The sequence below is a fragment of the Glossina fuscipes genome, unplaced genomic scaffold (genome assembly GCF_014805625.2).
Source record: "Glossina fuscipes isolate IAEA_lab_2018 unplaced genomic scaffold, Yale_Gfus_2 61, whole genome shotgun sequence".
Lineage (NCBI taxonomy): Eukaryota > Metazoa > Arthropoda > Insecta > Diptera > Glossinidae > Glossina > Glossina fuscipes.
In genome coordinates, this window is record NW_023998433.1 from 2,334,970 (window position 1) to 2,407,058 (window position 72,089).

At 34.0% G+C, this 72,089-nt stretch overlaps 1 protein-coding gene across 1 annotated transcript; it reads right to left on the reverse strand.

Annotated features, from left to right (window-relative positions):
- Window positions 1–13,195: 13,195 nt before the first annotated feature.
- On the reverse strand, window positions 13,196–47,072 carry LOC119637960. Its single transcript, XM_038034437.1, has 3 exons — window positions 46,990–47,072; window positions 13,447–13,576; window positions 13,196–13,376 (listed from the first exon to the last, which is right to left on the reverse strand). The coding sequence occupies exons 1-3, from the start codon at window positions 46,997–46,999 to the stop codon at window positions 13,196–13,198; spliced, it is 321 nt and encodes a 106-aa protein (XP_037890365.1). The 5' UTR covers window positions 47,000–47,072.
- Between the last annotated feature and the right edge of the window lie 25,017 nt (window positions 47,073–72,089).

A 72,089-nucleotide genomic window follows, 5' to 3' on the forward strand; every position in this document is an offset into this window, starting at 1 on the left:
TATTATTAACTTGCTAAAAAATTTTATAACAATCATTATAAAATAATGAATCCTTGTATGTCGAAGCACCCTTGTTGTCCTCGTATACGGCATCCACTAGCGCCCGCCCATCCCGATCAAAGTCCTTTGGACGATTCTGCGGGGTCGAAAATGTTGTTGTGGCTTTTCTCTTTTTCCTAAATATTTCTATAGCTGTAGATTCTTCGCACATCTCATCTAAATGCAATAGAGAAATTTTAAGAAGATTGGAAGATGCTGTTGCACATAAAACTGTTGTAAAATGCCTAAACCAAAAATTGAACCTATCATATGAAGTGACAAAGAAGGCAAATTTTAAATAACGCTGAATCTCCTTTTTGTTTGCGGTTCCTATTTTCAATTTTTGAATGCGCCTTTATGAATTTTTTTATTGTGGGCATAACAAAATTCAACAACTATTTTCTTTGTTACTATATTTCCATTCCTTTCTAGCTGTTTATAACAAAAATTTAGACAAGCATTTATATTGCACTTGTTCCAGTGAAGCATTGATCCATTCATAAGGGTCCTGCTGAAATACGTAACAATTGTTGTGAAAAGAGGCCAATTTCCTTCTCTCTCACACAATTGCTGGAATTTCATTAGCCAGTTACCAATGGAACCCGCATCATGCATATTGGCTATCCTTTCGGCTACTGGGTAAGTTTTGCCTCGATGATTGGTTATAACCAAAGCGTAATATTTCTTATAATAGACCCTGTTGCATCTAAATGGCATACTGATCCTCCTTTACTAACTTTTTTGGCTATCGATGCCACCTGTACTTGGTTTCTTGAAAATAGCCTAAGTTTGCACGGCTCGGCAAGTGTGGTCATCCTCGGTTGCGTTTTTTGCATTTCGCTTCTTATTTTCTTATAGACGCCCTCAGACTTAATTTCACCTATTATCTAATGTATTTTAAAAAATTACCCGAGCTTGCTTTGGATGAATTTTTCCCATTTCTTCACGGAAAAGTGTGCGTTTGCATCTTCTCACTTGAGAGGTTTTAAAAAAGGTGTGATTCAAAACACCTCTAATTGTAAAATAGCATTGCAATGGCTGACCCAAGTTTGGCTTTTTCACCACGAATATATTGTATTTTAAACATACTTTATCTTTTTTCGAATTCCCACAGCAATAAGCTTTTATATGAGCAAAATTGTTTTTTTTTTATATTTAATATCTTTAACTTCTAAAGGACATTTCCCTATAGTATTAACTAAGGTTTCACTTTTATAACCGAAATTCGTAACGTCGTCATTCGTACTGATATGAAGCGTATCATCTTCATTTCCTGACTTAACTATTTTATTTTAAATATCAATTGTCTCGGCCAAGTATTATTTGATAAAGTAGGAATAATTTTTATGAAATTTTCCAGTATTGTCAAAAAAAAGTATTCGTGGCATCGAAGGGCGCGGAAATATAAAAAGTCTTTACATATTTGATGAGTATTTTTAGAAAGATTTTACTGCTCGATGATAACACTTTCTCACTTTTCCAGCCTCGGGCACTTTCATTTCCATATTTATGGACTTTTCTTCTTCTATTTTTGGAAGAAAAACCTGTTAACTGTTAATTCTGTTCTACAAAACTTTATACAAACTTAAAAAGTATAGCACTTATATCTCTATTTTCCGAATGCCCTAAGTCTGCTTGTGTTCCAACCTCCGTTTTCACAAACTATTGCGTTTAGCAGTCAATTGAAATAAAAGGTTTATCAGAGCATTTTCCTTTAGCCTCTCTAAGATCTTAGCGAAATTTTCGCGGTAAATTCATATTAGACGAATATGATTTTTTTGATTCGGTTTTTTCTTCAAATTCCTACACAATAAATTTAGCAACGAAGTTTTCCTATTTATCTTTACATATAGAGATATTTTATTTAATTCAATGCCTCTATTATTAACTTCTAACACAAGGAGTTCAAAAAACTCATCAAAATCTATAGGTTTATATTTTAACCTTCTTCCAGCAATTTGGATACCAGCGAAAATTAGTATTATATATGTGTTTTATATTGTTCGTTTAACAAGGTTATCAATAAAATGCAAAAAGTACTTATTTAATTTCAATTTTTTTAAAAAGTTTGCAAAAAATGTTGCCCGAATCGAGCAAGTCCCAGTAGTATCAACGGACTAAAAACTCTGGTCACAATTTCGGAGTTCCGAAGTAAGTAACAATATTCATTCTAATGTAAGACGATGATATCTGTTCGTTTGCAGCGCAATTAAACTTTAGAAAAACACTTGCATTGTTTCTTTCTACTTTTGATTACATTCGATTGAGTGTCCCAAGCGCAATGAGTTTAATGTATATAAATCAACATAATTTCTAAATTTTACAATCTCTCATCATTTATGAATTTATAAAACAAATTGAAATAAATCTGCAAATTGTAATTCCCAAACCCATGTTTAAAAATCGTTATGTGCTTCCTCTACTACTTTCCAAAATCTCGGCCTTAAGAGAACTACTCATTAATTATTGGATTTACTCATTGTAATTATATTGTAATTACCTTAGGTACCATATTAACTTTAAATAAAATAAGTCTTAGAATATACGCCGTCGTATCCAAACATCATAAACTGAGTTTTTACCGATATAAATAGTGAGAAGGAGAACGCAAGCAGTCAAGTGGCTGCTAATCAACAAGCGCACGCACAAGCGCACACAAACATTTTTGCCATAGCATATATTGTATTTGCCTATAGAATGTTTTAAATAAAATTGTACGCGATTCACATTTAGAAAAATGGCGACAACTCAATAACATGCACATAACTTCCTTAGCAAGTGCATGGACAAACGCGCTACTATTGCAAACATATGCCCATAACGTGTAATCTTAAACATACTTGTTGAATAAAGACACGAACACCATGTGTATGAAGTCGAAGATTTCATTAGCAACATTCAGCAGCAACATTGTGGCAACATATTGCCTTTATGGCCTTGTGTATATGGTGAGGGCCGGTTTTTGGCGAATTTGGATGTGATGGACCCGGATCAGGGCAATGGAATTAGGTTTTTCTGGTAGGTTTTAGACATATCAAAAATTTGCACTAAGCAGAATTCGTTAAATTTGTTATACACATTTTGTGTATGGCAACTTTTCGCCAACAATGTAGATGTACTGCATGGTAAATACTAGACATTTTTTTTTTTTAATTTCTTATAACATTTCTGTATAATATCTTCTTTTATTTATGCTTGTACTTCTATTTTTGTTTAGTTTTTCTAGTCATTTTGTAGCGTTCAATTATCAATTACCTTAGCAGAGGCGCGAAACCAAGTGTGAAGATATCTCACATTTTTGTGTTTGGTAAAATGTGGGCTGGGTACAGTGGGCAAACTTCACGTCAGTGAATTCGCTGCCTTCTTGATTCAAGTTTATTTTAATGGATGACTTATAACAAAATATTGAAGATTAACTATTTCAAATAAAACTTCAAATCCATTAACAATTCATTACGAAGAAACTAACTTACACGCCCAGTACAAATGTTACGTGGCTTTCGTGTTACTGTCGTCTAATTAAAAATTCAGAAATATTAAGCAACATCTGCACGTTAAGTTCGTCTCTCTCTCTCTCTGAATAATTATGTATTGTTAGTAAAGAGTATTGTGCGCTTGTATGATTTACTCTTATATCCTAATTTGACACTGAAATCAACTAATTAAACGACAAATATTGATGACGTGAAAGCAAGTTTAAAAAAAAAAAAGCCTTTAAACCAAGAATGCAAAGTTTTTTGCAAAATTTTCTAACGGCGGAACTTGATGCTGCCGTCTCTACTCCGCATTACATCTCATATTTAGTATATCTGTGTATGAACATATACGAGCATTGTAAACATGTTTACAGTTTCAATGCAATTTTTATTTTTTTTTTTTTTGAAGCATAATTAAATTAATTTATACAAAATTAAACTTGCATACAAAAATCCATTAAAATTGAGTGCCATATAAATAATAAATGGGAAGAGCAGCATAATTGGAACCAAAGCAACGATTAAAATGTCCTTTGAATAGGTTTTGCATTAATAAAAAATGCATATAAAATTGATTAAATAAACGCCTTCGGAGAAATATAACATTGGAATAATGCAACCATGCCAGTACCTGTTACTGCGTGCATTACCATTACCACAGACACTGTGTTATACAAGTGCCTGGGGTTTTTCCATAATTGGCGTTGAAACTGTGCATATACGGGGATATTTGTGAGCGCTAAGTGAGACAAAAAAAAAAAGAAAAGTATAACTGGTGATGACGACAGTAAAATACAAAATATTAAGTGCTCTGTATAATAAATATCAAACCTAAATATTAAAAAAATGAGCAAACAGCTTGCAGTCAAGCTTGAAAATGTCGACGAAATATAAATAATTGCTAATTAGAAATTAAAAATAATAGGTTGTTGGAAAATCGTTAGGTATAAGTTGGGAATTGGTCACGGATTCAACACACTTTTAAAAAATTGTATTAATTTACTGAAAACAATTTTAAATAAATTGTGAAAAAAAAAATATGTTGTTAATTAAATTCAGCAAACCGTTGACCACAACAAAAACCAATAATTATGTCCGCGTTAGGCTTTCTTTTTATACTTACAACCGAAGGATGTCGAAAAGTTCAGAGATCTTAAATTGTCAACGTGTCTTTGACCAATATGAAAATCTTTGGTTTGTCCGTCTGCCTGTTTATGTTTCGGATTCTATTGGTTGTAAAAATGAAGATATCGGTTTTAACTCTTTGTCGAAAAAACTGAAAGTCTTTGAGCGCATGTTGATATCGAAGATGGCTTATGTCGATTGAAGCCTATAGTAAAGCGTAAGCTAAGGGCACCTCTCTTTTCGAAGCAAAAAAAAGAAAAAACAAGTAAGTAAATTATATTCTCTCGTAGCGGAATCTTTTATCGCCGTTACCATGAAAAAGACTAAAAAAGGAAGAGAAATTAAATTTTCATGCTCTGTAATATTGCGTGGGCATGGTTTACATTTTCTGTTGTCTGAATAAAAGTGAAAATTTATATGATGCATGTGTTGTACGTTATGGAACGCGGAACGTGGAAAACAAACATATTCAAAGTTTTTGTTCCATTCGCGTGTAAATGTTGTAGGCTTGTGTTCTTTGACTTGTTTGAACCATTTTCAAACGCTTTTGCAAACTTGTTGGCGATATTGTCTTCTTTGCGGAGATACGACACAAATAGGCGTACGAACAGATGGACGGACTGACAGACGGTCAGATGGATCAACGAACAGACTTGCATGATTAAGTGCATTCAGAATTTAAAATTGGCCAAGAAATCAATTCCTTATTCCTTTCGAAAAACTGAGGTGTTTTGGGTTTACGCGGTACAGTGTATCCATCGATCAACTTGGCTCATTTTTAATACCATCCTCTGTGCAACAACTTCCAATGTGCTATATTTATAATCGATAGCTTCATATCTGCGGCCAGGAGAATGTTGGCAACAGATATTACATAGATGGACATGGTCAAACTTTTACTTGTTTACGATGGTTTAAGAGTTTACTTGCAATTTCGATCTCTTTACATACTTTATACTAGTTTTTAATAATAATTGGTATAAGATTTACTTTTACGAGTCAATAGGGTTCGACTATTGATTAGTTTAGTTAAGTTACGTGTGTAAATAATTAAATGAATAAATAAAAAATAAACTAACTAATCGGAAATAGTTGTGAATACAAAAGCAATTGGCATTATGTAAACTATTTACAGGCGGCCAATTGTTCTTAATGTATTTGCAAACCGCGATTTGTAAATGGGAGGGAAACCTAGATTCTTTTTTGATATGTATATGCGTATGTATAAAATATGATTACGAAAATGGTCGTATAGTAGATAAAAACTACTAGACGTTTATTACGTTGTACCATTAGACTGTAACGAAAACCAAACCAATTTTTGGTACGCATTGTTATCGAAATCCCAAATCCAGTTTATTCCAACTAATTGCTTTTCTCCCAAAATAAATTCCCTACAGAGGGAAAAATGAGGTGCACACACGGGGCGCATAATGCAGCTGCCGGCTAGCGAGAAAGATTAGCGGAAAAGTAGGTTAACGGATTAAAAATGAAGGCATGAACTTAGGTATTAGTAGTATGCTTGTAAAAATGTATATAAGTGGAATAATTGTGGAAGCCAGCGGCAGTTGAAAAAGAATATTTGAGTTGAGAAGTTGAGAAAATTGCCCACAATAGATTGTAAATTATTTCGCTCTTTAGGAAATTGATTATAAATAAAATAATCTTAAAGAGGACACGTGCAAGTGTATTTCTCTTAAAATGAAAAATCACGATCCAGCGATACAAACCGCATCCAGAAAAGAATTTCGTAACAGTATTAATTCGCAATTCGTCCTATAAATGACTCGAAATTGTAAATAAAACGTTATGAGGTTTGTTTGCGTACAAAGTTACTAGCATTTGCGGTGTACGTTGTTACATAACCGCGTTTTTACCAACATGAAGCTTTATTTACATAATTTTCAGTTCAAACGATTGAACTGCGAATTGAAGCCATAACAATACTGTTCATAATGTAGTGAAATATGTATTGAAGTTCTACACGAAATTACACTACGTGGCAGCAATCGATTTGTTTATTATAGCTATATTTCACAACTCAAACCCAATAGACCAAGAATTTTTAAACGATTCGAGTTACTGCTCGCTTTCCCTTTAATATTTATCTCAATGATTTGTGTTTCTGAGAGTATATCATTAGCTTCTTATATATGGACATTGAGGACAACATATCTGGTTATAACTACCTTATTGAATATGTTAACGCTGCCCACTAAAGCAATGGTTAGTAAAACGGAGACAATCGGTCACTCACTTATTCACTCAGTCGCTGACTCCTTTACACATGTAGCAGAAGTAACAATTATTATAGAATAGGTGACCCAGCGCTCACCCAATTCCGTCAAGAACACAAATAACAAAACCCTTGCATTGCCTTTTCGTTCTTCCATTTCCCTTAGGTGGCAAACTGTTCATAATATCTATCCAAGAATTTGCTCTAAAAACATATATTTCGTGATCGAGGAAAGTATTTAGTGAAGGAGCAATTTATGTACCAATAGAATCAACAAAAGTAATTGGAATTCGAAACTTTCGAAAGCAAGGTTCACACACCTCTTCCAACTGAGAGAAAGGGTACTTAAAATCATTACCAATCCATCTAAAGACACATTTCAGATTAAACAAAAAAAAAAAAAAAAAATTGTGGCAAACGCATACAACGTGAGGAAAAGCTGCCAAGGACGGAATTTTTTCTTCGTTGGAAAATTTTGCTCTTTTAATAAAATATTGCCTCAGTAAGCCTCAGCGGCTATTCCAGGCGTCCTTACCTTGGTAAGTTATATTCCACATTTCAATAAAAATGCTAGTAGCGCTTGACGTTATAATTCAACTTCGTTTTATTAATTAACGTGTGTCGCGAAAGAACGTAGCGACTAAAAAATTAAAATACGGATACTTAACTTAAATGACCTATCGTCTGTGAGCATCGGGCGTAACGGAAATATCCCTTACAGCGTGCAATCCTAGCGGATGATGACGGATTTTGTATCGGATGGCAGTATGTTACCTATTCGGTGGTTTGGTCCAGAAGAAAGAGGATGCGAAATCTTCTTCTACGCTATGCCCCTGTTTGAAATCGAATTGCTGGTGCCAATCGATTAGTGGATCTCATCCAAAGTATGTCAAGTAACTCATTGCGAATGTCATATTCCCACTCCATTCTGCTCTTACTTGTACTGTTCTTACTTATTACAACACACCAATAATACTCACGAGATAATAACGAGCTGCTTGCTATAAAAGAAAATGAGTGGAAAGTAAAATATACTTATCCTACTTATAACTACTTATAGAATGAAAACAATTCCTGCGACTTTGATCCTTATAAACCGCAAAAAATGAAGAAAATTTTTTAGTAACATTCGGAGTTTGTTGTGTGATAAATTTATTGCACCATTTTCTGATGGTGTAAGGTACTTCACAATAATGGGCAGAGCAAGCTCGCTTTCAAAGCATGCTTTTGGTGCCGCGGCTACAGACAATATTTAACTCTAAATGGCGTATTAACCGAATTCGACAGTAAATACACCAGCCTTTGAAGCGCCGAAAAGTTGATTAATAATTTGATGTATAACAAAAGATATTTATTTTTAATTTGCTTAAAATCTAAGGATCTGCGCTTGAAAGCCATAAATCAAAAGCGATTAATTAGTAATTATATAAATTTATCGACAATGCACCTAACGATCGTTTTCCCATATACTATATGCCAGCATGGTAGTCGTTTTAAAATTGTTCATCTACTCCTTGTTTTATGCACATTCCTCCAGAAAATACCAATTTTGCAATTTAAACTTGAATAATGTGCCACCAAAACCACATACAGTCCCAACCGCATGGATAGAATCCATCAATGCTTGTACATAGAACACTAAATATGCACACCCATGTATAAACATTTACATGCATATATATATATATATATATATATATATATATATATATGTATACAAATGTAAATTTATGCGGTGCACAATAACTAGAGGCCAGTCCACAAGCTATATTTATATTAAGCAGGACAACAAACACTTTCAACCTCTCTCTAGTTATTCACCATAGTGCGTATAAAAAAATAGAATGGATTGGGACAGATAGAGAAAGATATACAGAGAGAGAGAGAGAGAGAGAGAGAGAGAGATACACTTATACATATGTATGAAAACGTGTAGATCGATTCTTTTTTCTCCGTTTTTTATTCTTAGTTTATTAATATTGGTTTTGTTGGTTATTGTCGCCTTGTAATTTTTACAGGTTGTTTTTATTGTTTGTTGTTGAAGTGCACATTAGCCCGGAAATTGCATTGAATGCACAAAGAATTGATTTTTCTCTTATATAAAGAGAAGAACGTTTTTGCTTATATAAATAATAATGAAAACAAAGAAAACACATACATAGCCATATATGAAATATATGTATAATTGTTTTTTTTACACATATATACATGTTGGCTTATGTTGCAGTCGTTAAATGTATGCGTTGCAATATTAGGTATTTGCAAAAATTTTTAACATTTTGTTACTTAAAAAAAGCGTTTATTCTGGAAAATTGGTCAAAAATATATAAATTAAAATAGTTCCCATAATTTTTTACAGCATTTTGAAATATTTTTGGTCTCATGGCGATATCATGTCGACGGCACTTCGTCAACTTTGCGGACCCGCGTGCCAGCCAAGCCGTGCGGTATCGAACTGAACAATTGGTAATCAACACGCGCCATTTCTAGTGAGTGTGCAGCACGGTGTGGCAGAAGTTTCCACTCGAGCTGTAACAGTGTATCCTAGCCAACTCTAGCAACAAGTGGCCAAAAAAGGGAATTTTCAGCCAATCCTTGCCGCCAATTTTAAACCGTTGCAACCAAAACCCACAGTTGGGATATGATGGAGCAGGATCGCAATAAGCCTATGCACGTGTTTGGTGAATTTCGGCAGCATATTTCTTCAAGTAAACGACAAAAATAATGAATTTGGGGGAAGAATATTGATCGCTCCATGATTTAACCGTTATGTATACTGGTATTCCCCATTTCTTCATAATTTTTACCTGTAGAAATCGCTGATCAACATTTTTGCAAACATCTAATGTATATACATAATGCGCTATATGTGTACATGCACAATTGGTATAAGCATTCATACATGGTCTCACTAATCCGTATTTATACTGGATGAGTTATTATAAAAGGGCTCCATCAATTATTGCTGTGCCAATCCCTCAAGCCTCTACGAAATTTTAAGAAATTATTCCTGTTTTTTTATTTAATATATTAAAAATAAACAGAAGAAAATGTAAGATATCGTTTTAAATAAAATTAAAATAAATAAATAATGAAAAAAAATTAATTTTACATATTTATTCGTATACTTAGCGTATGTTTGTGTGAAACAAAATTAAAAAGTTTTAACAATCTCATTTTTACAGCATTTAAACTAAATTGAAGAACAGAAGCTGATTAGGGAGAGAATAGAAGGCGTCTTTTAAATATAAATATATTAATAAATAATCCTGCGTATAATGTTTATACAAACGAAAGAGCTAAACACCTAAAAAAATTGTAGTGAATCTAATCACAACGTATTCCTCATATTCTTGTTAGTTGATGGAGAGGATATTTGGAATCCGCATTGGCACCATTTGTAGCATAAAAAGGATGGCATATACGGAAGTTAAAAGTAAGTACGAATAAGGTGACGTATAATTTATTTATTGATATTTGTTAATAAATAAAATAATGATCAATGTAAAATTGATAGGTGGAAATCAACTGCATGGAATTTGAAATAGTTTTTCAAGTACAATAAATCGTTCTTTCATTCTCGCAATCTCTGCGTAAAGATAAAACCTAATAAAACAGTAAGACGAAGAAAAACTGGGAAACTTTAGGAAGAGAAAGAAATTCATAACTAAAATAATTTATTTTTTCTAGTTCTAGTTCTCTAGAACTTATGTAAAAGCTTATACTTGATATGTGAATAGGCAGAGTTGAACATTCGTGATGTTGTCCCTGCTGGTGGTTGATATTTTTGGAAAATGAAAGAGAAATGTTTTTTTTCCTTTCATTTCATATCTACACAAGAATAACTGAAGAATAAGAAGAATTTCCAAATAACATTATCCCTGAAAAGCGAAACGCAGCAAAAACCCATATCTAAAAGTTTTGACAAATATTAGCATTTCATGCTTCCAATTGCCACACCATGGATTCATAGGCAAACACATGTTTACACAAAAGTTACATGCGCAACCATATATATGTATATATTTATACATATATATGTATATATCTAATTCAATTGTACGACATTCATCGCTATGCGTAATCAGCCATCTAGGCGTTCATCGACTTATTTTTAAAATAAACACAATCTCTTCTCATAAAAATTAATAAATTAAAATACTAAAAAACAGTCAAAAACCACACATATATACGTTCTTATATGCGTGTATATTTAAGCGTGTTTATGGGTGCGAGTGTGCAAGCGTGTGTATATATACATTTTTTCAACTTTATTCCTGTTTAAAAAAATATCATAAAAGTGGAGAAAAAATCTAAAAAATGATTTTTATTTTTTACGGAAAAACTTTGATGCTGCAGTCGTGTTGTTGTTGTTTTTTGTTTTATCCTTTTTTTTTTTCGTAACGAACTTACAACTGGGAGCACAACAGCAGTTCAATTAGAAAGGAAAAGAAAGTTTTTTTTCATTTTTCTCTTACTATATATACACATATGTATGTCGACGAGAAAAAGAAAGCGAAACATTAAGAAATAAACTCACAGGATTTTTTGAGTGGACGTGTGCATAGACAACTAATAGCAAGAAAGCAATGAGTAAGAAGAAAAGAGAGAGAGACAGAGTAAAATTATTAAAAGAGAGGGGAAAAGGGAAAGGGCAATGAATGATAGATAGATAGAGAGAATGGATAGAGTGAGCAAACATTATCTTGATAGCAATAGGAATACATTCAAACGTTCAGTTACACGAACAACTTGCCTGTTGTGTGCATATTACTGTACGTGTGTGTTGGTATTTTTTTGGATAAAAAATCATGCTGGTAAATTTCTATGAATTTAAGTAATTCCTCACTTCAAACATCAGAGAAGGATACCTTTAAATATTTCTAGGTTTAATTTATATTTGAATTTTTTATTTATTTTTATTTAAGCCTAATATTAAGCGCTATACAAAGCGTTGCGATTCTAACGGAAACTTGATTGTTTTATTCTCTCTCTAGCGTTGGTACTATGCGAACCACTCAGTGAATAGCACTGCAGCGAGAAATTTCGTTTATGATCCTACATTTCTATCTAATCCTTTTGGAATTAAGATCGAACCACTAAACGGTGATTTTTACGGTAACATAATAAAACTTATTTAAAATTTCTTAGGAGATGTATTAATAAATTATTTACAGAAAATTGTATTTATAATGTTTCTTTTGGTCTTATCTGAATATGACAATGCAACGCTTTTGAATCGATTTTCGCAAATTTTCTGCTTATAAGAGGAATGCTAATAAAAAAGGCGGACTTTTTATTTTTTTTTGGAAAATATTTGTTTATTTATCAATACCTATTTTTTCTCCTTCAAAGTAATCCCATTTAAATATAAAACACTTGTGCCAGCGCTTCTACCAATCTTCTAAACACTTCTGATGTGCGCTTCTTGGTATAGGCTTGAACTCTTCTACCGGTCTTCATCTCCTTAATCATGGCAAAACTTCCTCCTTTCATGGATCTTTTCAGCTTTGGGAACAGGAAAAATCACAAGGTGCCAAATCAGATGAAGATCGAGGATGAGGCATAATTACGATGCAATTTTTGGCCAAGAAATTACCAACAGGTGTGACGGGTGAGCTGGCGCACTTCCCGCATGCCGTTCCATAATCAAAACATTCGACATCCCCACTTAATTTTATTTTTCATACGAAATTTTCTACAGATTCTTTGATCCACTTTTTCGATACCAAAAAAATGCCGAGCATACCAAAACGTGTCCAACTTTTATATCTCTCAAAAACAAATTAAAAATTCAATATTGTTGATAATGTGTAGATATGTTGGGAACATGTGTACCAATAATACAAAAAAAAAGGGATCCGAAAATCGGGACGTAGTCCACGAAATTTGAAAAAGTCATTTTTGTTTTGAAGCAGGCTTACAAGCACGTTACCCTTCTCGAACATGATACGGGTCAGGCGTCATGAATGTATATCTGGTATTACCATTTCTTCGGAAATTGGCGTCTTAGAAAGTCGCATAATTTTCGTAGACACAGTATAGTATAAAATTAATAAAAAATAAATAAAGTTATATGCGCTTTCTAAGAAGTGATGTAGATTCGCTCACTATCTTAAACTAATTTACGAAAATTTTAAGTTATTTTTTGCTTGTGCTTACATTGCTCTGACAAATATTTGTGTTTAATATTTTAAATATATTTTGTGCTTGTAGATGCGCATAGATGCGGGGGGATCATCCGCAAATTCGTACATTTGATCTTTTCCTATCAGATAAGGATATAACACATCAAGGCAATGTTTTAAAATTTCGTCATTCAAACCCAGTTATACTGCTTTGTCAATTTCACCATTAATCCTTTGTCACTTTTCAAGATAGTCGATGCGTGCTGTATACTATGCGTAACCCAAAATACGGACACCATTACCATCCCAACTGATTTTTGCGTGTTTAGTCGCTTTGGACGGCTTTCGCGCGTTGCTGCCAGAGATTTGATTCTGAGGTGTGGTGATAAATCCATGTTTCATTCATTGTCGAATATCACATAAAACAATTCTGTTTACTTACCCTAGACAGCGCCAAACAACGCTCTGACTTATCAAGACGGTGTTGTCAAAAGTGAGCAAACATGGTTCCCTCTTCGAACAGAACTTTCTTGCGGGCAAATGTTCATCCGAAATAGTAAGCACGCTTCCCTCTGAAATAGTTAAGATATCACATGTGTCACGGCACTTCACTATTTTGTCTTCGACGACTATTTTGTGCACTTTTTTATGCTTTCGGGAACAATTGCTGAATATGGGCAATCAGAACGTTCAACATTTTCCGTGTCCACACTAGTTTGTTTAAGTCAATGCTGATTGGTAACGGTATTTATTCTTTCAAAGTTTTCAAAAAGGATCATTTAAAAAACAAACAAGGCTTCGATTTTTTTATTGTTTTGAAAAGAACAAGAGTAATTTAGCTAAAACAACTATAACCCGCAAACTAATGGGCGGAAAGTCATGAAATAGTGACGTGGTTCAGTGGAAGATTGGTGCTATCAAAAAACCATATAGAATTTTCAATAGTGGTGGTATCTATATTGTATTCGTACATATGTCGCCTCTTAACCACCTTTTTAACAAACGACGGTAAACAATTCGATGGACGGTTGAATAAACAGTAGTTTAATCATGCAAGGTGTAGTCGTGGCAAGAAAAAAACCAACCTCGTGCCATTATTTCCCCTTGGTAGAAATTGAAAAAGATCTCATAAAGTCTACTTAGACTTCCCAATCCTGTTTCGTACTGCTTTTAAAATTTTTATTTTAATTTACAGAAGAGCGCATTAAAGCATCTTTTGCAGTCAAGTTGACATAAAATGTAGTATGCGAGATATCTTATATTGAAATTTAGAGCTATAGTCGTGAACTTACGTACCAACGACAACTATTGTCAAACTGTAATTAATGATTTTTCTAAGTTGAAGTTATTATCATGTTGTGATCGTCAAAACAATTGCCCGATTGCATGCAATAGGAATCTTGCGCTGTTCTGTGGATAATCTTAGTTGTTAGTGACAAATTTTAAATCGTTGTTTTGACATAACATCGGTTACTAAGGTATTGCGTGCTACAACCTTTTACTCTTTGATATCCGATTCATTTACTTCTGTATTTGAAAGTTGTAGTCGCTAAAAGACTCATAATTTTTTCTTTACTATGCAAGATTTATATGCCGCAACGGATATACATTGTATACAGAGTCGTTTTCTTGCAGACATTGAAGAAATTGCAGTACGCATAATATAAGTATGTACTTAGTTCCCATGATTTATTACGGGGGGCTGCCACCTGCTGGACGGTAATCAAGCTTCATAGCTAGTTGTATGATGGTATTTCTTAGTTTGCTAGTTAACGTCGCTGTTAAATTTTTGTTTACAAACAATATTACATACGACAAGAAATTTACAATTTACTGAGTATAGTTACGCTTAACACAAGCTGATGCTAAGAGTTAACGAAATTTTCCTTAGTTTCTATCGGTAAGTAGCATGAATTGCTTTTAAAAAAAATTAAAAACACTTCATATACGATCTTAATGTACCGCGTAAAACAATTAGTGCTTATGGCCCAGTTAAGAGAATCGGTAACCTTGCGGATTAAGCTAACGTCACTTTACCTATTTCAAGAAATCAATGTGCTTTCATTGCGTTAGAAGATGCATTGAATCTTTGAATCAAATGTTTCTCCGAAGAGAAATTACAGAATGATTTGTTACTTCTCTCATACATTAACAACTATATATTTGGAAAGTGTTTGTTTAAAACCGTTTTCAAACAAAAATACGTTAGTGTATTGAGAGTGAGTCGGACGATGTCAGGTTTGAGATGAAGTTTTTGAAGTCAAACTTTCTAGTCAAAGATCTTCGACGAACGAGAAAAAGGACAAATATAGGAGCAGAACAGGAGATTTTTATGGCCCTAGGATGGCAGAATAATTACAAAAATTAGTAAGAAAACTTATCGCAATCATAGGCTCTCAAAATTTTAGACGCATTCCTCTAGATAGATATTTTTTTCTGATCGACAATTGACGGAAATTAAAGGGTTTCGGCGAAATTCCTCATGTTAAGCATACCTTACAAGAATCGCTTCGGTGTTGCCGTTGTTTTATGTTTTTTTCTTTAAATTTCATTATGTACGTAAAACCTCATGAAATATAATTATATTTTTGCCTTTCCTTTTATCTCTTCCTTCCTTCTTTCTACTAGAGCAGCATTACTTTTTAATATGCCAAGGTTGTAAGGCTGTAATCGTTAGGGATCGTTCCCTTGTTTTATCCATCGGCGTATTAACACATATATAGTATCGTATGCATTGGTCTGGTTAAAAAGTTTTGTTCGATTTGGTATAAAATTATTTAAGAAAACTTTTGTGCATTTTTATATACTTTTCTCTCGTTTCCTCACATTCATTCATTCCGTCTTCCTTTCAAAGCAATAAGATTGAAATAAAAGCACAACACAGCATTTTGGAAAACTAACCATAACGCACATACCCTCAGTTATACATTTATACACCGACCCCTGCACATGTACTTAACAAAAAAATTATATGTGGACTTGAAAAATCAACTGCAATCTCAAAAGTTGTTTCCTTCAACTGTTCAAATTCAGTGAAAGCCAAAAAAAAAAAAAAAAAACAAATTTTAAAAAGTTGTATCAAACATAACAACAACAAGAGCAAGAGCAAGCCAACAAACATATTATTTAAACTGGAACAGGCGAACTGTACAGCTGCTAGCTTCTTATTCGTCCTCCATTTTTGACTTTATCGAACTAAACGCAATACATGGATGTGCATATGTTGACAATGAATTCTTGAATGAATTGGAAAAAATAAAAAGTTCTTTTTTAAGTTTTCAAGCGAAGAGAAAGAGACTGAGTTCTATATGTTATCATGTACGTACGTTTGTGTGACTGATTGCCTGTGTGTGGGTGGCTGTGTGTTTGCTTTTCGAGATAAAAGATTAGATTACAATCAATTCTAAGGAAACTGGTTTGCTAGTTCCAGCTTTATAATGTTGCTGTTTTTGTTGTTGTGTAAAAAAGTATAAAATAAGGATTTTTAAAGTTAATTTTATTTTGTTGATGCTGAAGGAAAGGCCACAAAATGAACAGATGTTTCACTGTTAAAATCACACTTAAAACAAAATAATTTAAAGTTCATTTAAAGGATTTGGATACATTGTGGTCGATATTGGCAGCAGGAGAGAGATAGATATAGCAAAGAAAGCTAACTAAAGAAAGAGAGACGAGATGAAAAAGTTAGGGTTGACTGGAGTGCATTACAGATGATATAATGCACCGAAAATGAATAAATTCATTTAAAATTGCCTTTTAACGAGACACAACCACTGTGTTGCCACTACCACAGTACACGCTCTCTGGTTATCTTGCTCTCATTTATTCAAATGCCCTACCTGCCCGCTCATCTCCCTTAACAAGCAACTCAAAATTTAATCATCCAACTCTATTTAAGTGAAAAAACAACAGTTATTTTCATTATGTCCATACTTAATTTCATTTTTAGTGGACCTTTTCTGTTACGGGCTTTTGCGAATGTCTGTCTTTTTAGTTATACGTAATTGTTTCACTGTGTGCGTCTCTCGGTATGTGTGTACGTGTGTATGTGTATTTGTATGTATATGTATACGTTTCTGCTGTTTTTAGTCTCATTGTTGATGTTTTGTTTTGCGCCAGAGGGTTAGTGTGACTCTAGTTTCTTACTTTTTCTGCCTCCATCTCTTTTTATAAACCTCGTGGGAATATTACCAAACGTATTTGTTAAAATGTGTTTTACTCCAACATCTAAACAGTCATTTTGTTGTAGTACGGTATTAAATATGTCTGTCTTACTTAAATTTTATATATAAATATGCGTGCGTTTATGTGTGTGTGTGTGTGTGTAAGTTAGCAAAATGCTGATGATGACCTCGGCCAAAGCAATTAATAGTATGGAGTATACAGACAACAGGTTTATTGTTGAATTACATTTATATATATCTGCATAAACAACTACATATACGTATACATATATAAATATATAATACATCGTAATATTCGCACACATGCATGCAAGCACATACCCAAACAGGTGTAGAGAGAGAGAGGGAGAAAGAGAAAGAGAAAGAGAGAAAGAAAGAAAGAGAGAGAGAGAGAGAGAGAGAGGGAGAGAAATAGATTTATATGATTTTACCCCGAATGAAGAGCATAACGTTACGAATTTTTAGTACATGTCGACATTGTGTCTGTATATGCCGAGCAAATTGTCATAATTGCCAAAAGCAGTAACAAATTTCGGCATTTCAAAGTATTGACAGTTCATCTATTATGGGTATTTCTTATGTAAAATATTCACATAAGCATTTTCAATAATTCAATGCAATTCCATAATTGTATAACAGGAACGGGTAAGTGCTCTACTGAATCTCTACAAAATGTAACCAAATATTTTTATTTATTTACTTAGTCTTATGACTAAACATACGAGCCAACTTGCTGTTGCTTTCAAGCAATAGTTTGAAAAGTATTTTAGCAACACAACATTCGAAGTGCTTTTGTTTCGATTTATTATGCATTCCTGTCCTTTCTCGTCAATCAGGCAATAGATATCTTAAAATTCGTCTCATAATACTTCACTTTGAGTACACTGCCGGACTACAATTATGAGATACTACTCTTCCTAGAACTGTCTAGCCTATAACTTTTTCTTACAGCTCTACTCCCCAAAGTAGCTGAGTTAAGGTATGTTTGAGAGACAATTTTCGATTCGATTGACATACATTAATAGCGAACGCTTATATTTATGTTTGTATTCATCTTGCCTAATACAGTACTTTCATTAAAGAGGTCTGTGTGCAACCAACAGAAAAGCCGATTTAGATTGCGTTGCCGATCAGATAGTGTTTTGCAGAACGTAAAAAAGGCCACACAAATTGCCAAGATGAACGTTAAGACAAAGCAGCTTTCTTTCTCCAAACTTCAAAAAAAGGCTTCGTTAGTAAACGTTTAGACAGCAATAAGGAGATGAAGCCTCCGATTTATGGCTATTTCGAGGACTTCAACGGCTTTTAATATAAGCAGGATATCGAAACTGTTAAATATCGGTTTCAAATGTGTTTCGAGCAGAAGTAAATTAAAGATAGTTTTTTTTTTCATTTTTCATGTTTCTTTCCCAGATCGTGCATCTGCGCCGTCAACATCGCTTTTACTTTTAGAACGCAACAAAATTCTCACTCATGTTTATCCCTTTCGCATCTTCAATGTATTGAATGTATTTTTCCCTTTACTTTCTATACGTGTATCTATTTGCACTGCCAAACAAGTCGTTCGTATCATTTACCCACTTCGCTTTCAGTTAATCATTTCTCATTTAAGTGATACCAGTTATTATGCAGCAACAAATACTTTAGTTGCAAACGAAAAACTCCAAGATAAATATTGAACTCGTATGACTCAAGGGACTTACAACATGCAAGCAAAGCATGGCAGAGTGTCGTGGTGACCTTCGCAGGAATTTAGAACTACCTGCGAAAATTGTTAGTATGGAAAATTTAATATATTTTTATATTGCGCTCTACATGTTGCTTTGTAAAAAATGTATACATTTTAAGTTTATGCATATTATTACTGCGCCAGTAAACTGTCTATAAGTTCCAAGGAACAAAAGATTCTAGGCAGTGAACTGCTGACTTTATAACGCATAATTTTGAACTATACGCCTCAGACATTTTTTCAGTTCTAGCACTTAACGATAGTTCTGTGGCATTTTTATGTAAAAAATTCCACGCTGACTTAATTTTTCAATGCTTGTTTTCTAAACAGAAAAAAGAATTGAATGACCCCTCGCGTTAGTTGACCAGGTTGAAAGATAAGAAAAGAAAAAATTAAACAATTATTGAAGAACGTTCTATGTATCATAATAAAAGTCATAAAATCAAGATGACGATATTAAGCAAATTGAGAAATAATTAAACAAATAAACACCAATTTTTCATACTGTCCGCTCTCTGGGATATGCGCAAAGAAAAAGAGCAATGGTCACTTAGTTTTATAAACTAAAAAGAAAATTGCACATTTAATACAAATCTCTCGTAGCAGCGCACTATGATCCGCTTACACCGCTTTTTTTGGCCAAAAGTGTTAAAAGTTAAAAAAACAATTTTTTTTGACCAAAATTTCAATTTTTAATGCTTTTCTGATGTTTTATTGTTAAACCGTCAAAAAATTTGATTTTTGGTAAAGAAATATGGTATTGCGGACCCTAGCGCATTGCTGCGTAGGTAATGGTCATAAAAAGACCGATCCTAGGTCGGCCTTGGCGCACAGCACGTCAGTTTATTCAATGATTGGGACCTAAAAGTTAAACAAGAAACAAAGCGGACAGACAGGTCTATATCGATTCGGAAGCTCGGTACGATACGAAAGCAGGCCACTTATGCGAAAAATGTAAACGTCAGGCATGCTTTTGTGCTATTGCTTATATAACTACATTCTTATTATTTCGCATGAAGTTTTCTGTCTATATATGGAAAAATGAAAATTACATTAAATAAGAAGAAAATTGCATCTATCTTGGGATATGTCTTGAACGTATATTCATTATCATTAAATTTTGCCAAAGAAGGAGAACTTTCCGTTAGAAACCCTCCTACGAAAAATTCGTAAATTATTTCTATGTTGACACAATCATTCTACTAAGCCAATTGATGTGTTGGCACTTCGTAGAATATATCGACATGATCAACCTGTTTGCATATATGTTAAATAAGAACATCCGAATACTGTGTGAATGATAATGTCATTAAAGAGCTAAGCACGTTCCGTTAACTGCTGCTCAGAACAATTAAAGATTTTAGATTCTTTCACAACTGAAAAGCCAATGAATAAAATAAAATTTAATTTTCTACAACAGAGTGCTCTATAAAATAATAACATTAGTGTATAATAATAATAAACTTATGCGGAAACCTTTTCTTTTTCTCATAATGTTTGTCAGTTAATTGCGTTATTCATTTTTGGAATTTCTTTACTTTTACCATCATATTTTTTTACGTTGTTTGCTATGTGTGTTCACTTTCTAGCACAAGTCGTCTACTATGTGACCTCCTGTTCTCGATGATAAGGAGTGTCAATAGGGCCATGTGTTAATCGATATTACTAACGTTTAAATTGAGAAACGAAAACGCAAACATTGCCCTAAACGGTAAACTTAACCCTGATTAAAGGTGAAAGAGAGCGTAAACATATTAACAGCAATAACAATGTTAGTAACTTTGTTAGCAACGTTGTTAGCTTTGTGCGAATTTCTAACTGCGTTCTTAACATATTTCACTTTTACATGTTTATTTTAATACAAAAGGAAAATTTTGCGGAAACTTTGAATTAAAGTTATGTTAAGTACATGCTCTCAATGTATAGCAAACTCATATTGAATCCTTTCTTGCTTTCTATTTATCCTTTACATTGTGTACTTGATTTAAGGATGCATTTTGTAAAATAAAAAAATAATAAAAAAATTCCCCGCAAATTTAAAAGCATTTCCAAATTCAAGCCTCTGAGAAGAGATAAAACTCTAAATTTTATAGGGAAAATGTTTTGAATGACAAATTCGATCGTAATTATATAAATTATTTTGGGTTTAACCTTTGCGACGATCTTGGTTATGGAAAGGTTGAAAGTTCTTTCTTTTTGATCAATTCCAAAGAAAAAAAGGCTTAAAATATGCGGATAAAATATCGAAAACTGTCCCCAAACACATAGCCTATATTCAGCTTGGAAGCGAACTTTAACGCGTTTTATTTTAAGCAGTTACTGGTTGATGAGGTGTCAATGAGCTTTTCGGTATGATTTTTAACTGGGTTCAACGCACAGCTCCATTTTTGCAATGGATTGCATTTTGGTAATCAAAAAATGTTGAAATTTATCTCGAACGGCATTGAGTACGGCTCCCGTTACCATTTATTTCGAAAGGGTACATAATAAATTTTCTATTTTTGTATTAATTGTGAGAATTTGCGGGCTAGCATCTGGAATTTGAGAATTCATAGCTATACGAAAATATTACAATTTACAGAAGTTTTGACGTTCACTTGTAAAGGTTTTAAGTAATACGATATGGTCTGATTTCCTTTCTGACGTAATGCATATATGTTTTGGAAATTTTCGCGTATCGCAAAATGGTGCAGTGCTCTAAAAATAATCTGAAAAAATTTTCTTCGAGGGATATGGTACAGTGCGCCGTAAATGGGTGGGTGGACATGGCGACTCCGCTCGTGTTGGTTGTTCTCTCAAAAATTTTCGCCGCAAAGATTGTTTGTAAAATCAATATAAAAAGGGCTACAAATCTATTTTAATAATTTAATCGCAATAAGTGTTATAGATTTTACTGCAAAATTCTTTGTATGCAGTTTAATAAGCGAAATTAAATTGTATAAGACCAAAACTGATTCTGAGTGAGTTGCAACAATATATTGCAGGATCACTTGTTTTTTATGAGCATCTTTTATTTCGGAAGCTATTGTGGCTTGGTAAAGTTCTAAGATGTGAAATCTCTTGGTCATTATGATTTGCTCTCATCTAAATTGCAAAATAAAAAGGGCAGATGAGAGATATTTGTTCTGTCAATACTGTGACAGCAGTATACATCACAAATGTGTTGACATCGGCCGTCATATCTTCCTGCACGAAACTTATTCCTGATAAAACTGTATCCACGGTTGTAACTGATACTTCACTTGTTACTTTTATAGGATCGTCCAACGCCTCCGTCAATGTCTGGGGAGTCGTTGAATGTTTAGAGTTCGGTCAATGGTACAAATCCTGCCAGTACTTTGAGTGAGTTGTCGAACACTGACGCTAGATTGACCCACCATCTGACGAGATGTAGCCCGAATACGATTCGCCTGCGGTGTCCACCGTTCTTTGGTCCTGCATGGTTGGTGTAGACACTAATTCCAGGAGCGCGGATGGTTCGTCTGGGTCCTCCAATATTGCTTGAGGATCTTTTTCAGATTATTTTGTTCATATTAAGGCTAACTCTCTATTTATCTGCAACAGCCAACCTAGAATACAGTAATAGGGTCGTGAACAGTCTGCTGAGGAATTTCCTCCTGCGGAACCAGAATTGGTAGAATTCCAGCACATAAATCTTTCTTTGTTCCGCAATTCGTGTTTAATACGTCAGTCAAGCTGATCGAATGCTTTATTAAGTCAAAAATTACGGATCAAATTATGAGTAGTATATTGAAAATTAATTCTCCTAGTTGAAAAAGAAATAGCGTTGGTTAAGGTCCTCGTTCCGACATCTCTTGACTCCGTACCTTCGACAAGAAATTTCGGGCTAATGAAATTTTTATTAAGGTATTTGTACGTTGTCGGCATGCCACAATACCGGGTTCTGGGAATGCGGATAATTTTGCTTCAAAATCTAGTCAAATCTTCGTCTGTCGCTTACCAGAACGTCCGGTTTAATATTAACCTTAAGTACGTATGTTTTACTCTCCAAAACTTGAATATCAGGTTATTCCATTCGCTGAAATTTGTTTGAAGGCAGGTGTTCTGGACGCGGATGTGTTTTCTTCGGAGTACCAAGTGTATATGTATGAGAGATTCAGCAAGATTGGTCGCCAAGTTTTAATTGCTGTAGTAAAATTGCTGTAGTAAATTCTATCTCGTTCGTTGGTTGTCGTCAACTGTAGAAATTGATGTTGAGTTTCCGGTAGTAGCCCTAGAATTTTGTGGCAACGTTACTTTTATGACATACTCGTATATACCCCAGACATCTGCCCTTGGTGCTTTCTTAAAGCACTTCCAGGGTAATTGCCTGGTGTGCTTAAAAATGAATCCAGTGTATAAATTCCTAGTATTAGGAGATTTTAATTTGCCCTGTTACCTCATGTTTCCTGTAACTTCAAAGTTGAACGTGGCTATTTTGATCCTATATTTAGTTCTATTTATTATGCTGAACTTTTAGAGCCTATATTTGGGCTACGTGTGTATCTATTGAACCACGTTAGAGATTCCCTTAATAAGCTTTTGTTCTTGGATATATGTAGTACGAACAGTGTGTTCATTTTTAGTATACCCATTTTTGTCGTTCGGCAGGATGTATAACACTCAACCATTTTGACGAAGGGCATCTCTTTGTTGTACGCATATATTCGACTCTTTATTCCGCTACGTACGCGTGCATTCCTGTTAAGCCCTACTTTACTAACAAACGTTCACCGGTTTGATTCTCCAAAGAGTTCAGACTATTTCAAAATGAAAAGAAAAGTCTTTTGAACAAACTGAGTCATTTGTCGATTTGACCGCTTACTCTAGGATAAGAAACATGCTTAATACTTTGAGTTATTGTTGTTACAATCATTACATCAAGAAAATGAGTCACTCAGTTCAGAAGAGCTTCTTTAAATGTCTTAATTTAAACCGTAAACTGTATGGTCTTCCTATACTAATGCATTTTAATAATATTGTATCCTCCAGCCACGCCGCCATTTGCGTCACGTTTACTAATTTCTTCCAATCACCGTAGGCTTCAATGTGGAAATCTAATCATCTAGACTCCTTTGACGTTGTTTCTAATGTTGACTTTACTCACATAGAAATCTTTGATGCCTTAGCCGCTTTTTCAACATCATGTTGGCCTGGTCCGGATGTCATACTGTTTTTTGCTAATATTCCTCATATTTGCTTAACTTCACCATACAACTCTTGTCTTAGGAAAGGATAGTCTTCTAAGCTGTGGGAACGATACTACCTAAGTCCTCTTCATAAGAATTATGCCAGAAATGACGTTGGAAATTAAAGAGAGATCGCTAAAGTGGCCGCTCTTCCCAAATTATTCAAAAATTTTTTAGTATGCAAACTCCGACCATCACTTATGTCTACTTTGTCATCCTCTCAACATGGGTTTATTAAAGGTAGGTGTACCTCGCATAAACTGCTGAAGCTTGTTTGTAATGTCTTTAAAGGGTTCTTAAAGGGTAAAGAAGCTATTGTTGTTTACACTGAGTTTTCTAAAGCGTTTGATCGTGTCGATAATGAGTTACTTTTACATAAGGTTTCCGTTTCCCATTTCTTTTAGTTGACATTGTAAATTAGAAAAAGAGCGGTAGAGACGTGTTACTCGATCGAAATTTTTGTAACAAATGTGAAAGACGAAACAATAAAACACGCAAAGCGCCTTTTACCATAGAACGGAACAGCAATATTTAAAAATATGTATATATATATATATAGTGAAACCGAGAATGAAAGAAGCGCGAACAAGGAGCTTTTATCGTATTGGTTTCCCTACTAATTTGAGTGGATGGTTTAAGTCTTATCTAATTGGTCGTACATAACGTGTGTAATTTAATTCCTATACATCTCAGCCTGTACAAGTTATACCTGGTGTTCCGCAGGGGAGTCATGTGTATCCTCTTCTTTTTAATTTATTCATTAATGATCTACCTACCATCTCCCTTGCCATCTTCAAAAGTTCTTATGTTTGCTGATGATGTCAAGTTATTTTACTCATTTAATACCATAGAAAATCGCAAGTAACTGCTTTCGGACTTGAAGGAGTTTGATGTATGGTCTAAATACAACAATATAATGCCTAACTTGAAAAAATGGAAGCCAATTACATTTTCTAGAGGGGCGCCGATTGCTATTGACTATTTAATTGATACCCACATGTTGGATTGTTTTTCGCGCCTCATTAATCTGGGGTTTTATCGTCGAATCATCTTAAGCTTATATGTCTTTCATTCTTTGGAAGGGTTTGTTATAAAATTATTATCTGGTGAGTGTTATTCGTCATTTTTACTGAGTAAGTTAAACTTGCATATTCCGGTACGAGCGGCCCGTAATTAATGGCTTTTAAAGCTGCTTCAAACTCATACCAACAATGGAGTGAACCATCCGTTTCAATGCAATACTAAATTAAAATGCCTGACCTTAATAAATTGATATGCCTACACTTTAGTTTTTTTCTTATTATACACTTTTCAGTATGGAGCTCGAGATTCTAAATTAATTTAGATTTTCGTGGGTGTGTAATTGGGTTATTCGGAGATTCGAAGACTTCGCCTCTTTGAGAAGAATATTTTGCGCATATAATTACTAACTATTAGATAATATTCTGCATTTTTGGCATTGAATAAAAAATAGCGTATTCATGCGTATAAACGCTAGGATAAATAGTATTTAGGTGATGTAATGGAACTAATTCTTTCGGATGAAAAATATTATTTAAATATGAAGCATTGTTTATTTAAAACTGATCACCAAAATTATCGGCAGATAATTCTTGTTGCCGTTTGCATCACAATAAACCTGATTGAACTTGGATAAGTCAAATTAGAAGTTTTTGCCGCTCGGGTATTTCAACGGTGTTTTGTGAAATACAATTCATGGGCGTGCCATTAGTATTATCGTAAATTATATGCTCCATCTTTCATGTTAAGGTACTATTGGTTATAAGATGAAACAAATACATTTTATGAGCAAAGTTAAGACACACGCACTAACGCTTAATTGCGAAAATTGAAAATGTAAAAATGTGAGTAGCTTCGCAGCTTAGCTTGACGATGGATAATAGCAACTAACATAGTCGCATTTGTTTTGTTTTGTATATTATGTAGTTGCTTGGCTGTTTATTTGCTTATTCAAGAAAAATATTATTCCTGAAGTTTTATAGGTTTCTCAGACATTCGGTTATAGATTTACAGCTGGGATTTTGGAACAAACTTTGTTGAGAATTTTCTACTGTTTTTTTTGTTATTTATCACTGCGAAATAATTTCAACCGACATTCTTCAACATTCCTAGTATAGTATATTATAAACATACACACACACACACACACACACACGCACACAGGCACACATACATGCATACATACATACACATACACGCGCGTGTATTTATACTCACAAACATATATACGTACATGTGCACGCGTGCACTTTTTGCATTCCTTCTCTGTTAATCTTCTGACTTCCCGTTTTCCACCTCTGTTGAAAGAGCTATAATATACCGCGTAATTATGAGGTTTCATACTACATGTAACGCAAACTGTAGCGCGTACACGGTTAAGAAGAAACAAATAAACAAAACGCATAATTATTATTACTATTATGCATAATATATAAAACTCAAAAACAAAAACAGCAATAATAATTCACCCACATATATATAGTTGAGTGCGTACGCATATACGTATAAATATAGGCATATATATACGTGTTAATATATAATATACAAATTTATATACAATTTACCTTATTCGCTGCTAATAGACTCAATATTCTTTAGACTACCTTAGATATATATAATGCACGCATTATAAACCTCTAAAAGCATACGTATGTAGTCCAGACTAGCTGATGTTTTAATCATACATATAGAATGTTAAACTTTCTTGTAGTTAGAGAGGGATATCACGTTGGTAATCTAAATTACTTTCGCGTATAGAAAAGATGTTACGAAAAGTTCTGCCGGATAAATTAGAACAGCACTAATACATTAAAACTTCCTCAACTACTTAAAGTATACAAATCTTCGTGCACTCTGTTTTGGTAAGAGATTTCGATTCATCTAATTACAATGGTATCGCTATACTGTAAGGGTATTATAGCGCAATGCTGCTAAACTAATGCGACGTGTTTCGTAACGGTTTATTTGTAGCTGGAATGTGATAACAACGGCCCTTTGAATAATCAAATTTTCTTGGAGTTTACTTCTTAATTTTTGAATTTGAGTCGGTCTTACGAAAGTTAAGAGATATTAAAAATAAACTATTAAACTGTTTGTCATTTTCTTTTGCTTTTCTTCTATTTTTCAAATGACAAATGGACATTGTTCCCAGATCCAATAATTTTTGCTAATTTTTCTATTAATTTATTATTTTATCAAAAGTCGTTTGTTTGTGAAAAAAAAGGAAAAAAGAAAACTAAAAAGAAAAATTTTTTTTAAACAACATTTTTATTTAAACTCTCGTTCAAATACTTTCCTATGGAATCATAGTAACACTATGATTTAAAGTCAAAGCGGAATTATTGTTTTGTTGTTGTTGTTGTTGTAATTAAAATCCTTTAACGATACAATAAAACAAATTTATCGCAAATTATTTTCAAGCGTTCAACGTAAAACAGTGTGGTGTTGGCTGCCTTGTTCTTTTTTATGCTTCATACCAAGTCCCTTTTGTCGACAAATCATGGCTATTATCTGGAAGTTTTTTCCTACTTTCTATCGCTTATAATCGAAGTCATGGAAAACTATATAAGATATGAGAAGGAGTAAATGCGGATATGGTGGTGAGAATCGTAAGGAAATTGAAAGAGAGTTCAACGGAAATATAATTACACAAAATCTGTAATAAACTGCTGCACAGACATGTTTACAACGCGTCACTGAAAAAAAGGCTCGATTCAACTTGCAATCCTTTTCAACAATTATTATTTTTACTATTATATTTTTATTATTAAGGATGTGTACATAGTTGATTGATTTTCCTAATTAATACAAACGAAAGCAAATTAAAAAATTTCTTTATAAACCACTCGTGTGTATATTTATTTCATTATACTTATATGTCAAGGAATTAAATTATTATGAATTGTATTTCTTACAAATATGATTTGAGTGAATATCATAAAAGAAAAACAGTCTGTCCGTCAATTCCGCCTAACCAACGTGTAAGAAGAGAACCAATAAGGCGACATTAGTTAAACAGAAACTTGAATTTTTCTTAAAAGAAAATGATCGAATTCGCTGCAAAAAGTATTTGACTCTACAAAAGACTATCAATATTTTATGACCCAAACTTGATTTTATTGTCTTCGAAGTCTGCCGCATCGTTTGAAAAACAACCACGTCGGCGTTCGTTTTGAATAGCTCATATTACAAAGTTCGCATGCACAACAGACATTGTTTGTATTCCTTGTATTGTTAGAGGATTTGAAATGGAACATACTTTTTTTCCATTGGTTTGATACATTTATGGAAAACTTCCTCGTTAACTGAATATTAACTAATATATCATGAAACAATGGGTTTTGAGTGATATGCTTCTCACAAGCTTACTCCCTGCATAACGGAAACTCACGGTGCACCAAATTCATTATTTCGTCCTCATCTCATGTGTATAGAACTGATATATATATTAGTTTGGGGAAAAAGACATCCATTATTTTTATATAAACTTCAGGACTTTATTTAACATGCTTCGGATTGTCCGATTTGTATCAAATATGCACCGTTTTGTTATATGATTTGTTGCCATTTTAAAGGTAACTTCAAAATGCCTCTCTCATAGAAGTCCTGGTCTCTATTTGCAAAAAACTTTAGTAGTCGATTTTCACAATCCTCCCTAGATGCCAATTTTTTATCATTAAAGAAATTTTGCAACGCAAGAAAAAGATGACAATCGCTTGGTGCCAAGTCCGGACTGTATGGCGGATGCATTAAAACTTCCCAACCAAGCTCCTGAAGTTTCTGGCGAGTCACTGTAGATGTGTGTGGCCTAGCGTTGTCCTGGTGGAATACGATACCTCTCCTGTTGGCCAATTCTGGCCGTTTCTGGTCAATCGCTATCTTCAAACGGTCCAGTTGTTGACAGTAGAGATCAGAATTTAGCGTTTGGCCATATGGAAGCAACTCATAATAAATAATCCCCTTCCAGTCCCACCAAATGCATAGCAAAACCTTCCTGGCCGTTAGTCCTAGTTTGACCACCGTTTGACGATCGTTTTCGCACAGGGTTATCGTATGTGATCCATTTCTCATCTCCAGTCACCGTCCGTTTAAGAAACGGGTCTAGCTCATTCTGTTTGGCCAAGGCTTCGCAGATGGAAATTCGATCCATCATGTTTTTTTCTGTTAATTGGTGTGGCACCCAAACATCGAGCTTCTTTTTGAATCCAGCTTTGTGTAAATGGTTTAAAACTGTTTTATGTTCGATTTTTAGTTCCTGGGCGATGTTACGACTACTAACATGCCGGTCAACTTCGATCATCTCTCCGATTTTATCGACATTTTTGACAACCGGCCTACCTGTGCGAGGTGCATTTTTAACATCAAAAATTCCTGAACGGAATCTACGAAACCAAAATCGCACATAATTGGCTGTTACAGTATCGGAACCATAAACACCATTCACAATTTTAGCCGCCTGGCTTGCATTTTCGCCTTTGTCAAAGAAAAACTGCAAAATGTACCGAATTTTCTCTTTGTTCACTTCCATTTTTAACACGCTGTAACTCACAACTGAATGCACAAAACAGAAAACAGCAAAAGAATTTTTTTTACTGCGAAATGTCACCTTTCCAACGAGCATAAATCTGAAATTGTTTGATCGATACTTTACGAGAAATCTCTCAGTGCAGCCATCTACCGAAAAAATAATGGATTTCTTTTTCCCCCAAACTAATATATATATATATATATATATATATATAGGTGTTATAGGCTAATACTAAAAGACGGTCGCGGGACAATGGCAATATAATATCCTTGGTTTCCCTACATATATTTGCAGTACCTGAGAGGTTCTAGGAGGCATAAGCCATTCTTCTCCACATATGTTTGATAGGTTTTACGGGGCATAATCTATAAAGTGGTTACCATTTACTGATAATAGTGCGTTACATCAACATTCCGAAACTCAAAATTGCATGTAACTTGTTTGCTGAATTTCTCTCATCATTTAAGTAGTCGAAACGTATCTCATTATCTATTGAAAAAGTAGGTATTAAATTTGACGCAAGTGATAACTAGGGTGATGTTAAAGCAATAAAAATATCTTGCAATCTTAGTAAAGCATGAGGATATAGAAGAATACTTTCGAAATGGCGAAAAAAAGTCAAATCTTCCGTTTCTTTAAAGCGGTGCAAGAATTGCTTCCATTTACATCGACCATATCCGGTTAACATTGAAGTACATTTGGCATTGGTTGGCGGCACCTTTCAGGTCTTAATGACGGCAATATCGGCAATGAAAACATGTCCACCAATCTCGACGCCTATGAGCATCGGAGTTAGAAATTCGTTTGCCACTGAAATCCTGTAATAGAACGAATCTGCCTTATCGGCATTTTGAGTCATTTGTCAAATAATGGCCCACATACCGTAAGATATGCTATCACTTCTGTCCGTTCCTTACGCTCGCTGCCCGCGTTTTTAGAACCACATACCTGCGATAGCCTTCCCCGCCGTTTCAGATAGTCGTTTTTTTCAGTTGGACCTCCACAAATAATACTCACTTTTTGTCGTCCCTCTGCCTATAACCCTTCCTGAAGAGCACTATGCCTAAACACATAACCAATGTTCCCTAATGGAGTTAAGTGGTGATAAAATAAGTAAAATTTTACGATCGGCCAAGGCCTATCATTAAAAACTCTACACCACATTGCTTAATGCAATTACTCATATAACGACTTTTCAAAATAAAGTGTTACATAGGAAGTGGTTGAAAAAGTGGTTTGATGTGAATCATTTATCATAGCGTTGGTCCGGGACCAAAACATGCCGGTGTACCAAATTTCAACAATACATCAACAATACAATTGCGACTTGTATGTTGGACAGCTGAATACATGGGCACACAAGAGACGGAGCGCCCGACAAATAAACTTAGGTAATAAAAGGTGAATCTATCTTGAAGCTTTGTGGGTGTGATATACATCCGCAAGAACTTTGTATAGTCTTGTACCACAGGTGATGTGGAGTATAAAAAGAGGACGTGTAAAGAAAATTCTATATCAATTTAATTGTCAGAAAAAAGTGGTTACCTGTCCAAATAGTATAGAGTGTAAGTTCAAACTAGTATAATGTATATAAGGAAATGTAAAGAAAAAAAACGCCATCCCCAATACGGTTTAATCGATCCTTTCCGAAAATTTGGAAAGAATTATGAAAAAGTGCCGACGAATGTAGATCGGGCTTCAACCAAGTTTCAGTGAGGGCCAAATAGGAAAGCTCCATGCCGTTTGAATTCAGGAAACTAGAGTGAGCTTTCGAGTTTAGGTCCTTAAAATTTTGGTAAATAATGCGTACTGGACTTGAAGAAACATTAGTGTGTACACTTCTGTTATATGTACCACGAAACTTTATTTTCAGACCGTGAAAATTTTGGTGTTATAATCCTGGAGACTGCGAACTATTTATTTCTTTTGTGCCACCGGCACATTACCGGACAAGATTATGTTCTTAGCCAGCCCAATTTTATCATTGGGGACACCATTATCGTTTTCGACTCCCGAATATTTCACTGGATTTCTACCTCTACGTAGGAGTGCTAGCTATTCTTCGGCCAGATCGATTTATCCAGGACAGAACTAAAATACTCAATTGGTATTAATAGTTTGAAAGATGCTATACCCCTATCTTGACTTGCTTTAATTTTATTATTATAATGATTATAAATTTAGCCAGAGAATAAATTCTAAGACTAAAATCTTAAAGCACTAGCATCTAAGGCTTTCGGTTTTATTAAAAACTCTAGCGCTCTTGAGATTTGAACCCACGACCATTGAATTGATAGTCGAGACTCTTGCCTACTCGGCCACTCAGGCGGATGCTTGCTTTAATTTTAAATACAGATACTTTGTTGGGATTAAAAGTCGCAATTTTTATTAAAATATGAGCTCTAATATCATCTGTATCAGTACCAGAGGGCAGCCTTGAAAGAAAGATCGATTTCCCGGGTGGGATAGAAATTAGCTCACGCCTACCAGTAAGCAGCGATATATTCCGCGACGCGCTACTAATAGCTAACTCACCCTGAGGCTTAAGATTCTACGGTTGTCTTAGATGATAGATCTATAACCAGATGAGAATGCAGAAAAGTATGAGATAGTGGGCGTATGGACTCCTTAGAACTAATTAATAATGTTGAGATTATATTTAATAAATTCTTTATTGTCGATGCATAGCTCTACCTAGGCGGACTGAGCAAATTTTTGACCATCTTGCCCTTCGATAGTTCCCGTTTCACAGCGTTATTAGCATTCCTATTAAAAGAAGGAGACAATTGCAAAGCCGAATACGGTGAGGCCAAATCCAGCGGGGGCAAATACACCAGATCTATGGAGAATAGATTGACAGGCGACATTCCAGTAAAACAGTATCGAATGAAACAATCCGGATATGGACGGGTGCTATTGGCGATGGCCCACACGTAACACGTTATGTTCCGCAGACTCTGGCTATAGCAGATGAGCAATCCATGTGCGATAACTCAGACCCATTCAATAGTATGCAGTCTTCAAACGCTTCCTGGCATCCATTAAATTTATTTATTATGGCCACCAGTGTATTTTTCGCTTTTGCAAACACTATCTTTGTTTGAACAGCTTGTAATATCTTTTCGTCTGCACTCGCGACACGACCAACGCAGTCCTTTCGAACTATCTATGGCAGCATCCGCGTTCTATCCACGAGATCTGCACACTTTGGTTGATCGTAGCACTCACGTAACCACAAATAAGTCATGTGTCGGTCGTACCACGGGCCCGTCTTATCTAGGCAAGGATTATACAAGCTGTAGTTGTCTTACCGTTTAATCAGTAATGCACGCTAGGAATAAGATGAAAACACACCCGCAGCACTAGTTTGTTATCCTCAATGCGTGCCAATAATAGGATTCATATTGATCATCATATTATTTCGTACCACTTTGAGAAAGGATGGAATATATAGCCGTCAGTCTGCGATGTCAACGAACTTTTTACTGAGCGAACAATCAGCCAAAGCCGGAGCGGAGTATGGTTTGCCCGTTTCAAATCTGGCGACACTCGCTTGGAAAATAAGCCAGAAAGGGATCGATTATCGGATTTCGACGACCAGGCACGAGTGCCACGTGGAAGGGGACGCACGCTGGACAACTCGAATGCTAGTCGACAACTTCAACGTGGACCATTCAAGCATCGTTCGTCGTCTCAAAAAGCTTGAAAAGGTATTCATGTAGACGCTGACTACGCTCCGGATTAACCATTTACAAATGTAACTGTTAAATTTTCATGTTTCTTTTTCATAAAAAATAGTGTTTAGCAGCGCCTCATAATATCGCTTAGAAGCAGCTCCTAATTATGCACCTAATCTATTATTAAGCGAAGCGGTGCTCGGTGCTTAATAAGCGGTCATGGCTAATTATAATGTTTTTCCTTTTTTTACTTTGTTTATCTCTTAATTTTTTGAATTTTTCATTGCAAAAGTTTCAATTGAAAATAGTGTAAAATGCGTGAATTAAGTCACTAGTGATTAAGAGCTGATGTTTGAAAAGTTGAAATATTTTCTTCACATTTTATTATCTTTTGCGGTACTAAGTGCCAAATGGTTATCTGCGAGTCTTCTCCAACTTCTTAATTTAAAGCCAAAAATTTAATGAATTATTTACGTCTATCCCTAAAACGTTTGCCAGCCTAAATACAACACATTCATTTATACAAACATTAAATGTGTATGTTATATGTATGTGCGTGTGCCTGTGTCTGTCGTGTGCATGTTTGTGTGCGTACGGCGAGCAATAATTCAGAACAATACATTTCGGCAACGTGAAGGGAATAAGAGATAGAGCGAGAAATCGCAATATATCAACACCAACAACATAATAACGAAATATATAATAATAACATAAAAAATAATGATAGAGTTTACCTTAAAATGCTTTTAAGTTAAATGGTCGCACCAAACAACGAAAAAAAAAAAATTGTTAAAAAAACTTCTGAAACAAGAGCCGAAAAAGCAACTACAACAAGAGCAACTGCAACAAGAACAGTGATTTAAGCAAACAAATAAACAAACAAACAACCGTAAACAGAAGCCATAAACATACTTTTCATGTTTTTTTCTACCGTTTTGCTTTTCCTAAGTCCCGTAAACAAACGATAATTTTATAATTCAAAAAAAGTTTTTATTTTTCAATTTTTTCTTTTTATTATATTTTTATTAAAAATGAAAACAGCACAAAACAAACTTATGTAAAAGGGCATTTATTTGTATATATATATATACAAAATAAACTTATGTAAAAGGGCATTTATATATATGTATTATATATATATATGTGTGTGTGTGTGTGCATGTTTCGGGTACAATATTTGGCTGAAATCCAAATTCAAGTTTACTGCAGAATCTTATTCATTTTTGTTTTTACAAAAACCCAGCGAGTTGGCTTTTATTGAGGAAAACAAAACGCAAAAGAGTAACAACAACAAAGACTCCATTGAACAAGAAAATGAAAAGAAATAGCAGAGACTATTACAAAGGAATGGTTTCATTTGCGGAAAGTGGACTTTTGACTTCAAAGAAACAAAAAGAAAACAAAATAACAATAATAACAATTAATAACTGTAATGATGAAGGCCTGACCTGCAATAGCGCACATGCAGTTCTACAATATAATCTTAAGCTAATTGTATTGAATAAACTAAAAAGACAACAAATTAATTAATTTACATAATTAAACAGAGAAACTAAGCCTTTTTTTTCGTTTTTTAATTCGTTTGGATAATTCAAGCAATGTTTTTCATTCACATTTGCGGGTAGTTTTCTCATCAAAAATATCTCCCTCCATAAGTGAAATAATGAATTTGATATCGTCAGATAATTTAATTTCTCTTATTTTATTGTTATTGAAATCGTGTGATTTTCCTCTCAACCCTTTCACTACAAACTTCATTTGTTTGATCTTTGCAATACATGGCGAAAGCATACGCTTTGCTCGTACATTTCGTTCTTGTCGCAAGAGCCATAACAATTAGTCGCAAATTTCTTACTTATTTTTTTTCTCTAGTTAGTCGAAAGCATTACAGTTTCTCATTAATTATTTAACTACGTTTGTCGCGTGAACATATCAACCTAACATTTTGCTTTAGTCCGATAGAGATCTTTATCACATCACGAAAAAGAAAGAGAGGAAGAAAAAGCAGAGAAAAACATGGAAAGAACTTGGACTGTTAGTACGTTTTCGTCAAACATATAAAAATTTATCTTTAATTAAGGGGCAGTGTGTCTGTAAGTGCGTACATTGATATCTTGTTTATGCAAAAAAGAATTTATTAATTGCTTAAATAAAAATTCCAATTATTTAATGTTTTAAAAAGAGGCGAACACTTAGCTCCGGTCATTCGGTTCGATCTGATCTAAACTTTTTTATTAAAATCACGTTCATTTTTAAAGTAGATTTAGAAGCGAATGTTGCAGTTTTTATTTTAAGAAATCAAAGAACTAAAGGACTAAAACTAGTAAAAATAATCTGTAAAGAATTCATTTAAAAGGCAAAATGTTTATTTACAAGAACATGCTTCTTATGTTAAAGCACCAAGAATAGCTGCTGATAAGTACCGATTGTTGATTATATGGATACAATATAATGAGACGAAACACGTTCATTAGCAAAACGAAGATGGTGCTGTTGAGCAATATAGCAGAACATTTCGGGGTTAATTCAAGTCCAACTATTTGGAATGTTTATATATTTGTTGTCCGGGGTAGCAGATTAAATGAAATATTCATACCAAAGAGGTTTGACACTCGGACTGTCCACGAGAAGAACGAAGGTTGTAGGGATGGAACCTTTCATTTTTTTGTGGAGAAGCGCGTACTTTAATAGTGAAATGCATTTGGGTTTCGCAAGGAGAAATATATTTATTGTCGATCATCGATATTGCCCTAGACCTAGATCTATAGGATTCGTCGTGAAACGTTTTTCATTTTATTTTTTTTAATCCGCACTTGGTGCTTCAATATGTATTCTCCTATTTTCTTTTCTTTTTTTCGCTAACTTGACATGTTTTAGGTTCCATCAGTAGACATGTTCAAAGTCTGGTTGTAAACAATGTGCCAACACTTGATCTCCAAATCTATCAATAAGTTTTGGTTGCAATTGTAAGTTGGAGCATTATTTGTTTTTGCTGCCCTTTTATATTACTTTCCTTGTTCTTGCTTTTCGCTGCTATTATCAGCTTAGCTTAGTTTGTTGTTGCTTTCCAAATATCTTGTTACTCTTTGCATTTCCGTTGTTATTATAGTTAATTGTTTCCAGGTTAGTAAACCCGTCTCGGCTCTGTAGGTGACATTGTTTTAAGGGTGCTTGGATAATTTTCTTCCTTTTTATCTCTAAAAATTGTATTTTGTGCGCCTTCATCTAACGTGGAAGGTTTACTTACAACGCGTCGTGCCAAAGCAAGCTCAGCGTTTGATCGCTTCATCTGTTGGCTCCTAAACCTCACTATCTGTTAGCTTTATGCCACCAGAAGCGAGCTGGTATTATTGGCCCAGTTGCATTCGCACGCTTCGAAAGAAAGGATTACGTTGCTCATAACTCGTCTGCAAGGAGCGAGACACAGATTTTCATAAGCTTCTTATGAAGATAAAAGAGCGCTTTTCAGAAATTGGTAACAAATTCACGTCATTGTCTGGGATATTAAAAAAAAAATGCTTAAAATGATGTTTGATGAGTGTCGTTACTTAGAGCACTGAGCTTCTCCTTAAACTTGGCAAAGATAAACACGTAGTGTAGTCTGCAGCCCTTCGTCTCCGCTCTCTTATATCTGCTCCTGTTGCTCGTTCAGCTTACGGTCAACGATGAAGCTTGTAGATCTTTCATCGTTAAATCCAGTAAATATATCGAGCGCTCCACCATTGACTTCAGAAATATTAGCATTTCTTCCATCGCAAACTTCGTAACGCTCCGACTGTGAATAATATCTTTTCATTTGTTTATTGTTCATTGGCAATGAACATTTATACTTAACTTGTTTTTATGGTCCTCAAAATGCGGATAGATCTACTTATAAAATAGATTAAGTCCTCATTTGTGACGTGGCTGAGCCCTCAAAACCTGCTGATAGGGTCATAGGAATTGAGGGAATTTAATTTACCGCAGGTTGCTCGCTGTTACAATGATAATTCAGGTTGTATAGTCCTCACTTCAAGATCTGATAGAGTTGTTGTGTCTTTCACAGAATTATTTGAGCTCAACCCAATTTAACACAACCACATTCCTCTAGTTACAACGACAGACTGCTTGAACTTTGCTTTGTTAGTTTCCCGGAAATAGTTCTAAAGGTATATTAACCTGAGGATCGGTATCATCCAGCAAAACCCTTCGTTACAGGCAGGGTTGAACAGCTTCAACATGTCTAATCCCACTTTCTCAAATATACAATTTTGCCAATAAAGCAAATTGTTCTCTATTTTTCTGATAATTGAAATTTTATGAAATGCAATCTGGAAAAATGCAAAAACCTTTCATTTTCAAGCAAGAATTCTATCATTACGGAGTATTTCATCGATTTGCAATAATTGGAAAATGTAGATTTGTTAATTAAAAAAGGCCATGCATAAGCTTAGCGAAAGCAATACTTGAATATGCATCTGTTGTACAGTCTCCTACTAATGTCATGCAGATTCAATAGAATCCGTTCAAGAGCAATTCCTGCTTTTTGCCTTTAGGAATTTGCAAATGGGGCCCACTTGTCTTTTCGACTCCACTTGTAATTAAACGTTGAGTGAATAAATAAGTAAACAAATTCGATAATTGTTAAAAAAAAAAAAAAAAATTTCAATGATAAAATCCTGCCATTTAATTGACGCATAAAAATGTAATTCTTCTTCGTTTTGCGGGGAAATTATACGGAAATTATTTCATTACCTTTCTGAAGTGCAGACGGATTGCATTTTTAGTATTCTGTGCACTAACGTTTACTTATGTACGTTTATTTATTTAATTTACATGCGCGTACATTGTTTTTCCACTTATTAAGACTTTAACCTTCAGATATTTGCTTATGCTGAAGATAAACTTATTAACATATATTTTAACTGTGCATGTATAGAGATTTACTGCACATATTATTCCCTTATCTTTAGAGAAAATGTTGAAGTTTAAAAAATTTTTTTTCGTATCGGGAATATGATATGTTGCCTCGTTACTTCCCATATATGCGCTCGAAATACTGCCTAGACCACGATAACATATTGTATAAGCAACTAAAAAGCGAAAAGTAGTAGTAAAGAGAGGAAAGGAACTAACTTGTCTACGAAATGAATTTTTCTTTTTCTAATAATTGAAGGCATCTTCCTATTGCTCAACCAAAGTATAATTTCAAGAAAAAAGTTGTTACTCTAATTACGTAGGTGAAATCATTTATAGGAACAACACCATCAGTCAGATCTTTATGCAAAGCAATGTTATTAATATTCACGGTCTAGTTGTACTAAGAACAATAAAATGCTTTTAGTAAAAATGAGATTTTAAGAGGAGAAAACTACCGTTAAGGTCTTGCAATATTTACACATCACTTACATCGTCGTTAAATTACATTATTATACATAGAAAAACATTTTCAACTTTTGCTGATCTCACTCTGACTTATGGGAAGTACATAGAAACGCAGGGCAGGGGATAATAACATGAAGGCCACATAAAAAGAGAGAGAGAGAGAGAGAGAGAAGGCAGCACTTTCTCCCGTTTGCGTAGTTGGACTTTATAAGCAGCATAAACATTTCGCTTCAAAAGACCATGAACTTTTCAAATTATTCTCTATTTTGATAAAATTTTTTTCATATATACATACTTCAATGCCGGTTATATTTCATCGTTTAATAGCAGCTGAAGTAGATGTTCACTTGCCGAGTGTATTTAAAAGCAATCCATGGATAACATTTTAGTTTAGCCTTTACTTTTTAAATAAATCATAGAACACAAAACTTGGCCCGTTGTGGCTACAAGCACTCGTTGACTATTTGACTATTTAAATGACTAACTGGCCGACAGACGGTCTCAAGCATTGAATGACTGATTGTTTTCTATTTTTGACAGAATCATCACAACGTTGTATATACATAGTTGCTGTTCCTTTCATTTTCGTCTCCTGTTTATATGCATTTGTTTAAGGTCTGAAGATTATTAGAGTTAACAACTTCTATAGCTAGTGTCTGTTGAGCTACAAACTGTACGTTGTTATCTATTAAAATAATGGTTAAATACTGTCACCCTGAAAACATACAAACATTCACTCTATCACACGCAGTGCCATTATAAACGCAATCACTTTTAATCATGCGCTGGTGGGTGATGGTGTTAAGCACACCCAACTTAATGTTTTCATTAACTAGAGTGTTTCAATGTTATGAATTATTATTCGAAGCTTATCGTGTACAACGGTTAGCCGGAGGTGATATTCAGTTTTTTTCACGACCTGCACCCACATAAAACATATTAAAGTGTTATCGTTAAAATACATTTAGTATACATGCGAGCAGCAGACAGAGATGTAAAATCATTTGAGAAGGAAGCGCTGATTGAGTAGAACAATACCGAGTAGTAAAAGAATAAAAAAAAGGAGAGAAAGAAAGCATGAACACATCTCCTCAACATCGAAATCTCTGGAGGAACACCTGACTAATCGAATATATAAATTTAGATGAAATACACGGTTCGAACTGATTGTTTGAACATGATTTTAAATTGCTCTACGCACATGAACTATTTTGCACTATTTTGCATGAAATATTAATATATTCATTAAAATATGCATTCCATAAAGTCTATGTTTTCTGCTTTCATTTTGACGTTCGTTATATAATTATAGCCATCATTACCTTGTTGTATGATCAACTGAGTGTGTCAATCCGTGCACCTGGGCATCCGTCTTACAGAATCTGGTCACTCTTGCGAGTTTTCGTCAGGCACACCGCCAGTTTGTCAGTGCAGTCGTTTAGTTGCTTCCATTTTCACGCTGGCTTTCGGTTAATACATTCCTACCTGTAGAAATTGCTCTTTTTCATATCCACCGACAAGGTAAGAGATTACCTACTAGATTTGTCTTGCGTTTGACGTTACAGCGCTAACAAACAGTATCACGTATATATTTCTATTTGAGGGTCGTACCTTCAAATTGAAAATAATCGTGCTTTTAAGAGTAGGCAAAACCTGTAGTCTATTAAATACAAATATAGGGTCACCTAATAAGAGCTTTTTTGTTTTTAATTTATAATAAAGACTAAACGGGTAATGATATCGACATAAATTTCCTGGTTTTTTTTAGCAATAGATTCCGGGCATTTTTATCTAAAAGTGATTTAATGTAAATGACGGCCTTTGCACTTATGTAAACGTTCACTCCTAAAACATCAATTGCGGCCACCTTCCCTCAAAAATCTACACTTATTTCATCAATAGAACGAATATTCTTCAATAATAATCTCGGTTCGAGTAAGCTAACGCTCCAACATAATCCCAAAGGAATAAATTCCGGCGCAGTTATGCCGCATGAGCTCATAAGCATTTTTGCATATTGCATGTTCGTTGAATGTTTCTCGTAATAAATTGATAGTGCCATGTGATGGACAGCCGCATTTTGTTAAAACCATATATGGCCCATGCCAAAATCATCAACTTTACGCCAGAAAATTCAGTGATCATGTCTCAGTTGAGTTTTGACTTGAGGATTACTACAATGCCATTTCCATGTTCAAAAATTACATTTTCAGCCCACAATCCTCTCCTAAATGTTATTTCTGTACACGTAAAAGTCCTTTACGGACATCCGATGTATATTCATATTCATATATATGCACCGAATGGTCAATAGTCATTGTTTACATTATTTTCGTAATTAGTTTGAACAATTTCTGTATGTTGTGCAACTAGATACGTATTATACCCCATAAGTAAGCATGGTATTGAAAAAAAATATTTGATCCAAATCTTGTTCTATTTACTTTTGCTTTTGAAATGACATCAGATATGATGACCCTGTATTGTTTTCCATCTAAATCTAAGTACTTGTTGCTTTGAGCGGCATCTTAGAAGCGGTTGTAAAAATGATTCTGATTGGCGGAATTGCAGTCCCGTTATTGACGTAATTCAATTCAATCTTTTTTATATTCGCTTGAGATGATGGGCATGGCAAAGTTCAACTTATTGTTAGTCATAAATTGATTCTAATAATTGGGATATTTGATAAAGAATAAGGTTTTAACATAAAAGCAATCACTTTTTTTTATATCAAATTGTAGATAATATTGCTATTTCTGTTACATTTATAGATATTTTATTTACATTAATTATAAAAGTGGAATAATTGCCAGTAAAAGAGCGGAGGAAGCTAAAGCTTGAGTTAAAAAATATTTTATGCAAACTTCGGTAGATATTAATTTTTTTTTAATTACTATTACTGCTTGAATCGATCTTTTTCAATCGTGCTGTGTTATTAAAACTTGAATCAAATTTTAAAATGAAACAGCTTTCTTTTATTAGCTACATATCTGAGATCGTTTTGCGCGGCACAGGCAGGCAAGTAAGAAAAGATCTTCACACTAAGCAAATGCTGAAATTTACTTTTTGTAAATGTTAGGACATATCTGGATTAGAAATTGAACTAAAAAACAGTAGAAACATTATATTCGATTGTGGTCTAATCTTGTATTTAATTTTATCTTAAAAAGAAAAACAAAATAAATAAATAAAATTAACCGTTTGAGTACCAGACGGTTTTGAAAAAACACTGCCGAAAAATCCCAAGCAGCGCGATCGCGCTGTTTAGATTTTATATCGAGAAAACCCAGCACCTTTCGAGTCGAGGGCAATACAATTACAATAGTACTATAGTAGTGCAATAATATATTACAAAATAAAAATTTATATTTTGGTGTTGTGTTTTCTATAATTTTTGTGGAACAAACTTGAAATATTTATTAACAAACAATTTAAATGCATTTAAATACATAAAATTAAACAAACGCTATGGCACTGCTTGGGATTTTTCGACAGTGTTTTTTCAAAACCGTCTGGTACTCCAAACGGTTAATTTTATTTATTTATTTATTTTTTTTTTTAAGATAAAATTAAATACAAGATTAGACCACAATCGACTATAATGTTTGGTATGCTTGGTATTTCTCGACATCAAACCTAAATAGCGCGATTGCGCTACTTGGTACTCAAATGGTTAATAAACAAAAAACGAAAAAGAGGAGAAGACGAAATATTAATATTATTATTCTTAACATTGCGCAGCGACGGAGAAGTTTCTCCATTTTTCTGGTTGCAAAATAGGATCATTCATAGAACATATGAGCAAATAAACCGGAAAAAAAGCAGAGCTGTTCTCAGTTTGAATTGTATTGTCGGCTTGTTCTTTTAAGGATTTGACTAATTTCAAAAATGAGCTCTCAATGGTTTTGCCAGATTTGGAGCCAATATCTTAATCTTTGCAATTCAAAACATATAGACCTTATAGAGTTTGCGAGGCTTCCTTCTGCATGTTAGAAACGTTTTAAAAAAACGAACATATTCCTAAACTTCAATAATGGTGAGTATAAAAAGTGAATTACATCAATAGCTTTAAGGCTTTTATCTATCCGATACAGCGTAAGTAGTTTAATAAAGGAAACGGAATTTCATTCGCGAATCTTGGAGCACATCAATTGTGCGTTATTGCGTTGTAACCCCTTTATAGTCAAAATAGATTAAAATTAAATGTTTGCATTATGTTATTTTTAATTATTTTACACCTTATTCCTTAAGTTAGTTTAGACAAGTAAAGATTTTTCGCAATTCTTTCAGTAACCAATATTAGCGTAAGAAGTATCAGAACTAAGTAAGTTGGAAATCCTTCAAGCAAGTTTCAATGATATGTAATTTTGTATTAACAGAAGCGTGTCATCATACAGATAATACTGCTGCTATCGTCATCATCATAAAATCAATATTTACACCATGAACTAAACATTAATTCTGTACTTGTGCTTTTACTTAAGCTATGCCAGATGATAGCCGTGTAGGAAAACTTTAGTGCTTTTTTTCTCTGAGAATATTATCGAGAAGTTCAGACCTTCATTTTTTCTAATAGTTTAGTGCTGTATGCTCCCTCTTTTTTTTTTAGGTTTTTTATTACTATTATTATTATTAATTTTTTTTCCTTTAAGTACATATTTTGCGGTTTAATGCATGGTGTGAAATTTACAACTTATGACAGCGGTAGTGATGACGTCAGAAGTAATACAACCTCTGGGCAACGGTTGGCGTCGGTTTGATATTTTCGATATTGGAGACAAAAACTTTCTTCTCTATCCCAACACAACCACAAAACACACATGCAACGCTATGTGTTGACATGAAATTGTTTGAAAGCAAGAGTTCCTCGTTCTCCCCTGTAGTCGCCGCAGTGACAATAGCAGCACAAGCAACAGCGGCAGGAGTGAATTATAACAATTTCTGTTTTCTTTACTTAGTACCCATGAGAGCGCACACGAATTGCTGTTAAATACTTTTGTTGGTGTTTGTGTGTAATAGCAGTGTGTTGAAGGCGTAAAGCCTACAGGCAAGACGCCTTTTGTTAATACATAAATTAAATACTTTAAACAAGTGTCAAACTCATGGTTCTCTGTGAAGGATTTTTTTTCCTCGCAACCACACACAAACTACACAATGCATGCAGACGTACAACAATGACGCTAAACTCTTTACTTTGGCAAAGATTGCACACAGCCGGGCTATATCTGCAAAGAAGAGAGTCAAAAGTCTTTTAAGTGGGTTCAGCGTGAGGTTGAAAATTAAGCATTTCGTCTTCTTCGAATTTGTTGTCGTTCTTTCGCTATACTATGCGCGGTAACTATGAACGTATGCATGGGTATGTGGGTGTGTGATCGTCGTCAGTGCCGTTGTAATTGTTAATGTTTGCGTATAAGCTTTTCTTCTTTTGCTCCCTAACGGTTTTGTTAAGACTTCAAAATTTTATTAAAAAGAATTTATGCAAATATATGATACATACAGTGCATGAGACACGGAATTACATATATATATATATATATATATATATATATATATATATATATATATACATGTACATATATTTTACATATAGATATATGCGCTTGTATGTGCTCGCGTATGCTAAATATGGCAATAGAGAAAATTTTAAAACTTTTCAACACTTGAAGTGTTAAAATGCACTCTTGCAAAAAAATGCATATTCAAAGCAATCTTCAAGGCGTGTGAGATGAGTTATGTTAAATTATTTCAAATGCTTTTTACACGCATAAGCTTCGCTTGACATCACATACTCGCAAAACCTCGCATATACATATATATAACGCGAACACATTTCATATGCCATTATTGCTGGCGTCGCGATCTAAAGACTTAAGATTAAGGCCGAAGCTCGCTAACTAATTTTGTTATTTCAATTTCGTTTTTTAACTGCAAATTTTTAAAATTAAAATGAAACTCACTGAACAGGCATCCTAACTTTCATATGACATCATAAAATTACCAATCGTTGCAGAAAAAGAATGAGAACGAGTAGGAGTAGTAGGAGCCCATCCCCTTTACGACTGTACATAAATATCGGTAAAAAATTGCTTAGTTGAGTGGGTTTTCAACAGTGAAACTATGACATTTTATTAATGATTTAAATGCAATGCTTCCGCCCATAAGCGTAAAGAAAAGCGTATACGCAGAGTTGAGTAAGCAGATCAAGTAACAGATGGTGAAACGCGGGCGCTGTTGCACTATTATGCAAACGGTTACTTTAGCTCGTCACTTACTCTTCAGTATGCCAATCATCAATCAAGGTAATTTGTAACACTCTCTTTATGACGATTTCAATGCATCACACAGCCTAACACAGTCTACACAGCACGTTGCTATCACCCGCGATTCCCACACCAATCTTATCATTCTTTTGTTTCCTTTCTATCGACGTTTTAGATTGCGATTAACTGTACATAGTATACGTCCATAGTATAAGTGTATGTGTAATATTTTAATACAATCATATACACAAACCGCTACAGAGCATATTTATCCTATAAACCACAAGTTGAAGACGCTTGACATACATGGTTAGTTATTGAATATTGAAATGAGGTTTTGTGAAAATGTGATTGTGCGTTCAGGAACAACTAGACGTTAAGCATAATAGCGTTGGTTGCACGATACTAAATTGAATATAAGGATAGTACAACAATCAATCTTAGGCAATGATTTTTGGTTTTGAATAATTTATGCTTTTTTCTTCCTATTGTTGTTGTTGTTGTTGTTGTTGTTGTTGTTGTTTTTTTTTTTTTTTTTTGTTGCTGCTGTTACTTAATGTTGTAACCAAAGAATAAAAAATAAAACTCTACGCCATTGTAATGCCAGTCACTGGAATAATATGTTACAGAAGCACGTAATTTTGATTTGCGGTCGAGTATAACGATATGTAAATACATCGCATTCCTTGCTATTGTTGAGCGAAAATACTGAAAGATATTAATATTCAAATTTATATTATTGCTTTTAAAAGTAAATTATCGTTTGCTTTGGACTGATTTCACATGTACTCTAAAAACAGATAGTAGACACATCTAAAAGTCATCAGCATTATCAACGTAGTAAGTGCACTTATTTATTAGTTAATCTCAATTTATTGAAATTATTGAAGGTAACTGCTTGCAATATATTGCCCTTGTATGTTGCATAAGTGAGCCATATTAGTCTTTATAAGTCGAAACTTTTTTCCCTGTTTAAGTCCTATATGCTTTCAAACAGTTAAGTTGCTTTAAACGTAACTAGCAAACAACCTGACCTGAAACTAACAAAAGAAAAAGTTCAGCGATAAAAGCTTTACAGTTTTTTATATTCCACTAATAGTTGAAACGAAGTTTGTTTGAAACGAAGTTGATTCGCAAAAACCACTTTCTCCATAACGGATTAGGTGTTTTCAATATATAGGTGTTGAATGCGTTCTATCGGCATTAAAATATCTTTTCTGCACAAATTTCGTTCACATAAGGAAAATATTGATAAGTGCATACAATAAGGAAATCAAATACACTTTTTTGTCGCTTGCGTAATTTTTCTCTGCCTTGTATTTCTTTCTGCAAGCGAAAGTCAAAGGGCAGGGTAATAGGAATATAATGATAGCAATATGGTATTAAGAGAGTAATTACAATACAATCCACTTATTTTCGTCATAAAATCAAATTTTTAATTTTCATAGGCAACTTTGGTATGGAAGCAGGGACATAGTCCGAAGTGACGAGCTCCAAATTTGTTGAAATTAATCTTTTTCTTAAGAGCTTACTGCTCACTCCCCCTGTATGCATTCAAATATAAATTTCAATTGGGTTATGTTTCACTCATTTGTACCATAATATATTAATAATTAGAATGTTTTTCGGTATATAAGTTTATTATTGAATATTCGCTTTTGTTGAAAGAGAATTCGAAATAGGTATAGGCCTATAAGGTATTTTTATAAGAATAGTTACATGAGAAGGCACAAACGTCACGATCCGATAGAAACGCAAAAGTTGTACATATTATTACGTGTCTTTATAGATTCGTTCAAAAAGCCATTTCGATTGATCTTCTAATAGGAAATTTAATAAATAAGCATTAAATGGTGACGCTGTCTAAATATTCGATTAGATTGAGTTGCAGAATATCGTTTTATCGGAAATTTCAAATACTCCTTGCAGAAAAGAGGTAAACGAGTAAATTCTGTGAACAATATTTGAATTTAATGAAACCGAGGAAAAGAAAAAAACGTTTGTCAAATAGATTAAAAAAGCTCAAACACTCACGGTACAGCATAAGCAACTTAGCTTCGGAGTATATTCTGAAATTGTGATCAATCACTGATCATAAAAGCAATTTAATGTGATTTTTTGTTATATATATTGCTCAACTGATGAACCGGCCATCCTGCTTCTCCGCTACAGTGACTTACTTCAACGGTCTAATCAGAAGAATTAATTCATTTTCTCTTCAAAAAATACGATGTACCTTTACGATCCACTTTTACACCAAAATATTGGTAGCAAACCACTTTAGTTTTCACAATCTTGAAGAGGACGCACCTATTTCACTGTCCGACTGTCCGGAAAAAGCTATTAGCACCATAAAAGCTTTAATTTTTTTGTCGCCAGAACTAGCTAACGTGGGATTCCGGGAATCATTTCTGAACTGTTTTGCATTGTGCAAAAACGTTGTGTGTGTTTATATAGGGCTATCCAATTGAAACTGTATTCAGGTACAAGGCATACAATCATTACAAAAAATTTCAATATACTGTTGTCTTAATATGCTTGAAAACACAATCGTTGGCTATTAGTCAACTAAAATATTGCTTCAATAATAAAAATAATTAAAAAAAAAAAAAAACATTTTTTGCAAGTATTTCGTAATACTATCAATAACTCTTTTAGAACCCGATTTAATAATAAACTATTAAACTTTTGATATCAATGTCAATTCTCTAATGCCTACTTTACGCATACACACAAATGCATGAGATAAATAACAAAGCATTAACTGATAACAATAGCGAGAGACATAAATCTATACGTGAAACCATTAGCACAGTGGCATGCACAGCTAAGCTAACTGATAATTAATGATTTTATAGTCTGTACAATAGAAATTGTAAGGAGAGAGGCAGAGAAAGCCCAAGTGAAAGAGAGCGCGAAAGAAGAGCCGAGCGCTTCGAGCGCAATGCAATTAATTGTTGAAAAAGCAAATGAAAGATTTATTAAAAAAAAAAAAAAAAACGAATAATAATAATAACAATAAATATATTAAAAAAAAACTTGAAAGGGCAAAGTTGATAAACTTTGAGAATAATTTTAAGCGAAGTTAAAATTTAAAGAGCGCAAGTCATTTAAAGAAGTTCTGTGTTTCTTGTATTCTAATAATTGCAAAAGTTATTTTTCAACTCCACAAAACATCTGATTCTACTCAGAATTTTAAGAATCATTATTTGTTTTGTTTGAAAAAAAAAAAAAACCTACATATTTACAGCACGTGTTGGCGTTATAAGCTAAACGGAAGAGACCAACTGATGTATAATTCGCTGAATATTTGTAAAGAGAAAGCTTTCCTTATATTGGAATAAAGTTGTGCAAGAGGCAGAGATTGAAAGCAATCTTTTCGTATCTTTTGCAAGTTATTTATTTATTCATTTTATTTTCCGAAAGATCTTCCTTGTAAGCCAAAAAAGGATGTTAAAAGTTTTGAAACATTTTTTAAATTAAATATGAATTATTTGAACTCGACCAATTTGAGGGCTTATAAGGGATAATACTTCTATAATCTAATATTTTTATCGATATTTAGCCAATAGGGCTATGTCATAACTGATTGAGGCGGGCTTATTTACCTACAAATATCATTTTTTATTAGCGTACGAAACTGCTGGCAATTGTCCTTTGGGGAGTTTTGCCTTATCACGATAGGACGGTGCGCTTGTCGTACTCACTCATAGGTGCTGGATAAAGCTTAGTATTATGTCTTGTGCTATTTGGCATCGAGAAGTTAAGCCTATACAGACGCTGACAGTGTCCACGATAAACTCAGTTGCAGAGACAGTTGCTCATTTATAGTAAGAACCGCATAGATGAAAACGTACTTTGATCTCACCAATGCTCAGTACTTTTGCATTGACAAACAAATTCAAAAGCTTTTCAGTTTCTTTTATTAAGCACTTATCTGATTTGGAATATCATATTGTAGGCAGGAATCGAAGTCGACATATCATGTCGTGAAAATAGATAAATGTAGCAAGACCCAATATTAGAATAATCATTTCATCCGACCAGTATGACAACAACAACGCAGAAATTTACTTAAGCAGAATTTTTATGATACAAAATAAAAGGAAGAAAAAAATTACAAACGCAAGAAATATGTAAAGCGGTGGTAGGACACATTTTAATATAACGGCATCGATGTTTGCTTTACATCTCTACTGTGTGCATTACCCCTCCCGGATTTATTCGAATAGGACGCCTGCGATGAAAATACCCAACAACAGATAGATGGCTTGAGGTAAACATTTATTTACTATGCTTCAAAAATTTCACAAATATTGTTTTTTGAACCGTTTTCAAAAATTTTGTTCTGAGAAAAACGTGCTTTTTTATTAGAATATATAAATCTTTTTATAAATGTTTACCGTTAGCCTCAAACCATTAAATCGCCAGGAACGTGCTCAAATATTTCTTCCCAATGTTTTCCCTCGAGATTTTTTTGTTAAAAGATGAAATGAAACAAAAAAGGTGAGACAGTCTATTATTGTACAGCCGGCTTTATGCCTAAGATCATCACCCCAAACTTTTAATTTCTTCGCAGAAAGAGTGAATCCTTTTGGACTACTCACTCTCTCTCGTCACGACGGAGTATACTCCACGATCGCCTTGATAAACCTACATTACCGTACTCTCATTCGGAAATGCTCATAAATGAAGACACTTCTTAGTGTTTTAGAGAAGTTAGAAATCAACCCACATATGTTCCTTTGATTTAAATAGTCTTTTTCGAAGCGCTTGTGGAAAAGCTCGACCTTTTCTCCCTTACTGTCGAAAGTTAAAAGCGTCTATTAAATCAATATACCTAAATGCATTTTGTCAATAATTTTCAGTAGCGTAATTCGTTCGGTCTGGTTGTGTGCTGGTTTTATTTTTTTTCTATGTGAAACCTGTAGCCAAACACTTACGATATCAATATGAAAATGCTATCAAGAGACTAATGACTAAACTTAAGCAAAAATAAATCGTGTTAGCACTGTACGTTCAAAATGAAGTAAGCTTCTAGTATATTTTTACATGAATCAATCGAGTGAAAAAATTTTAAAAATTCAAATTCAATCAAATGAAATGAAGATATGATTTAATTTAAAAAAAAAAAAATGTTTACTTTAAATTCTCAGATAAAGGAAGCAATCCTTCCAATCTCTGACAGATGAATAGCAAAAATAGAGAGTCTTTTAAATAGAGGAAGAAAAAGCTTTTTCCAGCTTTTGCTGAATGAATGATTAGCACAATGTTTGTGTTTACTAGCTGAAGCCCAGGACTTTTGTAACCTTTTTAGTGGAGAAATAACGTTAGTTGAAACAAGGACGCGTAACCTAATACATGACTTAAATACATTTAACGGTTTATTTAACCGACATTTTGACACATTAAAAGAACAAAACAAAAATAATAAAAAAAAAAATAAATAAATAACAAAAAAACAAAAATCGACATTTAAAATAGAAAATGTCACAAAATTAACATCGATAGAAGATATTAAAGTTAATAAATAATTTTAATTCAAAAAACAAAAGAGAATGGAGATAATAAAAATTGTTTTCAATGGGAGCCAAAACTAAAGCAAAGAAGGCCAAGTGAATTTAGTGATGCACTAGATTCTCTTTAGAAAGGTGTGTATGATATGAAATAATAAAAAATAATCACAACTGCAGTTGCAATAAAAATAACAAAGGAAAGTGTAGTAAAGCGTTACGTATGCAAGATGGCCTTGGGAGATTTAACATAGAGAAAATGTTATGATCAAAATTTGCGTGACATCAAACAATTTTTTAGTAAACAGGATGTAAATTCAAGAAAATTCACGTGAATTCTTTTATCACAATAATATTAAAAACAAATATAATGATTAAATTTTAAAAGTTAATGAACAAATCGACAATTAATACAAAAAAAAAAAAAAAAAAAAAATAAATATAAATAAAAAAAAAAAAAAAAAAAAAAATAATTTAAAATAAAAGCGTATGTTTGTTGTTGTTAATTGCAAAGAAACCGATATACGGTTTAACGATTTATTTACGTCATTGTCGCAAATGCATTCAAGGCAAAGAAAAGAAATAAAATAATATCTTTTTTGCTACTAAAGACTCGTCGTCTGCTGGATTGTATGGCTGTGTTTCTTTGTCTTTTTGTCATCAGAAGCCAAAAGTCATCAGCATAATACTCTCATACTTGGCTATTAAGTGTGTTAAGAGTTTAGTGTCAGACATCAAACCAAAAAAGAAAATCGTTAAAAGGACAGAAGTCACTTATAACAACAGCCATGTTATTGCCGCCACCGCCACCGCCATCACTTCTACTCCTTGACTTAATGAAAATAAAGCATTAAAAAAAAGGTTGACTTGGAAAAAGAAAATGCGACAACAATAGCAGCGCCACACAAGTAATAAAGAAAAATCGCTAACATATATAAAGCACATACAAATACACTTGGAAAGAAAGTCAACGATACGAAGAAGAAAGCTCTCGCAAATGAAAAGGTTTAATATTAAATTCTTGAGATTTGCAAGTTAACAATAAGCATGAAACAATTTCTTACCATTTCGTGTGCAAGCGTTTGAATACAAAAGAAAAAGAAATTACCAAATTTGCCCTCAAAGAAGTTAAAATAGGAACAAAGTGTAACCAAAAATCTTCGAAACCTTAGCAAATAAAAATTAAAGAAGAAAAAAAAATCGAAATTCTTTTGCTGGAAATGTAATATAACAACTGCCATGTAACCACACAACAACTGTGACAACAATAACAACAACAAGAAAAACAATAGCAACGAAAACAATTTCAAATCCTATTTTTTTAGGACAACGAACTTTTTATTTATGGATTTACTTTTCTGCTGCCGCTGCTCACATATGTAGTCATCACAGTCATCATACTTTTCGTAATCATCAACATCGTCATCATCGTGATTATCAACAACAACAACAACAACAACAACAACAAGCACAACATTATCGTTGCATTTAATATACTGCCACTACTACTACTGACACCGTCTACCCTACGTAGCTGCCTTGCTTGCATTGCTTGTTTGTGTGCGTGTGTTTGTGTGTGTTTGTGTGTGTGTGTGTGTGCGTGTAAAGTTATTTCTGTGCTCTGTTCCTTTCTGTGTTTCTGTTCTTTTCTGTTCAGTTCATTTTTTTTAATGACATACTTATTACAGCGGCCTTAAGTGCCTTTCCTTTTGATTATGATGAGTTGAGCTCTTGTAACGTTTGTATGTTTTTTCGGGTGCACTTGGCTGTTTCCGTTTTCTTTTTCTACTTATTCATCTTCTATTACATTGCCCTACACTTTACGGTATAAAGTGTGTTATACAGTATCATGTACGCGTATTTATGTGTTTAACTTGCTATTCTGCGTATATGCAAAATTTTAATACGAAACTTTTGTGACATCAGCAGCAGAGCAGTTTGACAAAATTTTCTTACTTCGTCTCAAACATCATCATTATTATCATCATAATCATCATCATTATCGTCGTCATCAACAACAACAATCACTGCTGCAAAAGTAAAACAACATCAAAAAGTTGATTTTCAAGGTATGTTGTCGACATATAAGTTATTTCGTAATTATATTTTCTTCTTTATTTGTATCAAGTGAATATTTTCCAAATAAGGTAAAGTGGGTTTAAAGAAAAAAAAGATTAAAGGAATGCTCGACGAATCAAAGTTATCCCCATACATAAAATGTATATTTATATGCAGCGAAGGCAAGACTTTCATGTTTATATCCATCGACTCCATCGACTATTGCACTTGGAAGTTTCACTAACCCTTTGATTTTCTGTAACAATAAGAATATGCATCAGAGAATATGCATTTAAAGTTATAAAAGTTTACGAAAAGCGTGTCGTTGCGGTAAAGAGGCAGAAATTCAAGTTTTAAAAAGGAAACATAGTCGAATAATAGAGTCGAAGTTAATTTCAAAAAAAATAAATTATATTCCTTTAGCAATTAAAGGCTCCGTCAAATACCAGACACGTGCCGAAGTCAATATTTGCGGTATATTAGATGAGTACAAGGCAGGGAAATCAAAGCTTGCATCCTTTTTATTCAAACAAGAGTAAAAATATTAAGCTGCAAATATATTCCGCATTTTGTATTTTGGCAAACGAATAGTCACATCCGATTCTAAAAAACCCATTTTCTACAATCTACAACGTATTCAGATTTAGACATATGTATTTGGTGACGAAAAAGAAATCATTCGTAATTCTACGTATGAATAAAGCTTAGGGCATCCACTCCATTGTAGGCATTTCGTCACTGCTACGCACTTGAGTCAAACATTAACTTTTTGCGAAGAAGTAAATAAAATTTTCGTTTCACTTCTCCAAAAATTCAAAATCGATCTGCTTACTGCGCTACACATCTCCTCTAAGAAAGAAAGTTTTTGTATCTATGCGTTTTTATTTGGGTTTTCTTAATTAAGGAGTTGCGAAATCTTCTCTAATTAAATGTTTTTCAAATGGTCATCTTATGTTTTAACAGCGGCTGACATTGACTACTGGCTTACGCGTTAAAGAAACGAACACCGATACGTGTACTTACTTGAAATCAAAAAATGTGCAACTCCTTCTAAGTATTTAAGTAAAATTTGTCCCAGTTACAAAAAATGTGTGGTCTTAAAAGTCGCTCGATTTATTTATTTTCTACATACAACTTACATGTGACGTGATACCTATTTATGTTAATAACCTTTGGTTTTTTTTTTTTTTTTTTTTTGTATATGGGCAGTTACTTAGGTGATATATTGTATGGTGTTAGGAAGAATTATCGATGGAATGTCCATAGTGCTATAGATATAGGGGGAGGGGTGCTCAACTAGAGACAAGGTTTTCGAAGCCATTTCGAATAAAATGATATATTTTTTGATCTGAAAAAGTTCTGATTTTGACAATGAGTTGAGAAGCTGTTACCTTGCAATAACCATAAAGGTATCGTTTGCAGCAATAAAAGAGAAACTTTGCTTAAATCTAACTCAGATAGGAAATAATTCGACGTTTACAGACTGGGTTAAGCAGCGCCATTTGGTATCTTATGTAACATTTGGAAATGTGTGTTAGATTTATTTGCGTTTTTTTAAAAGCTTTCACGGCCGTTGCGATTGTATCCTAAAAATGTACGTGGTGACTGATGACTGCTAAAGTACAAGCGAATGCTCGCCCTAAAGAAAGGCTGTGGTTTTGGCTAGACCTCTGCCATTAATAAAGGTGTCATAATTTGAGAGCTGCACTCTATTGTGTTATCGACCTTGAACACACGAAAATAAAAGCGGGCCGTGATTGAGCGAGCGATACTCGCTTCGTGTACTTTCGAGGAACGTGAGCTTAAATATTGTCATATAACCACATTAAACTCTACGCACATCTATCCTTGAGCGCTAGCAAATTGTAATTAAATTAGTGAATTTATATTTGTCTAACATCACATATTGGTGCAGCGAGTAACTTTGATTGATTTGTCCCGTGCATATGTGCTATGCTAATAAGCTATATGTAGTGCAAATTATTTTAACATAAAGTGTAGTATAAATGTAAAGATTAAAACGGGAAGTAAAGATTTCTGTTTTATATCCACAAACCGAGTTCGTTCCGTCTTAGTTTCCACAACTAACAATACGTCACAACGGTTGGCTCACTGCTACTCAGCTGATTGATTGAATCGATCGGTATAATAAATGGTGCGTCTACGTCCAGCTCTTTTGGGTGTTGCATATACACCCACAAACTTAATATACGCGTACAGTGGATGTGATATAGAATATAAAAATAATAGTATTTTCGTAAGCGATTTTGTTTTTTTGTAGATTAATCCGATATTATGGAACTCCTTAAAGCATTTACCGAAAATATTGAATGTAAACGGCTGCATCAAATTCAATAAAACGGACAGCTAATGGAATATTTAAACGTTACGTTAATTCTATTACAAGTTTCTTCGATACGATTCAAATAAATCTTGAACGAAAGTCGATTCTCCTTTTTAGTGTGCCATACATTTTTTAAAGTGAATAAATTACACGAGTTGTGGAAGTGTGTGCAAACGGAGGTCTCGTGACGCAGCAAAAACGGTGCTATTTTCAGGTCAGGCAACTACATCGCGATATAATGTTCAATAGTAAACTTTTAGGAAGTAACCAGTCTTTCAAGCTCACAACGTATACTTTTGACATTGTAATCCGTGCAGGCTACGATCACAGTGTCCAAAGAATGTCTTAGGTTGACTATTTTTCATCTTTTAAAAGTATTCCCTGCTCATACCACTGGAAGATAATACGGTGTAACTGCTATTCTCGATAAAAGAGAAATATTGGTAATGTTTCAGAATATTTATGGATCGTGGGTACGTCGTGTGCTCGTTTCTTATCTTAAATGCAATTTTAATTTTATGAATTGTGAAGGTTTTCAAAATTCACTTTTGTGAATTTGCGGCTAATAATCGACCGCCTTAATTTCCTAAGTAATAGTTCCCCGAACTATCACCCACGTATCTCATGCTGAATGCGTGGATTTATATAGCGAATTTTCACACCAGGTATTGTTAGTCTTAGGAACATTTTGTAAAATTAAAAATTCAGGAAACCAACCTTCCTCTACTACATTGTTCGACTGTTGTTATTATTGAACGCTTGCCTTTGGAGTTTATGTATTAAATGCTGATGATTAGGAGATGGAAGTTTTCAATGAATTTGATTTGGCTTATATGTCAAGCAACTCAGGCATATAAAGACGCGATTGTGAGTAAAGACACCACGACTGATCTTGTCATGAGAATACCGTTTATGCTCGATATTTTGCACATTGCGTACGTCTAGGATTACCTTAATTAAAAAAAAGAAAAGACAAAAATTTCATTGGTTGTATTCCAAGCTGCTAACATGTAAGAGGAGCTTTTCTTTCCTCTTTCATAACTTTTATCCTAAAAAAGAAATCAGAATATAAATGCACCAGTTTATTATATTCAATGTATATTATCCCTTTTCAGAACTAGGTTTTTGTTACCAAGAAACTACATTATATGATAATTTTAATTTTTATACCTGCAACCGAATTGAACGATGAGCCCTCCTCTTACTTAAAGAGAAGATATTCGTTAGCGAATTTTATTTTTTTTACTTCAGTATAAGCTTCTGGAAAACTGGAAGCATCGTGACTTGATGCAAGTTCAAGTAAATGCATACATACATACTTATCAGGTACTTTAATTTCAAAGAAGACAAAGTTTTTTTTTTTTATAGAATTTGGCATTAAATTCCCCAATATTTTCAATGTTGTTGTGTTTTCAATCTGGTGGCTTTAGATTTGTTAGACGTGTGAGGCGTGTCCGCAAAAAGAAGTCGTTATGATGTTCAATAAAAATGAGGGTTGACACGAGCAAGCTACCTCATTCTATTAGTATATATGTGGCGTCGTGTGGTTGGGTCTTAATTTACATTAATTTGTAACTTAGTTGGAGCAAAAAAATGGGGCTCTATATTGTAAGGTTGCGATTGAAAATCGGGAGACTTTCCATCTACAGTGCGTTGGTCTGTTAGTGCTACTTTTTTTTGGTTGTCTTGCAGTGGCCTCAATGATGTCCGTATCCAATGTCGCGTATCTTTACTAGTTAATGAGACATGTTTGTAAATTTTCATCTAAAACATGAATTGATCCTTATAGTCGAAACGTCAACGAGCCGATCTTTTGTGTTTTGAAAATAGTCACAAGCCCGATGAAACTAAATTAAGTAGATAGTGCAATTGCGAATTTATATGAATCCCTCGTATAAAAGTTGCATAGAGAAAATGGATTGTGAGATGATTCTTTACCATAAAGTTAATAGAAATTTTATGCCGATAATTTTAGCAAAAAGGTTCTCTTAACTTAACCGAGGAAATATTAGTTTTCTTTTCATCATTTTAATAAAGCCTCTTTTTGCAAACTCTGCGATTAAACGATAAATAGTGAAGTTGCATAGGTTTTGCATGATTTTTCCTTTACGAAGCGCCACCCATACTGTAGTAGCTACAATAATTAATTACATGCATATGTCTTAAACCTCAAGATGGGAAGGTTATTCGTAAGGTGTTTGCAGCGTAAGAAATATCACAAAGTGCATGTCCTTTATATACTTGAACAGCGGAATCAATGTGGGCAAGTTGTTCTACATATGATGTACTTTGAGTTGTTTAAGTAAACAAAGATTATATGCTAAAATTCATAGCATTGTGATTTTTCAGCGCAATGGTGTTCGGTTGTGACGTCTTATGACAGAGCCCACCTCGGCAAACATTAACTAAGTTAAAACACGCTGCCAACTCTGCTGTTACTAGCAAATGTTACTCGTTCTGCGTGACACTAGTTACGATTAAGGATTTGTTGCCCGTGTTCGAACGTGGATCCCATTCTTAAGCCGATATCTGCAAAAGTGGGTATTTTCGTGCATAACCTCCAAAAGTCAATTATTTTTCCCACAAAAAATTCACATTCTTCCTAAAAGATAGGATAAGTAATGGTTAATGATATACGATGCTTCACCTATTTCGGTACCGAGGGTTAAGTCTTTAAGGCAGAAGACTACGTGGAATAGTTAGGAGTATCCAAGCTACATTCTCTATTCTCTGATTTCCATGACTCCTACGTTCTAAAAAAAAATGCATACAAATGGAATCGATCAGACTATCCCTGTAATATGCTTTTATTGTAGGCATTCGGTTGCCATAATAAATCAATCAGATCTCATGAAAAATAATTGTGCGCTCTTCGTATTAAGCAATCTTCCTTGAGATTCGCTAGCTTCATGTGCCCGGTAATATTACCTTAGTTGTGAAGCGTCGGTTTATGTTGGGTAAATTCTTCTTAGTAGATTTATTAAATGATGCTATTGAGTTTGTTAAACGATATGAACTTTGGTGTTCCTATCCATCTTATAAAATAAACTTTATGGCGCATATTCAATTGTGAAACACTAAATTAGGGAAGGCCCTTTGAACAAATCTAAATGATGTTTACAACTTAATTTTTTTTACCGGACTCCATACATATCACAAAATATACTCTTCCTTAGGGCTCGAATATCTCCGTTGTCGCACGTAAACGAAAACCTTTAATTAATATATTCGCGTTACGTTGTCCCAATATAACAAATAATGTTATTATTATCAATTGATGAATTTTTGTATGCTGGTGTCGATTTGATGATTTGCTATTAGATTGATGAGTGCATATTTCCTGGGAGTGTATATATGTTATTTATTTATTTATTTATTTATTTATTTTTTTTTTTTTGATTTACGCATTTATATAATATATATAAACTTTAGTATAAAATTTGTTGCTATTTACTTAATATTAAGCTATAATGCTACAACTTTAACTTTACTTAATTCAAATGTTGCTTTTATTTTATATGTAAATAAATTTTTAAGAAAAAATAAATAATAAAATAAAACCTTCACGACGACCAATTATGTACATCTATATATATACATTGTAGACTATACAGTAAATATATATACCATATATTTATTGTATAAAGTTTGTCTTACGATTTATACGGTCACTGAGAAGGTATACCAATTTCTAAACACTTCTGAACACTTTTTCTAAAGATAGAAAAGGGTAAGGTTTTCATTACATCTTCCAAAACAAATATTTTTTAAAGCATCACTCGTTACCTATTTATGATTTCATAAACGTGAAAGTCATTTAAAAAAGTAAATTATCTTACATACATATCCGCACATCTGCACATAAATAAATTTTTTCACTTTTCAACCATAGCAAATAAAGTGAAATAAACAAAAAATCGGAAAAACAAATGGAAGAAAATATAAAGAAAGATGAAGAGAAGCAATATATTCTTGCATTTGTTACAAAACTCTATAATGTTGTATAATCAACCATATAAAACTAAGCATACGTGTGGAATTAATGTATATGTTGTTCTATGCTTATAAGCAATTTGAGAATGAAAATGACCACGTAGCACATGTTATGATAAAATATATATATATATATATTTTATGCAATATTATATAACAGTATGTGTGTAAGTAAAGCCAAATTGACATTTAATAAATACGAAAAGTTTCTTATATCACGCGTACTAATAGATCAAGAAAGAAGGGGCGATAAGAGAGAAGACAAAATGCAAGGAAGATATAGAAAGATACATTGGTTCTCAAGTATAGACACCGGCAGCGACAGTAATAATGATAGTAACAGTAGTAGTAGTAGCAGTTGTACTAGCGGTAGCAGTAGCTGTAGCGGTAGCACCGACAGCAGAAGCAGATATATTGAAATGAAAAATTACACATTTATTTATACATTTATCCGAAAAAGTAATAAAAGCAAACTTAACATATGCATGCATATATATGCACGTGTTCATGTACTTGTACATGGACATTTATGCTTCTGAATGCATAAGAACAGCACACAGTTTAGAAAGATATGAACACAAATAAATCATAAGATAGACAAATGTTGTTTAGCACACATGCATGCACATGTTCCTTTACTATAGATATTACCCTCTTGAAGCAGTCAAACAATAATATGTGTGTTCGTGTGTGTGTTCATGCATGTGCGCCTGTTTTTGAAAGTTTTGAAAGGCGTCGAAGAGTGAGGCAATTGCAAAAATTTAAATATAGTTTTATTCCATTTCTCTTAAAAAAAAAAAAAATAGCATTTTAGAGCCTCTTGTTTTCTTCTTTTATTTTTTCGCAAAGTTTTCATTCGGAAGTTTTGTAAAATGTTGCAAATATCTGTATTTCAAAATACAGGTAAAATGGATCGGCTTAGGTTTATACATACTTTTAATAAAATTTGAGCTTTCAATTTACGCCTTTTTCTAATATTTTTTTTTAAAATGCTGTTTTTTTACATCCTACACCACTTGTGGTACAAGGTTAAGTTAAATTCGTTGGGCTGTAAACAAGACTCAGAAAGACTTGAGGTAGACGTATCTTTGGGTATACCGATCGATTCATCACTGTCACTGTCTAAATCGATCTAAGCTTGTCTGTCCGTTTGTCTGTCTTGTTTGTTTATTGAACCTACAATTCGAAATTTTGTAATATTTTGATGAAATTGCGTGCACCGACATGTTTCGGCGCAGGGGGAAAACTAGTAAAAATGGTTCGGTACGACACTTATTTCCAAAAGTCATTCCACAAGTAATGATATTATATAGGGCACTTAACTGTGTGTAGGTCACGTGTCACTAAAGCATATTTACTTGTTTTTTTTTTTTAAACAATCATCTAAAACGCCTGAATCTACAATACGTAAATTATAAATCTTTGCAGCTCTTGTACTATTGACGATACTCGCAATTTTCTCAGACTTTTTCAAATTATTTCACGCTAGTAGGTATTTATGTTATTAAGTGAGACAATATTAATAAACTCTAAAGGCGTATGACCGTGGATTGAGTAAACGAGGTGAATGTATATTCTGTTGACGAAAATAACGGAAATTGTCTGCTAAGAAGTTTCACCAAAAGGGCTGGCTTTTTGCCTTGATAGACCTATGTATGTAATTGTAACTTCTAAGGTCATCAGCAATTTACTTTGTTTTTATTAACTGTGCTTGCTATTGGTTTTCAGTTTTTGTTACGAATGTTCTATTAATGTTTCGCTTCCACGATGCCTGAGCGTTAAAACGCGTTGCAATTCGCATCATTCCGAAAGGAGCTTAGCTTTCTTCTTAGTCTTGTGCAAAATTTTCTGATCAACGAAGTAACAACTGATTATGTTGCAACTTGTTCATTTATTTTTTAATTTATTTATTTTCAGTTTTACTTACACAGAAATTCAACTAAGATAAACTAACAGTCGGATTCAACTAATTCTTAGAAGCAAATCTTATACTAATTATTATTAAAAGCTAGTGTAAATTATAAAAGGATATGTGAAGAAAAAAAAAAAAAAAAGAGGAAATTAACTAATAATTCATAATAAATAACAGAGAAAGAAAAAAAGAAAAAACAAAGCATGGACAAAGCTAGTACAGAGGCACCCCTATAACAGACCAATAAAAATAAATAATACCTCTTAATTTTCGAATCTTAGTAAGCTGTTAAGATTGAAAGTTAGGTTAATTAACACATAAGCAAATCGCGTATATTAAAAAATTTTTAAGCAAAGCTGTTTTGATTTTAAAGACTCCGATATTGAGATTAAGGGATAGGCATCATTCAGATTTCTGCAAAAAACTCTGAACGGTTTAAACATATCGTAATTCATGTAATATACATTGACTTAGCTTATTGAAAATAAAGTAATACAGGCCAGTCGATAGTATCAGTAATTAACTTAATTAATAAGGAAACATCATGCACAAATTTACGTTTCTCAAGTGATCGTAGGAATAACAGAAGCAGAAGGATAAGGAGACCAAACAACAGAGGAATACTCAGGTTTTGCAGGTCTGGCTAAGCACATGCATAGCTTTCTTGTAATGTAAGCATCCCTCAATTCTTTGGACCACCTATTAATGAAACGTAGCGCGGACAGAGTTTTATTTAAAGATGCAATTTAAAACGCAATCTTTGGTCGAATAGAACCCCTACATCGAAGAACGGATCTACGTTTTCCAAGTTGTGTGAATCAATGAAGTACTAAGCATTGAATGACTTTCTCCTTGAGAGAGAACACATCTTGCATTTTTTAAAATTTCATTTCATAAATTTTAATAAACACCGTTTAACTAAATTGACTGCGATTCCAAGGAGAGTAAGAAAACAGTTTAACATCGTCAGCGTACATTAAGAGGCTTGGTTTAATCACCGACGGGGAAAGGCGTTCCGCGTGACTGTCTTAAAGGACGTCACACGTTACAAGAAATTCATCAGAGGTGACGAAGTCTAAAAGTTAAGCTTGCCAAAAATAAAGCGAGGATTGTGCCCGGTTTTATGAAAATGCCGTCGAAAAATTATGACGATCCAAATATTATTAAAAAATTGTACATGAGTTGGTTGAGGTCTACATTGGAATATTCGAATTCCTACTATCTATCATCCTAAGGAATTTGATATGGGAGCCCTTAATCTGCTCGTCACCAGATGAGAGCTGAATGTCACTATTATCTCCTCCCTTATTAGAGAATCGAATGCTCATTTTAGGTTTCTCTTTCCTAGTTAAGTTAATAAGCGGCGATATTGATTCGTTGGCCTTATGAGGAATGATCAACTTTCATGTCCCTAGTCGTTCTTCTAGAAATGTAATATTCGTAAGGCTTGACCCACGTCAATATAACTATGAACTTTTTAACCCGTTCATAGCTTTTTGCAAAAACCTAAATGGTGTCCACAACATAATCTCAATATCTCGAACTCATTAAAGAATATCAAATCGGTGCACCACAATACGCGCGATTTGCTGATGTGGTCTTTTGACTAAATGGCTAGCAAATTTAAAGTATCGTTAGTTTCGCAAATGATTTAAGTATTGTAACGCAAACGGTCTTATTGCGATTTCTACGTTTTTATTCAACTTCTTTCACATTAAGTTCATATCGCTCAAATCTGATATTTATGATAGTTTAGGTTTTATTTACAATTCTTAAGAAATCGATTTAAAAATTTTTCACAGAAACAGCGCTTCTTCCGGTCCTGTCTATTTAAATATTGCAATTCACCCCACTCGACTTGACTGTAGATCGAACTCGAAAGTAACTAGGAGTTGTGCCCCAGAAATTTTATCTGCACTCTAATGTCGTCTTTGGTTGCGATTTTGCAAGGAATTTGAATTGAAGTGAATCAATACTAAAAAGCTGTAGAGTACTTTTAAGCATATTTCGCCGATTGGACTGCGCCACTGGACCTATTTATAGTTCGAGAACTAAAATCTATTTTAAACAAAACCGTAAATTTTGTTGATTAACTGAAAACTTAATGAATAGTTTATGGAACGACTTGGTAATTTTTAGCTTATATAATGAAGTGTCGCACGTGACGTATAAACTTAGGGCATGAACCATAAACTCTCTTAAAATTAATTAAAAGTGAGAAATTGTTCTCAATGAGAAGATCTAATTTTATCTCAGTAGTCTGGCAACTCTGCGCGCATGCGGTGGTCGTACTTTTTACTTTGTATGTAGAAATTTTATAATTTCTTTGTCTGTTTTATTGCTTTATTGTTTTAAGGCTTTATACGCTTTTAAAGCCTAATTAATTACAAAAGTATTTAAATTTATCGAATTATATTGAACTTTTTGTGTTGACACTCATTTTGCTTTTTGCGAGCAGCACTTGGTGCTCTCATCAAAATGTCTCTTCCTTGTTATTTACGCGTTGTTGCTTTCAAACACCTGAGTTGGCTCGGGGCATTTACAGTTTCTCTCTTATTACTCTTTGTTTGCCGTTTTTTTAATAGTCCGAAGTTTGCATCTAATTTAAGAGATCATTTTTGAATACGTGACTCACTTGTGTGTTTTTTCTTTTTTCACAAGCTCCATTTTGTTTATTGCTTTCTGACATAGAGTGTTTGTTCAGTTCATCTCGAAGCAAAATAAGCCCTGACGCTGAGCGCTTCATTACTTCTTGGCTGTGCTGCATATGCAATCCCGGATGCTTCGAAAGGAGTACGTTAATCTTGTGCCGACTGTAGGAAGCGGGATATTGAGTTTTACAAGCTTTTCACAAAGATAAGGAATGGATTTTCTGAATTAAGTAAAAATCTCGTGATGTTGTGTGGAACATTTGGATAATTTCAGACAATGTTCGATGGGAGTCGCTATCTAGAACACTCATCTTGTTAGGGGCCTAAACTCAAAAATTCGCTCTACTCTCCTAAATTCGGTGAGCACGGAGATTTTCTGTTGGGTTTCACTATAACCTGGTTAAAGCCTGATATACATTCGTCGAAATCTATACTCAAATCATGCTATATGATGTTATTTCTATGATTTGTAATCAGTCCTTGAGATCAGGTGATTTCCCTTTGCAGTTTCCTTATTCCGGCTCACAAATGTGGAAACAGACATCGCGTTGAGAACTATAAAGGCATGGCCCAATGGAGCATCTTACCAAACTTGTTTGAGCAAATTGTTACGCGGCATTTAGCTTTTGCTATCAAATCTTACATTTTTCCATTCCATCATAGCTTTCGGAAGGGAAGAGCCACTGTCACGAATCTCTTAGAGTTTACTTGCTTAATAAGTCATTCATGGCTCTATTTAACTTCATCGCCTCGAATGAGTTTCCCGTGACATCTGGCACCCCTCAGGGCAGTCACTTAGGATCCCTTTTGTTTATTCTACGCATTCATGGTCTCCCCTCGGTGATGAAATTCAACTAGATCTTAATGTACACTGATGATGTGAACTTGAATTGACTTAAATAATTTGGTTACACGGTGCTCGTTAAATTTTATGAAATGAAATGTAAAAAAATGCAAGAAGTCTTCGCTCTCAAGGAGGAAGTCATTCAATGCTTAGTATTTCATTGATTCACACAAGTTGGAAAACGTAGATTCGTTCATCGACCAAAGATTGCGTTTTAATTTGCATATTGAGCTCTCTTTAAGTAAAACTCGGTTCGCACTAGGTTTCATCAAGAGGTTGACTCGATTTTATTCTTAAAGATTATGCCTTTACAACAGTACTCAAAGTTGGGACATACTCTAAACTTCTTGTTCTTCTTGTCTTTCTGTGATTAAACTCTTCAACTAAGATCTAGGTAAAATTATGAAAAAAAAAACAATAAATATGGAAAAGGGAGAAAATAAAGCTGAATTTTTGAAATGTCGTTTAACATTATCGATGGTCCTTTGCTGCTTATCGCGTAGCTAATAAATGTCTTCGCGGCAGAAATTTGGTGGTTTCGCGATAATATAGTCATTATACCGTTTTCGCACATCCTCGACTTTTGTGAGAGGGATCTCTTCAATTTGAATAGAAAAATGTCGTTATCGCCCAGATCAACGATCTTCTTTGAGACTGAAATCCCCGGAATGGAATTTGCACACCAACTTTGAAAGGTAAGAACATTTATAACTTTGCTTCCCAACTTGAGGCATAAGTTTCGATGCATCGCTTCCTTTCGCGAACTTACACCATGTATAGATGGAACGCCTTAAATGCACTTTATTCGCTCCGCACTTCTCAACTAAGTGGCGCAGAGTATTAAAATTAGTGTTAGTAGTTGTGATAATAAGATCAAATAGGGCGTATTCTACCTGTTTGCTTTCAACTAACGGGCAAAATTACCTCCGGATAGCAAACTACGGCAGCGAAGCAATTAGATACAAGTCATGCATTATCCATTGCCTACTCTATTTAATTGATATATGATATCATTTTTCGACGAGAAACAGTCGATTTTCATTGTTTCTAACCCGTTGTAAATAAATTAGTGCAAAATATTTGCTTATATAATTTTACTCTAGACTGAAATCGTCCACTTTTAATACCCTCTTAGAGTAATCTATTTTTCTGCAGTTTCAATAAAAATTACTGAACTTAATGTTATTATTACTGCTTTAGATTTCATTCATTTTCTTATGCTTTTTTTTTGCTTTTAATTTTCTATAAAATCTGAAAAGTTTTTTTTACTCTTGTTATTATTTTTATTTTGTTGTTTTTCTTAAATTTCAAACTTCAATATAACTATTTTTAGAAAAGCAAGAATCACCCGAAACTAAAATATTTTAAAATCAACTCAAGCGGAAATTATTAGTTAGGCTTCGAAAGGAAATTTGAAAGGTACAAAGAAAGAAGTTGGAAGACAGGCAGACAGACAGGCAGATAGGTAAATAGAAAGGGAAGGACGATGAGAAAGAGATGGAAAGAGAACGAGAGAGAGAGAGAGAGAGAGAGAAAGCGTATTTAAAAAGAAACTAAATTAAATTAAAAAACTATTAACTAATGGCAAGAAAATTACAGAAAATTTTTTCTAAGAAATATCTATTTTTTTTTTAACATGGAAGGGTTAAAAATGATTATTGAAAAGTTTAGGAAATTCATTTTAACAAAAAGTTCATACTAGAAATTTGAAATTTGGAACTTGAAATCTTATAAAAATAAATAGGTGCGCATGTGTTTTGCATATAATATACAAATGTTATACACAGTAAATGTGGCTATCTGAATTACGGATAAGTTTACTTTAGAAATGAAACATTCGGCTAAACTGTAATTAATTTTATATATCACAAATGGTTTGTAACGAGAACAGAATTGATCGACATATGGGGGAAGTTTTACTTTGCTTCCTTCATTAGAAGAACACTGCTACGGAAGTATCACTGTGCTGCTTAACAATGGACACATCACGATATCCAAAGCCGTCTTTAATATGATGTAGTGTATGCGATCTATTAGAATCGACAATAAAACTGAATAGCCATATCGGCCCGTTTAGTTGGGTGTATTGTATTATGGCTTATTCTAACCAAATGGAATCATCACTAAGAAAGGCTACCAATAATAATTGCCGCAATTTGGACAAAAAAACGAGTGCGGTATGTCACAAGTCATGTTGACGTGAATTTTCAGTTTGAAAACGTTCGGCCCCATACAGTGACACCCCTTTTAGGAAATTTTTGAATTTCTAACTTGGAATGTCTTGCCCTCCCCGTTGTTATTACCAAACATTAGTCTTTCCGATTAAAACGGGTCTCAATAGACAACTTGTTTGTTCGAACGTTGCTTCATTCTTACCTCGATACTCAAATATGGATTCTTTTGGGGAGAGCTGCAAGAGACTAGTGGATCGTTTCGAATCTGGTTTATATTCTACATAGAAGACTTATTGAACAAAGTAAATTTCTTTTTATATAGTACTCCCCTTCAATTTTGCCAAAAAACTGGTGGATACCTATTCACAAACATAACATATTTATATGTATATAAATATACATAGTAAATAATAATAAATAATAAATAAAAATATATAGATAATAATATATCGATTCCGTGCCGAAAAATAATTACCTTAGTTAATTCTCAGTTGGGTTAAGAAAATCATCAACAAGACGCATGTACTGACTCCGTAAGTTTCGGAACAAAAAGAGAGCGACACGAATCTTTTCAGTTGCTGTATTTTCAAGAAATTAAATCTGAATGTAAACTGAATGTAATTATTCTGCTTCTAAGCCCCCAAAGTGGGCACAACCATGAGATAAGAACGATGAACTATTGGCTTCTTGAAATGGAAAAGAAATGTTTATAAAATTAGCTGTAGTTCTTCAAATTGCTTTAGTTTTAGCGAAACAAAAGTAACTCCCTTTCACGACAACACACGCCTTTTCCTAAAGGAATTTTTGAGGATTATAGTGAACTATGGTGACGTTATAGTTGACAAGTAGAGCATATATCTTTAAAACAATTTTTCTCTGGTCTCTTCATTGGTAAGCAGCTCAAATAACTTGAAGAGTTTTCGCACATTTTCTCTATTTTCCAATTTTTTATGGCAAATTATGTTAATCTCTAAATTGACGTGCCCTTAGTTGATACAATCCCGATGTTTTGCAAGTATTTTTTTAAGTTCGTTTTTCATAACAATTTTAATTTGGTAATGAATTAGAAGGATTTTCATGAAAGTAATCATTTCTTAGTTAACTACTGCGTTCCCGTTTATGTTTAAGAGCAGATAGAGATAAATAGCAAATAGAGATAAAAATAAATTAAGAAACACGTCAATTTTTAAAATATAAGTAAATGCTTTTAAGCTAAAGCAAACAGCTAAGTTTTGTTTATTGTGTTTTGGAATTCCTCTCTATATTAACTAAATTTGTATGCATTCTTATGGTTTTACGTATGGTTGTATGTATATATATGCTTGCGTGCGTGTGTGTGTGTTTTTTTGCTCTGCGAGCTGGAGAAGTAGAAAATCTTCAAAAGATACTGCTGTTTTTTAGTAGCAGCAGGCAAAACTACCTCCCACGCTTCTACGCTTCTTCTACCACTTTTCCCCGCGGGACCACCGAGGAGCTCTGCCTCTTCCTCCGTATCCGCGCATATAGCGCAGTTAAGCGAGCTGTCGTGCCCGAATCTGTATAGATACTTCCGAAAGCAGCCATGGCCAGTCAGGAGCTAGGTAAGGTAATAGTTTACATCACCCTGGCGTCTTTCAACCCATCCTCTTACGCTAGGGATAAGAGCGAACGTCCGTCTTCCTTTGGTCGTTCTTTCCCACCTCGACTGCCATATCCTCAACGAGGCTCTCCGTTCCTCGCTGCCTATTAAGCGTGAGCTCGCTTCCGCGACGCCGTTCGTAGATGCGGCTCATCTCGTCGGTCAGAATGTCGACTGGCAGAGTAGAGTGCCTGCTAGCACTAGCACTGCTTTCTTCGACACGGTACGTAATGCGCGAATTTGCCTCAGGTCGCTAAGGCGATATATCGCCGCCAATTTTCGGAGTGCCGTTTTTACAGTCAGTGCATCCGCTCTTACCGGGCTCGCATACATAATGACTGATGTCACCACCGTGGCTACGACCTTCCTCTTAGCTGTTTTAAGTCCAACCACATTTGGCATAATCCTTGCCAGTGCCGTCTGGATGCCTACCGCTTTCTTCGCCACGTACTCGATATGACACCTAAAGTTGGTGCGGTGGGCAATTATGACTCCCAGGTATTTGAGTGCGGGGACCGATGGCACTATGTGATCCCCGATTCTTATCTTGCATATCTCTGGCTTTTTCCGGCTACTTACAAGCACAACTTCAGTTTTGTGCTCAGCCATCGCTAAACCCAGCTTGTTTAGCCACGCTTTGGTGCGCAAGATTGCCTTAGTAACTTTCGCTTCTATGTCCGCAATATGCTTTGCGACCATCACTATCGCTACGTCGTCGGCGAATTCAATACTTGTTCTGCTGATGAGCAGCTGCAACTTCAGGACGTCGTTATACATGATATTCCACAAGAGTGGACCAAGAATTGACCAATCTGGGACGTCTGCTGATATTTTATACATTTCTGTACCGCTGTCGCTTTCATACACCAACGTACGGTTCGATAGGTAGCTCATCATGACATCTAATACAACTCACGTAAAAGTTAACTTCTTGTTATTGTTACATATCTATACTCCCTTCTATATAAACATATACTCCCCTTCTTCCTGTTTATATATATATAGAACAGTACATGCATTTACGTAATTAAGTGTGTAACATGGGTGTGTATGGGTGTATACACTTAAGTGCATGCATATACATGCATTTACTATAAAAGAGCATAAAATGATCTTTTTTTTGTTTTTGAAAGAAAAACAGAGAACATCAATTCATTTATGATGGCGCCAATGCCTATTTTTAAAAGCTGTTTGTGTCTGCTTTATATAGTTTCTAAAGCTGCTAAAACGGAGATAAAACTATTGATTTCTTCCTTTTATTTTTTCGAAATGGTAAATAAATTTTTATTTTTTAATATCGAACATCACTGCCGGCAAAACGTCGATTAACTTTAAGCGCTAATTGCACATCCGTTCATTTACACAAGTACACAAGTTGTTGTAACAGTTGCAATAATACTTAGATTTATACACCATACGATTCTGTAGTGCTAACTGATTCTATTTATATCATATATTATGGCTTCTATGTTATTTCCCTTAAAACAGGGAAAGTTCCGCTTTCCGATTTCACATCTACCTTTTTTTAAGGACAATGTCTACCTAAAAAAGCTATACTCGATTTTGAAAAAACTGTGGATATCCACCACGCCAAATAGTGCTTTGTTGCAAATTACAGCAAACTGCAACAATTTTGCCTTGGAATTTCTATCGACGTCTGCTTCTTCTCAACTAGTTCACCTGAATATATATATATATATTTTTTTTTTTTGAGCAAATTTGTGACTTGTATGCGGGCGGATTATTATTCACGCCCATATAGAGAGGTAGATCTAAATCTTGCTTGTTTTCATACTCTGGGGTATCAATCGGTGATTATGTCGGCACAGTTTTACCTCTGCCTGTTAGCAAGTTACTTGATATAGCGTGCTTGTATCCAAACTGCTCCGCGCGGAATAAATCAGAAATACCTATTCACTTGAATTTGCCTTGATTCTCTGAATGACGCGTATATCGCACGGGTGTGTGCTAGCTATTAACTCTATTTACGATTATGTCGAGTTCCTAAGACAAGATATGTCGACGCACGCAATTTCATCAATATATCTTAAATTAACGGCTTTTAGGTTAAACACAAGCATATGATCCATTTGGACGGACAGACAAATTTAGTTCGATTCAGAGAGTGATTCTACACTGATGGGTATATTAAACGAGGGGCCTGTCTCATGGTTTTTTTTTTTCGACTCTTGTGTATATCCAAACATATTTAACATACCTTTGTACTAGTGTTGGTGTAGCGTATTTTAAAATGACCAAATTTGGGATTTACGTCAAGTAAATGAGGTTTTAAATTACTTCGTAATACAGATGAAAAAGTGGACATATTAGATTTAATTGGAAAAAAGCTACTCGTCCTTGTGCTCGTCCTAGTAATATAATCTTCAAGTTCAATATCTTCCTCCATAGTTTTTATTCAATGTTGTCGCACTTATCTGGCGTTTTCTCTTTTTAGAAAGGAGAAAAACAGAAAAACACTCATTTCATTCTGTTTAGAAAAGTTTGCTTTGGCTAAATTCCTTATAATAAAGATCGCCCTGAAACTGTATTGGAATAAAAACCATAGGCAGCTGGTATGGATATTTCCAGGAGTTATTAAAATTACTATTTATCGCGCTTTTTTCGAATTACCGAATATTGTTAAATGTTAGTGATTTTGGTTAAGAACTTCCTCCCATCAAGTTCACTATCCCTTTTGTGACAGCTTAGAATCGCTTTTAACGCTTCTCCGCATGAGAGAACATAACAATTTTGCTTATTAATTGAACCTTTGTTACCAATAGGGCCTTGCTTGAATGGTAGCGTCGTATCGGATGAGCATGTATTCGAATTTTCTCATTAAAATGGTTCTTTCATAGAGATTATTGAAATGATTGAAAGTTCATGCTAGATCAGGTCCAGTGGATGAAAGGTAAATTTTTTGGAAAGGTTGTTCATCGTGTATATGTATTCCTTTGAAGATGTGCAAAAATGCTAGAGAATAAGAAGAACAAATTTGACGGGAGTAACAGCAGAGCAACAAAAGCAATAAAAACATCTTTTTTAAATAAAATTCGAAAGGAACAGCGATCAAAGCAAATAAGAAATTCCCCCGAAAGCGTAAAGGCGTGCTGGCCTTCGGATATTTGTATAAATTCCTTTTTTAAATCAGATCACCAAATAATTATAGATTAAGCAAAAATTAGCTATTTATACCTAACTCTACGCTGTGGCGCTGTGGACATATTAATTTGAAACATATAGACCTTCTACGTATAACTCAGAACGAACGCTCTCTGTATTTAATAAAAATTTCTTATACGAAAAAGTTTGGCGACAAATATTGATAGTTAGTAGTATTTTGCTTCACCCAATTGATTTCAGAAATATGGGACCATTTTATGAATTGCTGTCAATGTGATCGTTCTTGCAAGAACTCATATGGCAGCAAGCTCTTGTTTTTGGTATTTTGTGATATAAATTCTTATTATATCCTTAATTGTAAATTATATCTTTAATATAAATCGAAAGTAGAAAATAATGCTGCAATTATGCATTGCAGAAAATTCAATTATTGAATAGCATACTGCTGTGTTGATATGTGTTCGTATTGGTATATGTGTTCTTGCCAATCTATGAGAACTGTAGCGAAAACACTAAAAAGAAAAGCATAGAAAAACTATTTGCAAGAAAACACTATGCTTACATGCCTGCATATCTAGATATAAGGCAATGATAAATAAACGACCAGAAACATTTTTGATGTGGGTGAACATCTCTACTTTGCCTCCCTTTCCAGCCAAATTCCTGCATAACTTGCGCAAGCCGTAAACGAAGGGAGAAGATAGGCGAATAAATTACCAATTATGGCCAGACGTTCTTAGTAACTTAGCCGAAATCTCCATGGTTGGAGTACACCACAGGAAGCAGCAACAAAAAGTTAACCCAGTCAATACAATTTTCAATTAGAAATATTTCACCGTCAAACATAACGGAAATGTATGGCAAGAAGCAGCAAATACCCGTTTGGTAAAGCAGTTGCAACCAA

Coding starts and splice junctions, on each gene's coding strand:
- LOC119637960 (XM_038034437.1), bottom strand. Junction 13,377..13,446: donor GTTGTTTGGCGCTGTCTAGG/GTAAGTAAACAG, acceptor ACCACACCTCAG/AATCAAATCTCTGGCAGCAA.